We start from the raw sequence: 70,517 nt of genomic DNA, 5'->3' as shown, positions 1-70,517 counted from the left end.
CCCTGCCCCTGTCAGGGACCAGCGGAACAAAGGTCTTTTCATCTTGTCCTCCTTGGCAGGGGCCCTGGCCAGAGCTTCCAGGCTTGCTGCCATCTTGCTTGCCCCAGGACCCTTGCCTCTATTTCCCGACTTGGCCTTTCTCCTGCCCTCTTCCTCCAGAAAACTCCTCCTTGGATCCTGGGGAGTCCCAGGGTGGGAGAGAAGTAAGGCTCAGGGATTGCCGTCCCTGTCCCTGCGCAGACCCGGCTGTCTGTACCTCCTGCACTGGAACTAGGGGTCCAGAGCGGACTGTAGGGGTGGGGTGATGAGAGGAATGGATGAGGCTTTGACCCAGACCAGGGATCCCAGCTCAGCCAACGACCCTCAGGCTTCAGTGCCTACTCAGACAAAAGCAGGTGGTCACCATAGAATGTTAACACATGAAAAGCAGTGCTTAAACACTTGGTTTTCAAAGGAAACTACTGTGTCACCTTAAGAGAAGTCAGTACAGCAGGCTGAGGGTGTAGGGGTTGATTAGGCTTCTAATATTTGGGCAAGCCTTTGCTTCTTCCGTTGTGGAAGGGAACTTGAAATCTGCCCTAATGGGTTCTGGCTGCTTGCCCATTGACCGCAGGTAAGGTGGGCTTGAGACTAGATTTGTTCTCTGACAGATTCTGTGCACCAACTTAATGAACATGGGGAGAGGTGGGGGGGGGCCTCCATGGTTAGGAAGTAGTAGCACCAGGCTATATATGATCCCACGTCTCACTCCCCCGTGGTGTCCTTGGTCTCACCCAAACTCAACCACCAACAGTGCCATCTGGCCTCCTCCAATCAGGGGGTTCCCCAGAGGAGGGTCCTAGATGGTGACCACAGCAGTATATCCGTTTGGCAGCAGGAGCTGCAGCCACGTGGGAGAGGCCATCTCAAAGGCAGCATGAGTTCGTGTTTAGTTTTTCTAGTCCTGACCTTTTGGCTAAGCCAGCCTTGTGTCTCCAAAGCTTTCTTTTCCGATAGCGTCAAAGCTTTAAAAAAAATCATAAATGGCAACTTAGCACACATATTATGACAAGGTATTTGCTTAAAACCAGCTAGGAAAATACCACCCAGAAGCCCTGGATGTGCATAGAGATGGTACAGGCCCTCACAGGGGCTCCCCAGTGGCCACAACTCCAGATACTTCTAGATTGTTCTTTGTGCTCTGAGCCAAGAAGACTCATGCAGAACCTTTAATTGCACATTTTCATTTCCAATCCATGCTTCCCAATAGGATTATTCTCTGAATAACATGTCATTGAACACCTTGTACTGGAGTCAAGCCTGGATCCAGATGTGTCCATAGGTGACCTGGCTATAACACCAATGGCTCAAGCTGCACACTGACAGATTGAAGCATGAATCACCACTGTGTGGGGATCAGGAAACCTGGGTGGGCTGTGAGGAGTCCCGGCTGCTCTGGTCTAGACCCACTTCCAGGGCCAGAGCTGACCTATCTCCTCTGCAGCAAGGCCCAAGTCTATTGACAGGGTCTGGGATTCCAGACGTAGCTACAATACAGGATGATTTCAGCCTCTGAGGTCCCTCGTGTGATATGGATAAGGCTGAGTCCCATCATTATGTGGAATTTTAAGCTATTATCTTCATGTGAAAGCCAAGTTCAAAGAGCCACCCAAACCAGGCTGCAGCAGGCGCCTTCCTAGGAGCTGATACCCTTGTTTGTGTGGTTTGATGACTGACCCTATGACCCCCCAGCACTGCTCGCACAGACACAGACAACAGCGGTGCCACCTACTCATTGTGTCCAACGGGCCCCAGGAAAAGGAGGCCATGTCTGCTCAGATTCCATGCCTCCTTTTTCTGGCCCTTAGACCACTATTATAGAAGGCTTCTTAATGAGTTCAAAATGTTAAAGAGATGGCTCATTGTTAACTGCAGGGGCCTGGAACTTGGTTCCCAACCACCACAGAAGATGGTTTGTAACTCCAGCTCCATAGGACCTGACCCCCTCTTTCTGGCCACTGGTATCTGACTCATGTGCACATACCCCCACCCCTAACATACATAATTAGAAATAAAAGAATTCTTTTAAAAAGATAAATGCATTTACAATCATATTGCATTAGGTTTTTTTTTTTTTTTGCTTTCTAAGAAACCTTTAAAACTCAGACACTAACACAGCAAACCTTTACATATTTGCTTCTTTTCTGCTTTTGAAGTGCTGGGATTGAACCCAGGACCTTTCATGTGCTAGGCAAGCACTCTGTCACTGAACACATCTCTAATCCATTTATTTATTTATCTTCATTAATTTTTTAAATTATATTTTTGTTATTTTGAGACACAGACTCACTATGTAACCTTGCTGGTCTAGATCTCACTTTGTAGATTCATAGAGGTCTATCTGTCTTTACTTTTTGTGCTGGGATCAAAGGTGTGCATCACTATTTGTGGTCAACATTTTATTTATTACTTGAGTGTGTGAGTGTGCACGTGTGTGTGTGTGTGTGTATTTACGCAGGCACATGGGTGACACAGTGTGTATGTATGTGCATTTGTGCAGGCATATGTGTGATACTATGTGTACAGGTACAAGTGTGCTACACTGTGTGTGTGTGTGTGCCTACACACACAGATCAGAGGACAACTTGTGGGAGTTAGTTCTTGCCCTCCAGTCTGTGTGTCTTGTAGATCAGACTCAGGTTGTCTGGTTCCGTGGCAAGTGTCTTCACCATCGGAGAAATCTCTCTGGGCCCTATTTTCTATTTCTGAGACAGAATCTCTCAAAGATACTGAGGCTGGCCTTGAACTCAGAATCCTCCTGCCTCAGCCTCTCAAGCTCTGGCACTGTGGGTCTGTATACCCTACCTGGGTTATGTTTAGCGCCATTATTTGGTGTCCTGTGTGGCTGTGGGTGGATGGGTATAAATGTATGTAGACAGTGAGGATAGTCGGCACGAATCCTCTGAAGAGATGAGCTGTATGCTCCATCTCACAGTTTGGAACTGCGAGTGTTCCAAGGCCTGCTGCCTTCCAAGGAGGAATCTTAAAAATAGAGCAACACATGTACACGTGTGGGGAGTAGCCACCGCCTCTCCCTGCGGTCTGGCAATGCTCACAGCGTGTGGGGAGTAGCCACCGCCTCTCCCTGCAGTCTGGCAATGCTCACAGCGTCTCTGGGGGTTTCTGGCAGATCCCCAAGGTCCAGGTCCAGGTCCTTCAAGCTGTAAAATGGTCACCCTTGTTTTTCAAATTCCCAGATCACCCTTCAGCCTTGGCCAGCTCTCTGGAGTCACAAGCTGTATTCTGGGGTAGGAACCAGGAGAGGGAGTGGGGTGGGTGCCCAGAGTGTGCTATGTGACTACAAGAGACATGCTGCCACAGGGCCACAGGATATAGTGTTGCTGGCAGTGGGTAGGATGTCATGAAATCTGTATCCAAGAGGTCTGGAATCCTAGGTCTACCTTGTCCTATCAATCGGCTCTGACAAGGCAAATAAATCCCCGTGTGTACAGTGCAAATGGTGTGGTCCCTGTGAAGCCACTGAGAGTGTCTTACAGTGAGTCCACACTCTTCAAACAACACAGACTGTCACTCTGAGGAAACGCCAGCATTCACAAAGCACTTGCTCCAGCCAGCCGGACAAACCAAGCAGGGAGATGCCACACCCCCTTTCTCTTCCCCCAGGGGACTCTTTCCCAGGATGATGCTGTGGCCATCCCATTCACTTTTGGGTAAAAGTCACCCTCCCTCATGTCTGAAGTCCTTTTGGAATGGGCTATCGAGCAGTGACGGTCATTATGACTGCCTCACCCTGATTTTAAAGCTGTAATCCAGAGACCTTTCAGAACTAAGCAGGCAGGGATGCTAGCTCAGGGAAGCTATGAACTGCACACAAAGTCCTGGCACCCCCTATCCTGAAGACCTTGGTTTAACCTTGGTCTCTCCTTCTACTCATCCCCGGTCTTTACACTAGGATAGATATATCCATACTCACAAACACCCAGGTTCTAGACCAGGGAGGTCTATTCTGGGCTGTGACTGCAAAGTTACAAGGTAGCAGGCACATCTGTGGGAAGTTTGCTTCAGAGAGTAAGGAAACAGACACTTTGTCCAATAAGCACTCAGCACAGGCTCCTGTCAGATTGAAGCTCTCCTACCACCCAAGACATCCAGAGATTCTTAATTTCCTGTGACTAAAACACCCAGAAACTTCTAGTCCAAACCTGAGGATGTTCAGCCAGCCCTCACTGCCTGTAACAGGCCCATTTAAATCATGTGTTCCAGCTATGCTCTTCTTGGTGGCTGCCAACATCAGCACGTTTCCCAAGGTCTGCCTGGAGTGTGCAATGCATACCTGCCCTTCCCCATTCCTGATCAGGGCTTGTGTTGATGGAGCACCTAAGACTGATTGACCTCTCAAAGACATCTCTGCCCCTTGAACTCAAGGCTCTGTGACTGCTGTGTTTCTCTTGTCCAGTATTCAGTCCACTCAGCATTCCCGTCTTCCTGTGGACAGCCTTTATGCACACATGGGTGTCTCATGCTAAGCCTTCAGCCCAGGTTTTCCCAGGGTCTTGGTTGGTAGATACAGGCTGGCAGAGGCCTTCTGAGCCAACTTAGAGAACCCGCTACTTTGCCCCACCCCCTGTCGTTAGGGCTGGGCATTGGCTTTGCCCATGACAATAAGTGGGAAGGAAGAGGAGCCCCTTTGGTCATCTGCTCCATCTGCAGATACTTAAGTTCTTTTGTTTGCTTGTTTTTATTTCAGACAAGGTCTTTTTATCATGTAAGTGAAATGGGACTTGAATTCGAGGCAATTCTCCTGCCTTAGCATTCTAAGAATTAATTACAAGAATGAATACCATATCCACCCTCCTTGCTTTTTTTTTTCTACTGTTTTGGAGAGAGTGTCTCCTCTTGGCTGGAGCTTGGGGACCCTCACCACCTAAAGCTGGCACTGCCTCCTGAGCAAGCCTGCTCTATTTGGTCAGGCAAAGTGGTCAGGATGTGACCTAGTGGCTTCAGTCTTGGCTGCCTCCATGGTGTGAATCTCTCGGTACCCAGAGTCATGGCTTCCTTATCTACAGAGTAGCAGTGCCAACTCCCTGATGTTCATGGACTGGCCCTATTATCTTGGGACAGTACAATGTGGTCAGGAAAATGATGGGTTCCAGACACCCAGGAGACCTGCGAGGCAGCTGCTTGCTCACTGCCTTAGCATTAAGAGTTTATCCTGTGTTGTCAGGAACACACAAAAACAAAAACAACCCCCCCAAAATAAAAACACCCCCAAACCAAAACCAACTAACCAACAAGAAAACAAAACAAAACTACATCCCCCCAAACAAACAAAAACCAAGAAGGGTTTCTGTGTTGGGCAGAGAGGGCAGAATCGGGGAGACCGCAGCTGTGGAACCCACCTCCATCAATCATGTGGGAGCCCATTGCGCCTCCAGAAGGGACCAGATTCACTAACATCCTGGTTCTATAGACCAGGGAGGTCTATTCAGGGCTGTGGTTGCAGAGTTACAAAGTAGCAGGTGCATCTGTGGGAAGTTCGCTTCTGAGAGTAAGGAAACAGACACTATTGTAAAGCAAGCATATATATATAGGGCTCTTACCCAGTAAGCACTCTACAATTCCAGTCAGACTGAAGCTCCTAAAGGAGATTTAAACTGGGAGTGGTGCACAGAAGGCTGAGGTAGAAGAATCAGGGGATCAAGGTCGCGCTAAGCTACACAAAGAGACTCCATTTCAACCTCCCCCTCCCCCCAGTAATGAAAGATTTTGATGGAGCCAATAAAATCAACTGTGTGCATACACACCACTCTTCTTGCCTACTCCTCTCAGATTGAGTGGGTGTCTCCAGCAGGAGTGCCACCATTGGCAGAAGAAGACCCCGGCTGCTGTGGGGTGTGGCTGGGATGTGCTTGGATGAGAGGATAGCTGGGATGGGGAAGGACATGGCTAGTGTAGGATGTGAAAGAAGGGTGCTTCCTCCTATGCTGATTCCACAAAGAGCCATAGTGAGCCCTGAGGCCCCCAGTTTTCTGTCCTCAGTGAGCCTGGGTGAGCCTTGATCAATGGCCAGTGGAGGCTCAGGGTTCCTCCTGCCTTGCCTCTGTCCATCCTGGAGAGCCTACCAATCTTGTTTCATATCCTAGGAGGAAACCCCAGGATGGCTGGATACAGAAAGCATCTCCTTGTCAGCCCCAGTCCATGCTGGTGGTAAGAAGACCGGGAGTGGGGGGTGGGGGTAGGAAGCTCCGGGGACCAGTCCTGCCAGGGACAGAGACAGAGGAAGCTATCATCCAGGATGATGAGGGACAGGGACCTAAGTCTGTTCTCAGGATAAACTGTGTCTCTTGAGAAGACAAAGAGCCTGACAGAGTGGGACAGCTGAGCACGGGGTTGCTCTGCTGGGTATGGCTCAGTGACAGAGTCCTCGTCTGACACGCAGGAGCTCTGAGTTCTGAGTCTCTGGGCTGAAAAATAATAATAAACAAAGGTGCCAGGCATCTGTTCTTGGCACAACATGGCAGCCCCACCCAGAGGACACTGTCTTCCACCTTCCAGAACACACACTAGAGTCTCTGCTGACTCGCCCTGACCTAAGCAATGCTCAGGGGCTGGTATGTCTAGTTTTTGCATGTTTTCTTTTCAGAGGATAAATTATGTTGAGTTAACATGGATAATTGAGTGTAAAACTTTCCCTAAAAATAACATGCAGGTGCTAAGCCCTGCGGGCAGCCTCTTCCCATGCCTTCCAGGGGAAGAAAGACAGTCTGAAGCTGCCTGGCCAGGGTCTTTGACTCCTCTTGATCCTTCTTCCTAACTATCCACACCACCCACTGCAGGGGCCAGCTAGGTTTTTCTGGGGGCTGAGGGTAGGGTGTGTGTGTATGCAGCCTTGGTTATGCCCATGATGTGGATTCTGCCTGGACTCAACTTTGGATGTGTTCCAGGTAGTAAGTTCTGCCTGATACTTAAAATAGGATCATTTTTGTGGTCCAGGAGTACCAGTTACAACTGTCACTTGTTAAATAGCTAGGGACCTTGCGGACAAACCACACATGCTAATCTTCACATACAGAGAAGCCAGGTCACCATAATATGGACAGGCCTTTGGGGCTCGGGGACAGAGTTTTAGGGAGACCAAACACAGTCCTGTTTCCTCGATCCATGGAGTCTAGACAGCACTCATTTCTCCAAGTGACTACAAGCTTGGGTGCCCAGGGCCTTGATTGGGGCCAGTCATAGAGGCAGAGGCAACCACCCACACGGCTATCCGTGGTCTCTAACCCCTTCTGAGACTAGTCTGATGCCATGCTGCCTACTACAAATCCCACTATTAACAGAGATGATGCAGTGACCAACACCCCAGACACACCAGGATCAGCTAGCTTATCAGACCAGACTGTGGGGAAGGGAAGTTTTCCAACCACTGCCCAGGAGTCTGTTCCAGACAGTCCTTTCTCTAGGCAGAGTTGGTTCTATGTATCAATGTCATCAATCCAGGTCCATTTTCCCATGTTGCTGATTCCAGGGAAGCCAGACCAGGTAAGGTTGTTAGAGCCCAACTGGCTGGCTCATCAGTCTTCCGACCGGTTCTTCCTGTACTGGTGCAGACAGCAACTTCGTGGATAAGCTAAGCTGTGGCACTGCAGCGATTGTGTGGATAAGGACTGGTCCTTTCACAAGGGAGCTAGGTCAGACCCACAGTATTGACAGAATCTCTCAATGTATCTATTCACACTATTTTCTTTCCATTTCACCCATTTGAATATTTGCGTCTTACCATTTCTGAGATGAGACCACATATTGGTATACCCACAGCATCATTACACTTTGAACCAACCTCCGAGAGGTGAATCTTGCTCCCTCCGTGAGTGTACAGGACCTAGAGAGCTCTGTCCTGAGAGTCATCCAGTATGAAATGGCTGGGAACTGAGCTGAGCTCTGGGCCTTGTCACCCACACTACTATCTGTGACCAAAGCCTGGGGCAAACAGCGTGGCCTGCGACACCTCAGTCTTCTTATGAAAGAGAGGGACTGAACAGACTCTCTGGCATGTGGACAGAGAAGGATACACTAGACACTGATAAGAGAAAATCGTGAGATAATTTTGCAAAGCCAAGGTCAAATATGTGACTCTAAGTGAATGAATAGACATGCCGTTTGACAAACTTCTGGAACTTTCACATGGAAATGACTGCTTCTGAAAACAATAAGGGGGAATTGTGGCTTATCAAAGAGGACTCTTGGGAGCCCTATACTTACTTCTTTGGCTTTTCCTGAATAGGCTTCAGAGCAACAAGGTTTTACTTGCCAACTTACTTGTTACTTACTAACAAGCTACCTCACACATCTCCAATGTGCTTCAGAATGCCCAAATCTGCCAAGGTACCTTAGCCCTCGGATAAGGCTCAGGCTGTGGAGTGAAACAGCTTAGCCCATGGGTTGGGGGTTTACGGTATCTACTTGTCATGTTTTTATCTCCAGAAGTAATGAGCTGCTTCAAGAGATGCATGGCTGTGATCCTATCTCTGCCTATTGTTGATTACCATGCCAAACACTCAGCCAATCCTGACCCAGGACCAGCTCAGTGCCAGCTGCAACACTTTGCACACTGGCATGCCCCCATCCTCGTTGACTCTTTCAGCACCTGAGTACAGAGAGAAGGCTCTTCACCTTAAGGGGCTTTGTGACTGTAACCCACCCCTGCCATCCAGGACACCCATCCATTATGGTCTGCATGTGAAGTGTCCCCCACAGACTCATGTGTTAAACATATCGTCCCCAGCCGATGGCTGTGTTTGGGGGTTTTGTGAAACATTAGAGGGTAGCACTTTTGGGGATATTGCTTCTGGGCTTGAGGGGGGGTCAAGCTTTGCAGGTTTTGGACCAAGTTTGGTGCCACATAGCAAGCAGCTATTGGGTGCTGTGAAATTCTCATGGCTTCCCAACCGTGATGGGTTGTTCTCTCCCAAACTGTAAGCCAAAAATATCCTATCACATTGACACATCTCTGTGTTGTGACACAGTAAGAAACCTGTGTTTAGTCTCCAGCCACAGTCCCTGACGTAGAACTCCTAAGTCCCTTGCAACTTCCCAGTGATGGAGATTTGATTTGAACTTTTTGAACTTTGGTCCCAGTTTCCCACATGGAGCCTTGACTTTTGTGACATCCTTAGGAACCGGAACATCTTTATTTGGGAAATAATTCTATAATTAGTGGCTGGACAAAGCAGGACATCAGAGAAAACAGGAATAACATACAAATATTATTCCTATGAACATCTCATATTCTCAAATATGCTCATAGAAAGATCATATGGCCCTGCCACCCAGCCTCTCTGGATCCTTGGCCTCTCTCTAGCTCAGACCCAATTCTAAGTTAAAAATGTTTTTCTTCCTTAACAAACTATCTTCCAGGCTTGGCGGTTAAGAGCACTGTCTGCTCTTCCAGAATTCCTGAGTTCAATTTCCAGCAACCCCATGGCGGCTCACAACCATCTGTGCTAGGATCTGATGGTCTTCTGGTATGCAGGTGTACATGCAAGACAGAGCACTCATAAAATACACACAATAAATAAACTTTTTTAAAAAAAATCATCCTTTCTATTATTGTGTCTCTGTCCAACCTTTTTTCTTTTTCCCAGTACACAAGATGATGGGAAGATTAGTGATTGCCCTGTGTCCTGGGATCCATGTCTGTAACAGGAGACATGCATCCCACTCATATGCATCCCACTCATGAACCACGGTGCTGTATGACAGGAGACTGAGGCTCTCCATCCTTGCGGGTCACAGCTTCTGGACGTCAGTAGTGGGGGGGTCCTGATAGCACAGTGGAAAGAGCTGCAGCCCAGACCTCAACAAGACTGTCCTTAGAGTCACCCTACCCTGCCCAGTTACTGGCTAAAGTTGGTTGGAGTCTGTCGCTCCAGGCCGATGAGTCCCTGACTAAATGCGTCAAAAGCCCAGTCCTATCCCTCAAGATGGAACAAGAGCTGTAGTTCGTACTCCAGACCTTGCTGGGTCAGAGGTAGGGCTCCATCAGCTTCTGCTCCCCCAGTGGCCCCCTCACAACCTTTTTTTTTTTTTAAATCCCTCCTTGAGTCTGACCTGCTCTCATACAGGCTGCCTGAGGAATTGGAACGGCTCAGCAGCTCTGGGGAGACCATCTTCAGGGCTACAACAGTGAAGGCTGGCAGCCTCCTTGGATAGGTTTAAAACACAAGAAGATGAGTATAGAAACCCTCATCTATATGATCTCAGTGCTGGAGAGACTGAAGCAGAAGGGTGCCAGGAGCCCAGAGCCCAGAGCCGGGACAAAGGAGTCTCACAAAACCAACCAACCAATAAAAGAACCCAGCAGCCAGGCAGTGGTGGCGCACGCCTTTAATCCCAGCACTTGGGAGGCAGAGACAGGCGGATTTCTGAGTTCGAGGCCAGCCTGGTCTACAAAGTTAGTTCCAGGACAGCCAGGTCTACACAGAGAAACCCTGTCTCGAAAACCAAAAAAAANAAAAAAAAAAAAAAAAAAAAAAGAAAGAAAGAAAGAAAGAAAGAAAGAAGGAAAGAACCCAGCAGCCTTAGAGGACTCTCCCTGTCAAAGGTGGCCAATCCCACAAACTCAAAATATTTATATCAATGGGGTCAGGGCTGTGAGGAGGCCAGCACCAACCAGGATGGGCTTGAGCCAGGAAGGAAGGGTCAGACCAACAACTAGGAATCAGATGAAAGTTAATCCCAGGACCCAGCCATTGGAAGACTTCCCATGGGGTAGTAGTGGTACATACATTTAATCCCAGCACTCAAGGCCAGCCTGGTCTACAGAGTGAGTTCCAGGACAGCCTAGGGCTATACAGAGAAACCCTGTTTTGAAAACAAACAACCCAAAATAGTAATAAAAAAGACCTCCCCTTGTACTCTGTCAGATTACCCCTTGACCTGTATGAATTCCTCCCAGTAAACAAATAAATCCAACCACGGTTGGGAAACCCAGTGGGGAATTCCCCCTTGAGACTCACATGTACACTAAGGAAAAAATGATTGTAACACAGGATCATGGAATGATTTATGCACAGTAAATATGTGATATAATTCACGGATGACAGTCACCTACATTAGTCAAGGAGAGGCCTGCCCTTACTGACCCACACTCCCTTCCCGAGCCCAGAGATAAGAAGTGACTCCTGAGACTCACGTGCTAGCACAGTTCCCACTCTATGGAGCGTGTGGTCTGCTTTTATGTTTAACGGAAAAACCGATCCCTTTGTTGCTGTTTCTCCGAGTCTTGCTCAATTCTTTGTTCAAGACACAAAGAACTTGGACTTTTCATCACAGAAGACCCCCTCAGTGACAGTCTTAGAGGGGCTATGGAGCTACAAGAGCTATTGCTAGATCTTCATGTGGTTAGTGATAAATATCTTCTAACTGAGTGATTCAAACCAGCAGGGGCTTCTGTCCCTGTGCATTCTTCATCTAATCCAGTTGTCCATCTTCCAATGCAGGATAAACAGAGAACCACTTTCAGTGCCAAGGAGCAAGACAGACCTCTGTTGGTTCCCCACCCAGGAAGAACCCAGCCCGTTGGAGCGAGGGGCTGGATAGCTACATGTCCAAAAAGCCCAAGTTTGTCAGACTTCATTGCCCCCCCCCCCCTTCTCTGGGGGAGCAGCAGATGCTGCTGCCGGCTGCCGGTTTCCCTCAGAAATCTCTGAGTGCACCCACAAGGCTCTGCACCGCACGGTTCTACAATCTGGCTCTTAAAAATATCACCGTGGAGGGGAAAAGGAACATTAGTGCGCTTAAGAAAACTGTGTTCCCAAATAAATGAGCAGTTAAAACAAAATCAGATTATGATGCCCATAGAAATCGCACCTTTTCTCTCCAACACGTTCACAAGTGCTTGCCCGGGAGACTCAAACGCCATTACCATTACAATGGCGGGATCTAGCAGGGAATCTTGCCGGAGTCTAAAACCTTAGAGGCTCGCCTTCCCTTCCTCCTTCCCTCCCTTGGTCTGCAAGTACTCAATGTGATGTTTTGAGTGCACATCCATCTATAATGAGCACAGAGGCAAACAGAGGTGGGATGAGGTCTACTTTTCCTTTACAGAAGCCTTGGAGTACCAGGGATGTAGTTCAGTGATAGAGAGTTTATGTGTGTGTGTGTGTGTGTGTGTGTGTGTGTGTGTGGTGTGTGTTCGTGCACATACCATAATGTGCGGGAGGAGTTTGGGGACTTACCCTACTTCTTCTGTGGGGTCCCAAGGTTTCTGTTTCTTGTAGCCAGGCCTGCAGGACCTAGAGTGGACTGGATCTCGCCATTCTTCCCTGCCAGGCGGTTAGAATCGCCTCAGGAATAGCCCAGGTTCACAGTGGGTTTCTGGTTGCCCAGGGAAGAGTTGGGCTGGCAGCACTGCAGCGCTCTAAGTCCTGAGTCCCATGGCACCTGTGTTCTGCCCTGTCCCCATTGTCCTTTGAGATTTTCTGACTCTGGTTCCCCCCTCTGGCATCTGACATGGTGGCTGTGTGCTTGAGCACAGATGGGGCACACTTGGATGGTGAATCCTGAGGCTTCTACTACAACCGTAAGACAAGGCCGAGACTGTGAACAGAAGACAGGGGAGGGGCCAGGAGCAAGCTCATGACCCATGCATGGTCCATGACGAGCTGGGAAATCCTAACAGTGTCACACGTGAATAATTTCCCTTTTCTCCGGAAATCCTGAGGCTGGATAACTGAGATGATTGTTCCTGAGCTGCTCTGGGTGAGTGAGAGTAGAACGGAGGGAATTTGCTTCTGTGTCAGCGCCCACCCCCAACAGCAGGTCACCACTGCATGGGCATGTAACCCTGCACAGCAGGACACCACTGCATGGGCATGTAACCCTGCACAGCAGGACACCACTGCATGGGCATGTAACCCTGCACAGCATGACACCACTGCATGGGCATGTAACCCTGCACAGCAGGACACCACTGCATGGGCATGCTGCTTGAAGAGGATTCTGAGGACTGTGTTAGTTAACCTTTCGCATTGCTGTGACCAAACATCTGACAGAAGCAACTTAAGGGAGGAAGAGTTTATTTTGGTTCACAGTTCATGGATATAGTCCACCATAGTAGCAGGACCAGATCCACCCTCTCACCTGCCAATGACCAGAAAACAGAGTTGAGACCAGACACAGAGTAGGGTTAGAACCCTCAAGGTTTGCCTCTAGTAGTTTATGACTGCCCACTAGGCCCTACTTCCCAAAGATTCCACAGTCTCTCTGAACAGTACTTCCAGCTTAGATACCAAGTGTTCAAACATGTAAGACTGTGAAGGACATCTCACATGCACGTAGTAACAAGGACTGCATCGAGTACTACGGTTTCCCAGCTTTTGGTCTTCTGGATCTGTGCACAAGATCTTGCTGAACAGTCCCTGGGGGGCCTGAGTACATTTGTTATCTAGTGATTTTTCTCCAAATTAAAACCCCAGGAAAGAGGAAGGAGACCTGTAATATTCAGGAAGTAAATAAAATGTACAAGACACAGGAAGCTCCTGAAGTTTACAAGATCCCAAGACCCAGGGTTATATAAGCAGTAATAGTGGCTGGGGAGGGGAGATCCTTCAAAAGAATGGAGCTGCCCATATACTGTGCAATTAAGCCCTGGGATACAGCTCTCTGTAGGCTCCTCAAGAGTAGATACCTCAATCATGCATGCTCCTGTCAGAAATCCCCAAAAGGACTGGAGAGATGGCTCAGGGGTTAAGAGCACTGATAGCTCTTCAGAGGTCCTGAGTTCAATTCCCAGCAACCACATGGTGGCTCACAACCATCTGTCATGGGATTCGATGCCCTCTTCTGGTGTGTCTGAAGACAGCTACAGTGTATTCATATGCATAAAATAAATAAATAAATATTGAAAGGAAGGAAGGGAGGGAGGGAGGGAGAGAGAGAGAGAGAGAAATCCCAAAAAACCTACCAGTTCACTATGGTAGACTTGAGTGGAAATGTTTTTTCTGTGTGTTGCCAGTACTCTGTCTGGGGTGGGTAGATGTTTCTTTGTGTCTCCTCAGAAACAGTCATATAGGAGATCCCAGCCTGGGATATGCAACACTTGACTCTTCTGGGGCTTTCCTATCTGTGGCTGGTGACCCAGAAGCCACCTGCAGCCAGTTCTCCTTCAACAGGGCTGAGGGACACCCCTAGAAGGCTGTCACTGAACTCCATTCTGAAACTGTCTAAGCACCGAGGAGGGATTGTCAGGGAATATCAGTGCCATAAATAGGAAGGACAGAGTGAGGTTAGCTGTGCACTGGAAAATCCCGGAGCCGGCAGAGGCTCTTGGGGGCCACAGCACCAATCCCCTGACACCACACCAGCAGAGCCACAGGACAATCAGCACACCACAACACATGGATGGAGCTGTTTTCTCCACCTTGGGTTCTGTGAAACGGCAGCCAGAGCATTGGAAGCTGCTAGGGTGTTGCCTTCTCATTACCAAGGAGTCCTCTCTGAAGCGTCTGCTGTGACGCTTCACTGCTGCGCACATGAATGTTAATGTCCCCACAGCCCCTCTGCTGCGAAATAAATGGCGAGAAAGCTGAGAGAGAGCATAAGAGAGCAGAGTGGGCCTTCTGCCCCGGGCTCTGTGCATTGGTGGTATGACCTGGTGAGCGTGGCTGCCGGTCTCTTTTGTTTCTCTGCTTTCCTGTGGAGACTCCAGCTCCCTTGAAGCAGGTCACCAGGTCATGCCCCTCTGAAGCTGGTTTTTCCCTGGAGGGGACATTCTCCCTGGGTTGGGAGAGCAATACTGATCCTGGGACTTAGGAGATCCCGGGACCCATGGGGCGAGGGCAGGTAAGGTGATACATTAGAATGAGGCTCAAGAAGGGAGGTGAAGTGGGACAGGGAGGATGGCCCCGGGTGCGTGGGGGGTGGGATGGGGGTGGGGTGGACAAACGGGGCTTCACCTCAGTCACAGGTGCAGTCCAGCCAAGGACTCCATCGGCTCTGACAGGCTGTCCTTCAGGGCACAGGTGTACAGCCACGCAGCTGAGGGATGTGGCCTCCATGTAGAAGAGGGGAGGTCAGGGTTAGCAGAGTCGCAGATGTGTGGAGTAAAGTCAGTCAGGGGTTATCTGCTTTAACCCTCCTTCCACCATATCAGCTTTTCACACAGGGCTCCCATCAGGCTAGCTCCTCCACAGCCATGGCCTTTCCTTATTTTCCATTCCCCTGCCTTCTGAACTCTGGTACCCTCTGATCAGCAAGAACACAAGCCTTTGGGCTGTCGATGGCCACGATCCTCTCTGCTCACCAAGGCCCCTATAGTAATTAGGTGACACTCTTGCCTTCTCAACCTCCGTGGAGTTTTAGGCATGACTACCACCTTCCAGATCATCTAGAAGGGTTGGAGACTACCAAGACATTTCTGAAAAAGAATCAGTCCCAGAAGGGGTGAGTGTAGGATGGAAATACCTGAGTGACCAAGGTGCTGGGCATTCTACTAGTGCTGGACAGGTTGGTCCCTTCTACCGCATCCCACAAAGGAACCCACCGCTCACCCAGTCCTAGAGGCCACAGGGTCATCACCCAGCGATCTGCACTGTGTGTCTGGCCTCCTCGGTGGTAGGATAACCTCTCCCAGTTCTGACTTTCACACAAACCCACAAACCATGGAAGAAGACAGGATAGCAAAGGAAGATGTGTAGCCCAGGAGAGAGACAGGAGCCACAGAGCACAACCCATCTTAGTCAGGATGGTAGAAAGCCTGGTTTGCACCCATCAAGGTTATGCTCATCCATTCAGAGAAAGATTAGAGGTTGGTTGGACCCTCGGCAGTCCTCTGCCTAGGCCTCTGAATGCTGGTATTTTGGGGTACACAGCCACACCTGGCTGAGAGATTAACTTCAGGGGCCTTTGTGATGAATCTGCCTTTCCAAACTAAAGTACTGATGTGGGCTCCTGCTGAGATAGGTGCTAATGTACCTTCTTTGAAGGACTTAATGAGTTTCTCACAAAATAAGTCCTCCTCTTGTTAGTCAGGCACCCAGCCTGTTCAGATGCTGAAGTCCCCACAACCAGTTCTGTGGGTTTCATGTGTGCAAGGTGCCTCCATGTGGCTGGGCCATGGCTGCCACCCAGCAAGCTGTACCGCAGCAAACCACTGCCTTCACAATCAGCTGGAGTAGGGTAGGGGTTACAGCTGTCCCCCATTCCTCCCATCCCCATTGGATCAGCCTCCATGTGAAGTTGGAGCCTGGCCTTCAAAGGTTTAGAGCCCTGAGCCTTCCTTCAAAGTCAAAGCAGTTCTGTTTACATGCAGAGGTATCCAGTGTGCTCCCAAGGAACTCAGGAAACAGAAGCAGAGCTGCTCTCTGTCTCTGTGTTTCTCTCTGTCTCTGTCTCTGTCTCTCTCTCTCTCTCTCTGCACATGTACGTGCATGTGTGTGTCTCTGTGTGTGTAGTCTGGGCTTGCCTAGGAAGAAGATGGAATTAGGAGAGGGTGTGGTTAGAGATAAGCAGGATCAGGAGTCAACAAGGTCAGCAGTGAGTGGGGTCAATGTTTAGTGTAATCAAAGGTAAGCAGAGGTCAGAACTGAGCAGGGTCGGGGTGTGTGTGTGAGCAGAGTAAGGGGTGAATAAGGAATAAGGGGTGAGTAGCATTGAGATTGAGCAAGGTATCTAAGGTAAGCAGGATTATGGGTAAGAGGCTGGGATAAACAGGCTTAGGGTGCTCAGGGTCAGGGCTACACAGAGGAAGCGTTTGGTCACACAGCTTATAGGCAAGGACACACTTGCAAACACTAAAGCTCAACAGGGTAGTGGGGGTATACACCTTTCATCTTAGCACCTGGTGGACAGAGGAAGGCGGTCTTTGTGAATTTGAAGACAACCTGGTCTACAGATCTCAGGACAGCCAAGGCTACACAGAAAAACAATGTTTCAGCTCCCCTCCCCTCTCAGCAAACCCCTAACATGCATTGGCCTGGGCAGCAAGAGTTTCTTTTGGGGAAAGTGGTTCTCAGCCTGCCTCCCAACAATAAAATTATTTATTGCTACCAAATAACTTTCATTTTGCTACTGTTATGAATCATAATGCAAACATCTGACATGCAGATGGTAGCAACCCCTGTGAAAGGGTAGTTTGATCCACAAAAGGGGTCAAGACTCACAGGTTGAGAACCGCTGGACTGGGGGCTTGTGGGTAGCAGAAAAAAGCCTTTGGCAACTACATGGCTAAGGCTCCTCGGTGGAGGGAATGGAGGGGTGTCCCTTTTGCCCAGTGGCCTCTTTCTCTCTTTGTGCCTCATTCTCGTTACCAGACTCCCCCCTTTCCTCCTGGTCTCCCCTCCCTGCTTTTCAGCATGGCTGAGTTTTCGTCATTCCAGAGCTGTAGAACATGACGTTCAGTCACAACTGTGGTATTAGTGGGGTAATAGACTGCACGCCTCTCCACGGTCGACTGCTGTCCTCGGCAAACAGAGGGACGCGCCTGTCTCAGCTGCGCGGGGAGAAAAGGCTCATTTGAGCTGGTGCTTGGAGATAATGTCTTGTGAATAGCTATTTAGCCATCACCTGTCATCCCAGCCAGGAAGCTGCGCACAGGGGTGCGGGAGATTTATAGAGATGCAAAGCTCATTTTTCTCAGAAAGAGTCTGTGGGCGGCTCTGCTTGAGGACACAGCAGCTCTAGCCAGATGTGGGGGCCAAGATCACCCAGCCATGGAGGGAGGCTCTGGACCCAGGAACCACCACCCACCCAGAAGAACTCCCCCACCCAGCTCTCTTCCTAATTCCTTAGCTCGGAGGCCTCAGGACTTTCTCAGCCACAGAGCAGAGCAAAGAAGGCCAGAGGTCCCTTTTATGGGCTCCATAACTACAGATGGGAAGAAAAGAAGAGAAGGAGAGAAACAATGGGGGGAGGGGAGGAAGAGAAGAAGAAAGAGAGGGCAAGAGAGGCTGGAGAGAAAGGAGGGAGGAGGGGGAGGGGAAGGAAAGAGAGAGAGAGAGAGAGCAGGAGTGGGAAGAGGGCAAAAGAGAAAGAGGGAGGAGGGAAAGGAGGGAGGAGAGGAGGGAGGAGGGAGGAGGGAGGGGGAGGGGGAAGGAGGGAGGAGGGAGGAGGGAGGGTCAGCTCTAACCCTTGGAAAAATCTGGAAAGCTCCTCCCAGGTGACCCAGAGCCGGGTGTGAATGAAGGCCTAGCCTCCTCCAAATCACAGCTTATCCCTGTTCAGCCAGAGACCCGATGCTTCCTCCGAAACCGAATCGTGGCAATGTGTGTTCTGGGCATTTATCATGATCCTGGTCAAAATCCAATTAGAGGGGAGCTATTTGAGAGGCACAAACTGTGTGGTACATCTTTCTGAATTTATTCTCTTCTTGATCCCTAAGAGCAATCAAGACAAAAGGAGAAAACCACCTGTCTCAGACAAGTGAAAAGGAGCAGAGGAGCTTGCACTGAGCTGCCTCAGAGCTCCTGTCAGCGGCTGCTCAGACTCTGCATGCCACTCTCCACACCCTTCCTGCTCACCCATTTCCACTCACCCCTGCTAGCCTCCTCCTCTCCCCTCTCCCCTCTCCTCTCAACCCTTTTCTGACAGGTCCTGGCTGTCCCCTGGCCAAGCTGTTTGTCCCTTGGTCCCTTTGCAGGAGCCCACTCTGGGGAGAGTAAGAAATTAACCGCAACTGTTCTTGTGTTTCCTAGATAGTCATGAGATACAATCTACGTTCACTTGGTCATGGGGTGAGGAAGGGGCCTGGGGCTAATCAGGCTCCTAATTAGTGACTTCCAGGTGTGGTAATTGCCCAGCAGATGGGCTGCTGCCAGGTAATCACTTGAGTGTTCCTCAACTACTCTCCTGGAATTAAACTGTTCTCTTGGAATGGGGGTGGATCTGGGGACAAGGTGTGTATCAGAGGCCTTGGCTTCAGTGACATTCTGAGGACCTGGGGTACCTGAGGCTATCCTGAAGGAGCATGAGGCTAGCTAGCTACATTTGTTAGATGGTTCTCAATCTGCCCGGAGATGTCGGTTTCAAGCATTGAAGACACACTAGCACAAGAGAGTGGGAAGATGGAAGCTCCAAGAGGAGGGTACATGCCTGGCAGGCATCACCTGGTGCCACATGTGGCCACCACAGGCTGACCACTCTGTGCCGTTTCTTTCTCTGTCGAACCAGGATGAGGATGCCTTTGGTTATTTAATAAAATCTGCATTCGTTAGAAATGAGGCCTTAGCCAGGTGGTGGTGGCGGCGGCAGCGCACACCTTTAATCCTAGCACTTGGGAGGCAGAGGCAGGTGGATTTCTGAGTTCAAGGCCAGCCTGGTCTATAGAGTGAGTACCAGGACAGCCAAGGCTACATAGAGAAACCCTGTCTTGAAAACCAAAAAAAAAAAAAAAAAAAAAAAAAAAAAGAAAAAGAAATGAGGCCTTGGTGAAGCCAGGCCATGATATCACCCTTTTCTGGAAGAAGGGAAACTGAGGCATGAGTTAAAGAGTCTACGAGGCCCTTGCATGATTAGAGGGTAGAGTGTGTACAGGAATCACTCAATGAGAGGAATCAATCCATGAGAGAGGATGTGCCCTGATCTGGGACAGCCAACCTCAACTGCCACCATTAAAGAGAGGAGGGAGGGAGGGAAAGGCAAAGAAAGGGGAGGGAGGGAGGGAGGGAAAAGCAAGGGAGGGGAGAGGGAGGGAGGGATGAAGCAGAGGCAGAGAGGAAGCACTCAGTTTGAGCTCCTTCTGAGGAAGTTCCCAAGAGCCTGTAGTCCAAGGCCAACACAACTTGGAATAAATGATCGAGTTATGAATTAAACACAACAGAAATGTAATTACCACGGGAACCAGCTGAGAATAAAATAGATTATCCCTGTAACAGTCATTAAATTGTTATCACATGAGCCCCTCTAATGTGTTGCTGATTAAAGTCAATCCTAGCACAAATGATCATCTCATGGGGTTGTACTCGGCTCATCTTGGGTCCTCACAGAGCGTGCACGGAGAGCTCTTGGGGCCTGAAATCCTCTGACTCATTCATACATGACCTGCAGAGACTACAGACTTCCAGCTTCCACCCACAAGTGGTCCTACCATGACAAGGTCCTAGGATTGAGCTAGCCCTGGTTGCATGTCCTCAGATCTGTGTGTGTGACACTGTTGAGATGGCCAGCCCCTGCTTGCCAACAGTTCCTCTGCATTCCTGACCATGGGTGGCATTAGCTGACAGCTCCTGGTCCCATACAACATCCAGTAAATACTCACTGAGCACCAACTCTATACCAGGCACTGTTGTAGATGTTAATGAAAGATTCCAGCCACCTAGCTTTGGTCACAGCAGTCACTGAGGTGTGTGTCCTGAAGAAGCTGGAAGTACTTGTGCAAAGGCCCTGGGGCAGGGGCCAAGAATGTATATATGCATACTGGCATGTGTATATGGATAAGTGTATATTTAGGTAAGCACACACCGCTGTATCTGAGTATATGGACTCATATATGTACATAGACCTGTATGCATGTGTGCACTTGCCTTTGCGTGTGTGTGTGTGTGTGTGTGTGCACGCGCCCATGTGTGCTCAGAACAGAGGGATTCTGGAGGGGCTGGGGCTGGGGCTGGGTGTGACTAGAACAAAGGCAGATGTTCACACCAGGCTTGGTGGTCACCTCAGCAAGGGTCAAGTGTGACCTGATTTCTTACATGACTCCCTTCTGGCTATGGCAGAGCTTGGCTGGTAGAGTGACGTTCTTCTCCTGTCCACTCTCTATCACAGCCATGGAGGTGGGACCAGAAAGCTACTCAGTGAACTTATTTGCACAGCCTGTAGACTTGCCTGACCATCAGATGGCCTCCATTTCCCAGGAGTTCCCCATTCGAGCAATACCATAATTCTCCATCCTTGGGGTGCCCACAATGTCTGCCTCTTCTGTAACCCTCTGCCTGTCTCAGGTTCCTCTTGCCAGATGGCTTCACAAGCTGATGTGTGGCAGGGTTATCCACAGCAGGACTGGCTGAGGCTGCAGAGCTGGTGGCTGTGTGGTATTCTCTTAGCTCATTCTAGAGTCTTTACTCTCTGGCTGTGTTCCTGGGAGTTCTCTGGCTATCATTTCAAACTCTATTTGTTGTGGCATGTGTGCCCACCACTTGGCATCTATATGTAAAACATCCCATCTCCCAGGTCTGCATGAGGTCAGTGATTGCTTCAGCCATCACTGAGGCCCATTGGTGCCTCTCTCTTCAGTTTGGAGCCAGGAGTCTTTTCATGACTGTAATGACATACCAAAGATTCAGAGGCTCACAGTCTGCAGGTTCAGGTTCTGGTGAAGGTACCACCATGGACAGAAGTTGGGAATAAGGGGACATGGGCTAGAGCAAGTGGCTATGTGGGCTACTCTCCAGGAAGCAGAGCTGCAGGCAGCATGGGGCTTGCTTCTTTCATGGCCACCGTCTCTCACAAAACCGTAAGGGTTGCAGGAGCAGAGCCTCATGCCCCCAGTGACCTGAGCATCTTCCAGCGGTCACAATGGGCCTTTGAGGGCCTCCCAGGTCACACATGTCATCAGCTGTTACAGCGAAGGGTCTGATCCACCCTGAACACACGTGGACACAGCAAGGCCATAGGCAGGGTCTTGGGTTGTGGTTCTACACTCTCCTGTCCCTCTTAGCACCAACTATAGCCTTTGCCACACCTGGCTCAGAGGCCTCTGGGAATCAGTGCTTCTCCAAGGACCTGGGCACCATGGCGTAGTTCTTTTTTTGAAGGACACAGGTTTCTGGATCATGAGTCAGCTGCTCTAGAATACTCACATGAGCAGCTCCCCCAGGAGATGATGTAAGCAGCTCCCCCAGGAGGTAATGTACAAGTTTTCAGCTCCATGGAGCAGTCTTGAGGCAAGCACAGGCCCAGCCACACCATAAGTGATGTGTTCCATGCTAGGCCTCTGCTGAAGGAGCAGAGACTGATCGGCTCAGAAGTGGGAAGACGATGCCTAAGAATGACTTTGGTCTCCACTGGGTTGGCATGGGACACAGAGGGTTTTGTGCCCTGGGAGTTGGGACCAATTAGAGGAAGACATGGTATGCTGGGATATTAGATTGGCATTTGACATAGGTCAGGGAGTGTTCTGTTCAGAAAAGCCTGCTGGGAAGAGCTGAGGTCATAGCATGCACAGGCAGGCATGTGACCTCCAGGAGTTCAGCTCCCATGTGTGCAAGCCTGGCATACAGCTTTCCAGGTACACAGCCCCTGTGGAGGTGTGGAGCCCCTTCCTTTCCATCTGGGGAGCAATGAGCCAAAGAGACAGTCATTTGGTCAGATGTCTGCTAACCAGGAAAGAGGAGTTGTCATCTGAGGCCTAAAGCAGTTCTACTGTTTCTTGATTGTTTTTAACTGAGTGTAAGGATATGGCTGTGCCACCCTCAGGACTGTAACCCTGGAACCTCTCTGCTGTAGTGTGTGTGTGAGCACCAGAGAAAAGCCAACTGCACACCACCATCCCCATGGCTCTCAGATTATGAGGCATCTTCACTGAGTCCTTGCACTCCACAGATGCTTCTGCACACTAGCCCTGTGTGCTTTGTGTAGCGTGAGTCGCTGTAAGTCAAGTCCCTGAGATCCTTGTGCCTTAATGGCTAGATCCTGTGGCCCTGTCTTGGGTAGCAAACCACAAGGGACAAAGGGATGGAATGGCTTGAGTATCTTGGAATTCCCTGGTATCTTGGGGACACCAGGGAAGGTACTGGGGGGTGGGGGTCTGTCCCTGCATTCTTGACTCCTCTCTCAGTTGTCACCTGAGTGGCCTCAGAAGGAATCTTTTCTGAGTTGAGACCATTCTGTGCCTGGATGCCCACACTAAGGGTGACCAGACATAACATAACAATACATCCAGTGTGGTGATCTGAATATGCTTGGCTCAGGGAGTGGTACTATTAGGAGGTGTGTCCTTCTTGGAGTAGGTGCGGCTTTGTTGGAGGAAGTGTGTCACTGTGGGGGTGGGTTTTGATTGCTAGCTTCCTCCTAGCTTCCTGGAAGTCAGTCTTCTGTTTACCTTCACAACAAGATGTAGACCTCTCAGCTCCTCCAGCACCATGCCTGCCTGGATGTTGCCATGCTTTCTGCCTTATAATGGACTGGACCTCTGAACCTGTCAGCCAGCTCCAATTAAATGTTGCCCTTATAAGAGATGCCTTGGTCATGATATCTATTTACAGCAGTAAAACCCTAACTAAGACACCCACTTAACTGTGAAATCTTCAAAATGGAGTGAAAATCTTAGCTTGTGTGTCATGGAAGGGCCAGCCATCCATCTGATGGAATTTCTGTAATGTCGCTTCTCTAAGTGGGGTCAACTGAATATCACTGTCTTAGCTAAAAAGATGAAGACAATATCAAGGTGTCCAGAAACAGAGTGAAGTGTCCAGATATAGTCAGAAAAGGCTGCTGTGGACTCTGTCAGCCACTCTGTGTGGCACACAGAGGCCATCAGGTGTGAAGTACGGTCAGGAGCCGTGTTCAGACCCTAGCATGAGTGCCAGGCAAACCTCTGGACACATTGCCCCGCAGCCTATATGAGCCATAGCCAAGCCTTTCTGAGAGAGGGGACACGTGTTCTGCATTTCACTCTGCGGAGGTGTGTTGGAGCGCTGAGACACTGCTTGGGGAGGCGAGATGCAGGATGCTAGCATTCCCTTCTCCCCGCTGGGGTGCCCAACACACTGCTCACGGGAGACGAAACCCAGCCTAAGATAGGGTCCCCAGTCCATGTCTCTCTGGGTGAGAAATAGCACGGGTTGGGACAGAGGCTGTGGTTCTCAAACTCCTGTGCACCCAGAGGCTGCTGGGAGCCTGGGGCAGAGTATCTGGCTTAGCTCAGGGTGAGTTCCAGGAGTGCAGAGAGGCCTTCTGCAGAAAACTTAGGCACGGCTCTGAATGATGAAGGCCTCCCCCACGGTGGTTCTTGATAAGAGAGACAGTCCATGCTTGTCCACACTGTTTATTCATGGCGGAGAAGGATGCATAGGACTTACTCAGGGTGAACCAGAGACTAAATACCCTTTACAGGAAGGAATGAATGCCTGGGAAAGGAAGCTCATTGGCTAAACCCTCAGGGTCCACCTAGATACCTCATTAGCATTCAGAACTCTGGATTTCAATGCTAGTGACCAGTTATCATGGTCCTCTTAGAGGGGTCACATGTTCCAGGGCAGGAATTTGGTTGGGAGCTAGTGAACTAACTCTTGCTGTTCTCAATTAAGAATTCAGGGTTCTGAACGTTTGCTACTATTACCAGTTCTGTCTGGTGGCACGGTCCACAGTCCCACAGGGACACGAATTATTCTTCTGCAGAAAATGAAATCAAGGCACAGAAAAGCCAAGCAGGCTGTTTGGGGTTATCCAGCCAGTGGATGGGGCTTCTCTGAGCCCAGAAGACACGGTTTTGATCTGAGGCCCAAGTGTTTCACTGCTCATCTAAGTCAGACGGGCCCACCTGGGCATCTGCCACACAAAGGACCTCCCATCTCCATCACTTACAATCCCACTGGAGTGCTGATGGCTGTCCAGGTTGAGTTGCAGTGCCAGCTCAGGGCGTGGGGTAGTGTTCCCTTCCTTCTCTCTTTGTGCGTCTGTGTGTCTGAGTGTCTGTGTTGCTCTCTGTGATAGGGTGTTGCCTTGTGTGATGGTTTGTATATGTTCAGCCCAGGAAGTGGCGCTATTAGAAGGTGCGGCCTTGTTGGACTAGGTGTGTCACTGTGGGCGTGGGCTTTAAGATCCTCATCCTAGCTGCCTGGAAGCCAGTATTCTGCTAGCAGCCTTCAGATGAAGATGTAGAACTCTCAGCTCCTCCTGCGCCATGCCTGCCTGGATGCTGCCATGTTCCCACCTTGATAATAATGGACTGAACCTCTGAACCTGTAAGCCAGCCCCAATTAAATGGTGTCCTTTCTAAGGCTTGCCTTGGTCACGGTATCTGTTCACAGCCATAAAACCCTGAGACACCTTGTGTTCTCCTGAAGGACCCATCACTTCTCCAGACAGGAGCTCTGAGACAGCCCGAGCTCTGGCCCTTAGGTGCTGTGACCTGCATTGTCTACTTGTGATAAGAGGCAGGATGGTCCTGGTCACGGCAGAGGCGCCAGCCTTTCAGAGTGATGCTCATGGGCTGGGGGACAGCTTAGTAGAGAAGGTGCCTGCAGTGAAGATATGAGGACATGAGGTCAATCCCCAGTACTGGCGTGAAAAGCCAGCTGTGACAGCACACACTCACAATCCTCGTGCTAGGAAAAGAAGCAAGGCCAGGCAGTCTAGTCTACTTGGTTAGTTTTTGGCCAATGAGAAACCTTGTCTCAAAAAACAAGGCGGATGGGACTTGGGGAATGATATGGAGGTTGTCCTCTGACCTCTATATGCATGAATTTACACACGCACCTCCTATCTAGCTCCCCCCTCAACACACAGGCTTGTGAGACCCCAATCATAGCACACGGGCATTTTCTTGGCAGAGGTGAGGGGCTTGGCTGAGGTGGGACAGAGAGAGGCCCTGAATCCTTCATGCCTCTGGAGTTGGGTTGCCGGCAGAGGAGGCCATCTCTGTGTGCCTGTGTGCCTGTGTGTGTGTGCAAGCCTCTCAATTCTATACTTACACCCTCATGCCGCATACACTTGCATCTGCACAGTATACATACAGTCACATACACAGCTCATACCTTACCGAAAGAAGTGTCTGGCTACCCTGTCCCCAGCCCCAAGGTTTGCAGATAGGGTCTGAGTCGTTCAGAAAGTAGGGGAGGTCTAGAGGTCTGGTTAAAGCCTGTCTACTTGGGGCCAGTCGGTAGGTGCCTGCACCATTATTGCCTTGCTTCTGGTCACAAAGGTAGTGGGGATGCCCACCCCAACCCCCAGGAGTGTCATGGCTCCAGCGATGCCCGAGACACCCTATTGCTATGGAAACCTCTACCAAATGTGGGCAGAAAGACCTACCAAATCATAGACTCTTAGGCACAAAACATCACACAAGAATTATTGGTTTAAATATTAAAATATATTATGTACACTCTAACCAAAAACATAGAAACACATTGTCCACACAAGCTGCGTGGCACCTCAGATGGTATTACATCCTCAATGCAGTTTGCTTGGACATGAGTCACATGATCAAGTACAAAACTGATTCCTTAAACACCATTCAGTGCAAAATATACATCTGGACATAACTATTCAAGTTGCTGCTGCCCCGCATGGAGGCCACCGGGCTTCCAGGACAGGCAGTAAGCAGATTCAAGCAAAATACCCAATAGCTGGCTCCACAGGTCCATGCCCAGGGCACTGCTGCTCTGCATGGGGTTTCTCAGTAGACACAGGAAATCAGGACCAGGTGATGGTCTATGAAATGTAGTGACCCCCTTTCAGACTCCAGAGCTTGGGGAATGTGTCTGGCTCATACATGACCCATATGACACACGTGACTTCCTCCATAATGTCTCAGAGACTGCTCGGTCATAGTGTGGGGCAGTGTGAGGCCCTAGAACACAGTGTGAGGTTTTGCAAGTCCTCAGGGTTACCACCCTGTAAGGGTGGGTCAGGGTTTCCAGGAAGACTCCTCAGGAAATGTGGAGGGGCCAGCGGTGTCAGACGTTGCTCTGGAGCTGTTCTGTGGGACTGTCGGAGGCCGAGGACTGGCTGGGCAGGGAGGCCTCTAGGCCATCTGAGGACACGGAAGGGGACTTGTAGAGAAAGTAGGCGGCGACGAAGAAGAGGAAGCCCAACACCTGGGGAGACAGGAGGATACGTTGACCCTTGGTGGCCAGCCGAGGGTGCTGGTGTAATACTCTGCCTTACTCTTTCTGGAACGAAGACACACCTTTCTGTATGATTTGCCCTGCATGAGACACCAATACTTCAACTAAAGAATGAGAACCACCTTTGGTTAAAAGTAGGGGCCAAGACAAGGTGGAAAGACCTGGTACGGGCTAGACAGGGTCCCTCCTAAGAGACATGTACCACTCTTGTCCTTAGAAACCGCTAACAACACAGTCTCTATAGGGCCGAGGAAAGACCTCAAGATGAAGTCTCCTGGATTCAGGGTGGCCCTAACCCCATGGCCGAGCCTTTATATAAGACAAGGTAGGAGCATGGCAGGGAGACGGGGGGGGGGGGGGGGGGGGGGGGGGGGCAGTGGCAGAGGTGGAGGCAGACGCCAGAGGAGCCATCTCACCTTGAAAGTGAGCCCTGCGATGAGCATGTACCGGCTCATGGCTTCATTTTCATACACGAAGCAGGAGCCCTGATGACCACACTGGTCTTGCCACAGCAGGCAGGCCTTGTCAATCACCCAGCCAAAGGCAATAGGTCCCGGAATACTGCCTGCCAAAGGAGAGAGTTCACTTAATATCCTAACGGATAAGGAAAGGGTAGCTCATCAGGGAAGACCCTTGTAAGGCCACTTTGTCCCTTTGTGTTCCCAGGGGCAAAGGGGAGACTTAACTCCCCCCCTTTTTTTTTTTTGCAGAACTAGCATTGGGCAGGCACACCATGGTTTCTCAGGAGGGCTTTTTTATGTTGAGGCAAAGAAACCTACGGGGTATATAGAAAGACAATGTGTCCCTCTAGTGGGCAGTTAGGGAAAAAGCCCTTCTCAATGTGGCCCATAGCCTCATGCTTAGTTCCTTACGCCTGAAGACACTGCACAACTGTACACGGCTTCCTCACACTACCCCCCCCCCCGCAGTACCTAGTGTTCTTACGACGATCCACTGGATCCCCAGGGCAAAGGACCTTTGCCGATCACAGACACACCTGCAATAAAAAGTGCGCTGTCAGAGCCCATGGAAGCTTGGCTGTGCACCTCATACCCCATACACCAGCAAGAGTCCTGGGCAAGTTCAAGGCCACATCACCACCTCCCTAGGTGCCAAGCACCTCGTTGGGGACCAGAGACAGTCAACTCCGATGCCACTAGAATGAGGCCCATTTCCTGGGCCTGCAGCTACCCGAAGGCCCAGCAGCATCTGTAGAGCGCCACCTGCTGGTACTGCAAGAGAAAATGCGATGAGAGAGCTTCTTACCGTAGAGTAGCAGTTAACGCGGGAATGCTGCTGAGGAATGTAAAGATAATTACAACGAACACGAGAACCAGAAGGAAGGGCTTGCTCTGACAGGTGGAAGCGCACTTCCCTGCGGTAGCATTGCCCCAGCCAGAGGAAGCCTTCTCAAGGATACAGCTACAGCCTCGGTATACCTGGGGAGCCCAATAACAGTGCTGATCACACAAAGGCAGAAGCTTCCGGGTCCCGGCCAGAGTGGGGGATGTGGGCGTGGACACACTCACCTTCTGGCCACCCAGGTCTGTCTCGGCACCCGCAGGGCAGCCTGCGTAGCAGGGAGAGTAGTACATGGTGCCATCTGAGCCACACAGCGGGCTGTAGTGCTTTGGCTGGCAACAGTAGATGGCGTTGCAAGCCGCCTTTAGGTCCAGCTGTCCTTTAGGCAGGAGGCTACAGAAACAGCATCGGACGGTATGTTAGCAGGTGTTCAGGCTTCCTGATATGCTTCCATACCCATAAGTTACAGTGACCTGCAGCGAGCCCCTCCCCAGCGGTGCTAGTCCTCCTCAGGAACGCAGGGCCCCCACGTGCAGGACCTCTACCAGGCTTACCTCCCAACGTAGCCAGTGGTCACACCTGCCATGTGCACGTTGGGGCAGTGCATGAGGAAGACAAAGAAGGCCAGTAGGCTAGTGAAGGTGCAGAACAGACAGAACCTGATGATCCCAGAGCCACGGAGCTTGAACTTGTTCACCAGGAAGCCACCTAGGAGTGTACCGCCACCGCCTGCTGGCACCACCAGGTATCCTGAGGAAGGAACTCACTTAGTGAGGGCCAAAAAAAAACCCCAATCCTGTCATTTCTGCAGAACTAGTGCGGACACAGGGATGGAGAGAATAATCCCTGCCCATCCGTGCTCAGGGATAGCTGTAGGAGTAGGGTGGGTTCTCTCTGTGCAGTGGACCTGGAAGCCCAGAGCCCAGTGAAAAAGGCATATGGTGGGTATACAGGGGCAAGGGTGTCAGCATAGGAAAGTGCAAAGAATGGGAGGGAGCCATCAGGTGTGGGCATCTGGGCCAGGTAAGGATGTGTCTAGGGAGAGTGGAGTCACCAATATGATACCCTCTCACTACCCAGACAAGACCTGCAAGGTGGGCTGCAGCTGATGGCTTCTATTCACACTGGTCAGTGTCCTAGGCTGAGCTCAGCACTGATCAGTGAGGGCATGGGGGCATCTCCAGCCAGAGGTGTGACCAGCAAGGATGTGCCCTGCCCTCAGCTTAGGGAGGCCATGAGCTGTAGAGTAAGGACTCTGGATGGTCCCTGCAAGGCCAACCTGCCACAGAGCTCTGTCAGGACTCAAAACTTAGATCCCTAAGACTCTGGGGCACCAACTGCATGGCCCATGGGGACAACCTGGCCCAAACCCTTTCTGTAAGGAGTGGTAGGTAAAGTGGCTTGCATACAGGAGTTGGCCTTCCCTCCCCTCTTGGAGCACTGTCCACTTGGAGTTTGAAGGCCAAGTTTAGCTTGCAGGAGCTCGAGCTGTTCCTGAAGAGCGCTCCAATGCTCAGGGTCTCCTTACCGAACAGGGTGGCAGCCTCGGAGGCACTCAAGCTGAACTGGGCCTCGAAGAACTTGGGACCGAATGTGGACATGCCAGCAATGAGTGTGGCTTCAGTGGCCCCTGCCAGGCAGAGCAGGATGAACGTGGGGTTTCTTAGAAGGAGCCAGATGGAGCTGGGTGAAAGGGAAGAGACCAGAAAAAGGGAGAGGGTCAGAATGCCCCAGACTTTGCATGCAAGGAACCTGCCATCCCCGAGGCCACCCACACAGGAAGGGCACTGGTTTTGAGAGGGCAGTGAAGTGGTACCCACATCTATCCCAGAGACACCCGGAGGGGGTGAGAAGCTGGGCTTGGCAGGTAGTGAATTAATGACCCCACTGTAAGCCTTTGGTACCCCTGACCACAAAGCTACTAAAACCAATTATGCAGACTATGTCACTGCCGTGGCTGATTTCCAGTTTCAGTGTGTGGACACGGACAGGCCCTGAATGGATGAAGATAGTAATAGCATCTGGTAGGCCCCGGGACAAATGAGCAGAGTGTCTGAGCAAGGGGTAGAGAGACAGTGACCACCAAGTTCAGGGCTGGACAGGGCTACGAAGGGTGCTACTAAGGGATGGGGGTGGGGGGAGTCACCCAGGAGCTAGGCCATCAAAAGAAGTCTCTAGGAGGTAGGACTCACCAAGGGGCTGAGGTCTCTAATGGGATGGGGCTCACCAAAAGATGGGCCGCCAAGGGGCAGGGGTCACCAAGGGGTAAGAGGTCACCAAGGTATAGGGACCTAGACTGGGTAGGAGTCACCAAGAGAGGTACAGGTTCCCAAGCACAAGCTAGGGAGAGAAGAGGCAGGCATCTTCTGGGTTTGGAAGCAAGGCCTTCAAGGAGTCCTGAGTAGGTCTGGCCCTTTTCTCTTGGCCCGTACTTAGGGATGGTAGTTGTAGGAGTGGTAATAGGATTGGTGGTCAGATACAGAGTCTGTTAATCCCACGGTGACTCTGGCCTGGAGTCCTAAGAATCCAAGGCCCCAGCACTGTCGGCGCTGAGTTCCCTCGTCTGGCTCTTTCCCTCCATTTGCCACCCCATCTGGAATGTCAAAGACATCAGCCACACGGTGAGGTGGTGACTGACTTGCCTTCCACAAGGCAGAGTGACCGGGGCGTGGCAGCACACCCATCTGAGAGGTGGGTGATTCTGAAGGCTCCGCCTGTCTGCTGGCAGGGGAGTCAGGCTCCAGGTTCCCTGGGGTGAGTGAGGGCGGTGTGCAGACTGTGAGGCTGAATGTGAGCTATCACAGAGCTCTTGGGAGCAGAGCCTGAACTTAGTCCTTCTTGGACAGCCACCACCTTAAGCCTGGATGGAGGTCACAGCAGATCATTGTCCCCTACTGTCATCTATCCCAGTCGGTCACACGGGGCCAGGGCGTTCGTCCCTTGAAGTCAGCTCATAGTGCAGTAACTATGCTGGTTTCTGCACACTAAAGCGTTTCCAGAAGCCTGGGAGGAGGATTCGGTCTTAGGGGTGGCGTGAACGCCGCAGCTTACAAGCTTGGTGTGACGAGGCTTATGGTGCCTGCTCCTGCCTCCTGTGAGTGGCCACTACACATCCTTGCCCCCGTAAGACTCATTCTCTTTGCCAAACCTAGACCTAGGGCATGATAGTCCCGAGTACCAGCGGAGGCAGCAGCACACAGCTCCACACTCCAGCTCTATATAGGGAGGATATGGGCCAAAATACACCACTCTCTGAAGAGAAGCCAGGATTAGTCACAGCCCTGCCATCAGCAGGGTCCATGACAGCGTGCTTACTGGCAAGAACCTACCGCTTCCTAGACAATGAACCAGGGTCACTGAGCAGTCAGACCAGCCCAAGTGAGACACACACAGGATCCCTTCTGAGGTACGGTACACTCAATTCTTTTAAATTTTACTTCTTGACTTGAGGGTTGAAAAGTCTTTCCAGTCAGTTGCTCAGCTTCCTGTTCTGACAGGGGAAAGCGAGTGTGGGACCGACAGGGTCAGGGTGCTGGCCAGTCACAGCTCCTCCCCAGCTGGTTCTGTGGATATGTCTGGCATGGGATAACCATGTGCAGGCTGGTTCATTCCCAAGGGATTGCCTAGACGTGCTTAGCTTCAGGCTGTGGTGGTTGAGGACAAGGGTAGCTTCGCCGTGTGGAACATGTTCCACATGTTACCTAACCCCACTGAGGGCTGAGATTCTTGGGTTTGCACTGAGAACTGACATGACCTTCATAGTCTTAAGGAAGGAACACATTTGTGGGCTGGTTCAGTGCCAGCGCTTAGCTTCAGACACTAATGCTGGGCATGAACCTCTTACTGTATGATGCACAGTAAGAGGCCCAGGTTTCCCAGCTGGGCAAAGCCCGTGCCATGCTATGTTGCCCCCGATGGTTTAACAGCAGGCAGCTTTGTTGTTGGGGTGAGGAGAGACCAACTTTAAGATAAACTCTTAGACCATGGCTTGTAGGCCCTCAGCCAATTCAGTCATGCCTGGGGCTCAGCCCTCTTAGGTAGGCTGTCCTGGATGAGCTGAACAGTAACGAAATACAAAGCCTTATTCTGGGCTTCCTGGGGGCTATCCTTCTTTCTCTGTGTTAAGGACAGACTGTGGAACTCAGCCCTACCCACGAGAGCCTTCGTCAGTTAGTTGCCACCACCATTCATAAGATCAGGACAAGTAATGGGGTTGCAACACATCCTAAGGTTGCCTCAGCTAGGTCTTTGGAAATGTCAGTTGTATAAGGAAGAGACAGTAGGCAGATACCAGGAGCTCCTAGAATCTACACTATCCCCCGAGCCCCACTAGCTCAAAGACTGTTTCTTGACCTGTAAGGTAGCAGAGCTAGGACAGACACACAGAAAAGAGGTGATAGAGTGACGACATTAAGCATGGAAAAGGACTACCCAGGGGGAGGGGGGAGGGGGGAGGGATGACGGTCAGTGGGCAAGCCAAGAGCTTGAAGAGGCCTCTGCGACTGTGGTGCTCTGTCCTGTGGGGGAGGTGTCCAGAATCACATCTCCTTGGAGCTTCTAATAGCAAGACACCCAAGAAAGGACAATGGTGGTCTATACTGCCTGAGGGGCTCTCTGAGGAGGGCCTCGAGGCCTGCAGGTACACAGGGAGGCATACCACTGGGAAGACATCTGCTCTATGGGGCTTTATACAGTGGTTCTGGTCTCAACCAGGGCCGTGCCTTCAGCCAGGAGCTTCTGCTGCCCATGTCTCACAGTGCTTGGTGGGTCAAGAAGAGGGTTAAAGGGCTGTGGATGGCATGGAGGGTGCACTGGTAGCATGCATACACGTACCACACACATACAACACAACACACAGCACACAATACAACACACAACACATACACACAACACATAGATACAACAAAACACACATACAAGAAAACACACACAATACAACACACCCCATAAAACACACATCACACACACAACACCCACACAAACACAACTTATACTAACAACACATACACACAATACAAACAAAACACACACCACTCCACACACATACAACACAACACATAACACCCACACAAACACAACACAAAAACACAACACACACTCCTTACAGGGGCAGGTCTCTGACAGTCTTGCCAAAAGCCGGATTGCCCACTGCTCCGCGGCTATGGTCTTTCAGCTGCTGTGTTTCAGCGGCTCTCATAACAACGTAGCGCTGGGACCCTGGAGGGACAGAATCAGTAGACAGCTATGGCTTCCAGAGGATCTCACCATGGAGGTTGCCCTGACCCTAACTCCTCCACTCCTCAGGACCTGGGGACAATATATGCAGATGCTCATGTGGTATTACATGAGGGTGTGGCCAGAAAAGGTGACGTTGTCATGTGACAGGATTGCAGACATGAGAGCAAGGCCCATGTGGGCCCAGTAAGGCATGGAGGTGGAAGGGTCATTTCAGGTAGAGACACAGAAGGGAATAACAGGCTGCTTGATCAAAGTCTCCACGCCTCATTAGTTGAAAGGACAGGAGAAGGGAACATGACAGGGAAGAGTATCTTCTGCCTCCTGGACCTCTGTGCCAGGGCCGGGAACCCACCTGGTAGCTGCTGGGGATAGCCGAGGATGGGGATGGCGATGAGGAATGCAGCAATCCCGGTTCCCAGGAAGCCGATCCACCAGGCGCCAACCCACAGTGGGCTGTCAGTGGTCAGCTCTGTCCTGTTGGAAGAAGCAATGGTCCTTAGATTACTGATCAGTGTCCCTGTGTCTTTTCCAGTACCTGCATGGGTTAGCCTGCTAATTCCCCCAGGACCTCTTCACAGAGGGCAACAGAGACTCTTGGGGGTCACACCCCTATGTTCACTTCTTCTTCAGACTGGAGAAGCCTTCTAATGTGGCCATTCCCTGAGAGAGCAGCTCCTCACTCACTCAGACCCCGACTGCCAGACACCGGGAAGCTGCCACTGGGCCTCAGACTGAGACCTTGGGGGCAAGGCCCATTGGGGACAGGAGCTTCAAGTAACAGCTGGTATCCCTCCCCACACCAGCTGTCATCCTCAGGGCCTCAGAGCTCAAGGGACAGAAGGCTCAGCTGGAGTTCACTGAGCTACTCACACAGGGACCATTAGGCGTCCGACTGCCATCTGCACGGGAGAGAGGGGGCTCTCAGAACAGGAGAGTCATGGGAAGGTAGCGACTGGCCAATGGGATTTCATACTTGGGAAGAAGAGGGTTCAGAGGAAGCAAGGGATGGGGGTGGTGGGATGGTGGGACAAGGGTCAAGAAGAATGGAGGAAGGACTTTAGGTGGCAATGCCAGGATCGCAGAGCTTGTACACCCTCTATTCTGAAACAGTAGGAAGCTGCCCCAGGGCCTAGATCGTGCTCCCACCCACCCGTGTGCATATTAACACAGAACCCAGAGCCCAAGGACCACAACACATCCAGATGCAAAGACAGGAGCCTTGACCTACCTCAGGCTCTGCATAGAACACGCACCCTTGACCCCATAGTATCAACCCAGGGCTAGAGGCGGCAAGTGAGAGGGCAGAGCACTAGAAACCTCGCCGGCGCCATCTGCAGAGAGAGTCCTAAGGTGGAGTGGTGCCCTAAACCCAGTACAGCCACCAGGAAAACTCTAATGAGAGCTACCCTTCCATGGAAGGACATGGTAGAGCAAGGCCACCAGCACAGCCTTGCTGGGCAGTATCCAGCAAAGGCCACCCCAGCTCTGTCTCCTCCCAACCCTCCCACTACCCGCTCTCCCAATTACATTTACAAAGATTAGTACCACACACTAAAGATACGGACGCGTTGCCTGTCGCTTCAAGAGGAGAGCTTTGAAGACACGTGGCCAGGGCTTCAGAATCATGTGAACTTGAATCCACACCCCTCCCCCCATCTCCTGCCTTACTCTGGTTCTGCCCTGGAAGCCACTCACAGACCCCCGAGTCTCTCTGCACACCCCCAGTCCTGTATCCAAGACTAGCCCAGATTTTCCCTGCTCTATCTTCCAGCTGTATATCAGAACTATTCTTTGGAGCCCACAGCATCCCAGGTACTGAGGCAGGCAGGTGGGGACGTCCAGTTACTCACCGTTGGCCCACTTCTGTGTAAACGTTTAGCATGGTTCCTCCAATCAGGTAGCCTGCCGCAGGTCCAAGGATGGCTGCCGTGTAGAAGATGGCTAGAAAGCAAAAAGAGTGTGCAGCTGTCACAGGCCACTCAGTGGGCCCCTCCTAAAAGACACCTCCACCATGTTCATGTGCCTGTAGCTCCATAGTAGACCACTGTAGACAAGTGTGCCTCTGTGTAGCCTGCAACCGGGACTGGCTCCCTACTGCCCGTCCCGAGGCAGGAGCCTGAGCTGAGAGGATTCGGAATCTGAGGCCATCTGGGTAGACCTTGCACTCAGCCGCATGGCATGCAGTTCTTTCGAAGGTCACAGGCCACGATATAGAAGCTGTGAGCTGTTGTGTGGCTTTGCCTCCAAGTCAGCATTCCTGACTTCTATTTACTTCTCAGCTAGTAAGGCCAGGTTCGGTACACACAGGGCACAGAAGGAGCCTGCCTCTATCCCCCCCACTTACCTTTGCACAGGACTCTTTCCAAACTACAAAGAGGATGGTTGCCAGCTAACCCTGCCTTAGCTCTGCCCAAGGATTTGGAGCCCCTGAGCCATGTGAGCGGGCCCCATCTAGTATAGGGCTGTGCTGAGATCTCTGGTCTAAACCACTATGGGGCTCCTTAGGAAAGTTGACATTCACTCTCCTGTCTTTTGGTAAAAGCCCTGATGGTTGTAAGTGGTCGCTTAGGGACACTTGGGTCATATGACCGAGGGAGGGATATAAGCTCACCTAGCCAGGCCCCCAGAATGCATCACCTTCATTTCATGTCACCTGCTGGTCCCTTCTGCCTACCCGCCCTGACTCCTTGGCAAGTCCCACTCACCGATATAGATGGGCGAGTAGCTTGACTTGACGTTCTCATCCAGGTACGTGACGCCCAGTGTGTAGAGTGGTGTGGCGCCCACACCGTGCAGGAGCTGGCCCAGCATGAAGATCAGCCGGTAGCTGGACAGGCCTGAGGCACTGTCTTTACACTCCACACGACTCTGATTAGTCAGGCACAGCCCAGTCCCCAGCTCGTCATCCATCTCTACCTCATAGCGGCCAGCTGCGAAATGGGGCAGTGCGAATACGAGGGAGCCAACCCCCAGGACCAGCACGCCCCAGCCCAGCCATCGCGGTTTGTGCCCATTGCCCCCAAAGTAGCTGACGAAGGTAAGGCATAGGCAGGCGGCGATGTCATAGGAGCTGGCGATGAGCCCGCTTTGGTAGCTGTGCAGATCGAAGCGACGTTCGATGGAGGTGATGACCGTATTGATGAAGCCGTTCACCGTCATGCCCTGGAGGAAGGAGGCCGCACACAGGAAGAAGAGGAAGCCCTTGGGGGTGTTGAAGACCTGCAGGCACTTGGGCGTGAAGGCTTGCCAGCCGCACAGTGAGTTCTGTGGCCCCGAGGACACGTACTGCACCTCGCGGGCTGTCTGGTTACTCCGCTTCTCAACCTGGGGCTCAAACAGAGGTTGGCTGGAGGAGCTCAGGGTGCCGTGGGCAGAGCGCAGGGAGGCTGGGGATGCTCTGCTGCTGGGCGGAGTATCACCCCCGCTGTCCTTGGCAGAGGACGCGCTGGTAAAGAGGTGCTTCGGGAGGGAGAGGAAATGTGTATCCCCCATCGCGTGCTGGGGCATCTCCAGCCTCGTGGGGAAGACTTTGGCAGCACAGCAGGTGAGGTGCAGTAGAGGTGGCCGAGAGACTGTCTTGTCACTGGGTCTATCTGTGAACAGAGTTTCTCATTAGTAAACCTGCTCTCCTAACTGCGTGAACATTCAGGTCCCACTTAGTCTGTCACTGGGATCAGCCTTCCCTGAGCCAGAGTGGCTGTTGGCCCACCCCTCACACCTTGCTCCCGGCCACAGCCCTGCAGCTACTGGGTCACACACAGCCTGGTCCCAGGGACTGGATTCCAGCAGACTCTGAAGGTGTGGCCACACCTGAAGACACTGAAGACAGAGTTACTGGACGAAACCACCAAGCATTGAACAGAGCTAAGACACGGAGGGGTTCATAGGCACCCTGGGTTCCCCTAACCCACACCCCATGTCCATGCCTTTGCCTTGCCTGCCTGGGCTGTCTTCCGCTGTATGAGCAGAAGCACTGTATGGCCAGCCAGCAGTAATTCAGACAAGAACCACATGGTGGGTTCCAGAATCCATACAGTACAATACAGCCACCAGACATCTTCTGAAGGACCCCGCGACCTACCACCTACCCACTCTCTTCTTCCACTACGTAGGCCCTGGAGATTGAAGTCAGATAAACAAAAATGGTATCAAGTGCCTTCACGGGCTAAGCCACCTCACCTTATTTTTTTAATCACAGGGTCTCTAACTAGACCTGGAGCTCAGTGGTGTGTCTAAGCAAGTCCTAGAGATCTTTGCTTGCCTGTTTCCCTTATTCTGGGATTACAGGCATGTGTCCCCATGGGTGTCCTCTTACATAGATAGTGGGGATCCAGCTCAGGTTCTCAAGCTTGAGCAGCAAGCTCTTCTCTACCTAAGTCATCTCCCTGGTCCCAAAGCAACTGTGTCCCCCATCCCATGCTGGGGCATCTCCAGCCTCGTGGGGAAGGAAGGCTTTGGCAGAATAGCAGGCGAGGTGCAGTCGAGGCGGCCGAGACAGTGGAACAGGCCAGAAGGGAGACAAGGAGGAAGAGGGTAGGGCCAGACAGAGGGATGAGAATGGCCATACTGTGTGCCAGCCTTAGAACTTGGGGTTGAAGCAGACAGCAGACTCTTTGGGCACATGGAGAATCAGAAGGAAAAGACTCAAGGAAACCAGAGTGCTGTTAGCTTTTGTACAGGTTTGCCCCCTGCCCACTGTGCTCTCTCCACCCTATCCCACGACAACTGCTAGGGACCACACAGGACTACACAGGCAGATGGGGTATATACTGCAACAGACGGCAGTTTTGTGATCAGCACCAGACAGAAGGAAACAGGATTTCTTCCCTGAAAACGAAAGCCACCACCTAAGAATTCTAGGCATGGGTGTCCCACAGCAACTTCACCCTGGTTTCACCCGAGCTAAGAACAATGGCAAACAGTTGAAGCACACTGAATGAGCAATTTGAAATCTTACTGTAAATTTTAGCCACGTGATTTTCTGATGTTTGCTGTCTTTCCATGGTAGGGTGGCAAAGCTGATTAGGGCTGTGGCACATACCGGTAGTACCAGCATGTGGGGACAGTGAGATAGAAGGATTACAAGTTCAAGGCTGGAGATTCTGACTCAAAAGAGATGGGACGCTAAGGCTGTAGTGATGACTCAGCAGTTAAGGCAGTATCTCCCAGAGGACCCGAGTTCTGTTCCCAGCGCCCGTAGGTGTCTTACAACTATAACTTCAGCTCCAGGAGATCAAATGCCCTTTTCTGTCCTCTGTGGGCACCCACACATAGAAGGCATATACTCCACTCGGCCACATAAATAAAAAATAAATGTTTGAGAGCGGGACTGGACCTCAGCTGGTAAAGTGTTTGCCTTGCAAGGATTAACACCTGAGTTCCGTGCCCTGGAACACATGGCTTTCTTGTTGCTGATTTTTTTTTTTTTAAGTTGGATTTCATGGTTCATGCTTACAATTCCAGCACTGAGGAGGTGGAGCCAGGCTTATTACTGAGGCTCACTGGCAAGCCAGCTTCGTCACTTGCTGAGTTAATAAGAGACCCTACCTCAAAAATAAATAAATAAATAAATAAATAAATAAATAAATAAATAAATAAAACAAATCGAGACGAGGTGGTGCTTGCAACAGCTGAGGGTGTCCTCTGACTTTCACACACATGCATAGCATGTGCACCAGCACACACGAACATACACCTCACTATCACCACCGATAAAACAACCTCATGCCACGAACAGCAACTTCTGGGTCTCTGTGCCCACACCCACAGCCGCCATTCTGGTCTCAGCAGGACTGTGCTGCTAAGGTATGGCCAGATCACTAGCTTTCAAGTTTCTTCCTAGGTTCTGGTAGGTTGGTTCTGGAATGGCTGGAGTAGACCCTAGTGTTAGACTATAGGTGCATTTGCCACATGTCACCATGTGCATGTCACTGAGGGGTTTCTGAATAAGACACCATAGAGTCTGCAGGCGCTACTGTCTGGAGGGGCTTAGCTGCGTGGAAGGGATACTGGTCTACCAGCTTACCGTCCTCAGGATCCTGGAATATCTCCACTTTCATAATCTCATGAGTCAGTTCCTGATAGTAAATCCCCGTAGATTTCTCATTGGCTTCATTCGAGGTTATCCCATTCCTTTGACACTGATACGACCTCTGCTAGGCACCAGGGTTCAGGGACTTGCCCCCAGGGTACAGAAATCATTACCAGGATCCCACAGCCACTATACCTGAGCAGTCCTTAAGAGGTCCTTGCCAGCCATGTGTGGTTGCTGGTTCAGCACAATACAGGCTCCAGGGGGCAAAGCACATGGAGCTGGGACTAGCTCATCCACAGCTGACAAGGGGAGAGCCTTTCACAGGACACCCAACATCCTTGTGTGCGTGACCAATTGGGATCTGCCTGGGTCTCCTGGACACATATGTTCACTGATTTGATTTATAGAAAAGCAGGTCCATTACTCTACTCACCTGGGCCCTGTACTCCTGACAATATCCAAGAACAGAGACCTTTTCCCCAGTGGGATTCCAGCCATGTGACTTAACCCCTACCATCACCACTAAACAGCTGTTTCATGTGAGGGACTACTTACTGCAGTGGAGCCTGCCCGTGTGCCAGTCCCGGCTCCTGCATCTACGTCCTCTAGCACACCTCTAGCAGCTGTGTAGTAGGGAAAACAAATATTTGAGACCCGGAGAAGCTGGCACCAGACTTGGAGGAGTTTTCTCAGTCCGAGCAGGTGGGGAACAGCAGGGTTATGGCTCTTTTACATAGCCAACCTTCCCTGTTCTGTGTCTCAGCCCACCAGGCTGGCTCCACCCAGACAGCTCGGCAGCCTAGCCCTGTGGGATTAGGCCAAGCTGATTAGATGGGGATAATGAAGCCCAGGGGCCTCTGGTGGCTGACAATGGCCACACCTGAGCACTATGGGAAGGGCAGGCGTGTGCACAGGTAATGCATGTGAGCTATTTTAGATGACCAAAATTCCCTTACAAGTCCCCCGCACTGTCTTCAGGGCTGCAATTGCAGCATTTAGTTGATGATGTCTTTTAGTTCTGGAAGAATCCAGCCAGCTCTAGCTGCCTCCTCAGAGTCTCCCAGAAAGGTCAGTGGCCAGAGGCAGCTTGCCACAGTCTAATCTGTGAGAAAAGGTCTCTGGCCTCCGCATGGCTGCACTCTCCTTCCTTTTTTCCTTATCCATCCATTTACTGAACTCCCAGCTGGAGCAGTCCCTAAGTCCTCAGCTCACACTGCAATTTGAAAGGAAGAATTTCAGAGTAGTCCTCTGCCCCAGACCCCTGCTACCTGGATCTCTGCAGGATGTTCTCAGGACATTATAAAGTCCTAAAGGTGGGATGTCTGGCAGAATTCTGTCCTCGTTTGGAGACACTTTGAGGCCCAAATCTTATAACCTCCTCAGACTTTGGCAGCTGGCAAACCACAGATTCATTTCTTTTCCTATCTCTCTTCTCCTCCCCACTTCCAACCCCAATACCCCCCCAGCTCCAGCCAGAAAAAGGAGGCAAAAGAAATTGTTCTCTGCACCCAACTGCTCTGGGGCCACCAGCACACTAAGCCCACTTCTCTCCCAGAACCCCTTCTGACATACACACCGGTCAGTAGCAACCCTAAGACCTTGGCACTCTTCTCTGGCTCCTAATTTCTCTCAGGTATCCCCTCTTACAGACAAGAGGAGTGTGTTCGCTTCTTCAGGATGAGCTTCAGACAAGGGGTACAGTGTATCGGCCAGCCACCAAAGCACCTAGTGCAACCCAGTTTGCACACCTGGTAGCCATGCTCTGCTGAAAGTATAGGAAACCTGGGGCTTTGCTCAGGAGCTGCCATGGACTTGGGACCTGAATAAGGGACACCAGGGCTGGCACCAGAAGGACATGTCTCACACAGGTCTGCCACCCTGTCTGTATCTGGGGATCTGGAGATCCAAGGACACATAGAAGGTTCTGCCATGCACCCTCAGCTCATCTGATAGTTGGGGACAAAAGTAGCTTGCTCTGGAGGGGGAATGGAAGCCTTGCTAGTCAAGGTGGATTTGAGAAGCAGAGGGCCAGGTAGAGGCTGCCTCCAAGCCAGGTGGAAGGCAAGTCACAGGCCTCTCTGACCTTCAGTTTCCCTCCTCAAGACCTGGAGAAGTCTCATGAAGAGTGTGTCACGAGGTCTGGGACTCAGCCCAGCTGCCACTACGTCTCATGGGAAACTGACGTGCAGTACTGGGCAACCTCAACCTCTGATGCATGGCGCTCCTGGACTTCAAGAAAGTCCCCATACCTCATTTGGTGTCCCTCAGTTCATCTGATAGTTGGGGACAAAAGTAGCTTGCTTTGTCCCTGCTCATCGCTGACTGTTGGTGTGATGGTTCTTGCAACAGCTCTTCTACATTCTGGGGGACAGTGAAGGATTCTGGTGACAGACAACCTTCATGATTCTCAGGGTCCTCTTAGGTTCAGGAGGCAGCTCTAGCTAGATAAGAGACCTGCCTGGCATAGCCAGGCCACTGCCTCCAGGTGGCTTCTTAGGGTGTGAAACCTGCAGAGTGTTCTGGTTAGTGGGACCCAAGTAGGTGTGGGTGGAGTGGAGAGGACCATGCTCAGACAGTCCTAAGTGTTCTCTGTGGCTTGGGTCTGAGAAGCAGTGTCTGAGGCAAGCCCCAAAGCTTGCAGGTTTAAAAATTACAAGGCGAAGGCAAAGCCTGGGCATATTAAAGGGGAGCTTGGTAGTACTCAGGTAGGGGAGAAGAAACAGCATATTGGAGCTCCCTCAGATCCAGGAGTTTTAGGTATCTTGTGTCAAGGGAAGCCCAGACAATGGCTGCAAGCCTCACCCTACTTACTGGTGGCCCCTGGTTTCTGAGCCACGAATGAGTAGCTTTATAAAAGGCCAGTGGTTTGAGAAAGCACCACTCTCATCTACAGAAATGGCCCAGAATTCTAATTCGTTTGTTTGCTTTGTATTCTCAAGATGGGGTGTGTGTGTGTGTGTGTGTGTGTGTGTGTGTGTGTGTGTGTGTGTATGTGTCTTGCTATGTAGCTCTGGCTGGCTGTCCTGGAACTCACCATGCAGACCAAGCTGGCCTTGAACTCACGGAGCTCTGACTGCCTCTGCCTTCTGAATGCTGGAATTAAAGGCATGCGCCACCACACCCAGCTGATTATAATTCTTTGTAATGCGAACAAGAATGAGGTCATGATAGCTGTCCATGACAGGGAAAGGGGTGCTGGGGAAAAGTAGAGAACCTCACCTGAGAGCAGCAGGTTTGGAGGATGATCCCAGACCAGCTGCTGCCTCTGCAGTGACCCACAACAGGATACAACCCAGGCACAGCATTTCCTTCATCCCTGCCAGCAAGGCTTCCAGGCTCTACTGGTCAGGCAGAACCCTGGCCACTGGACACATGGGACACAGTCCCTGAGGGCCTGTCCAGTTACTCCCAGTGGCTGAGAACTAGAGTTGTATCTCCCTGTCCCTCGTGTTCATCAAGACTACACTAAGGTCAGAGTTTCTCCAGAATCCCAGAACAAGGTCTGTGGTGAGGTTCCAAGGATTAGCCCAGGAGCTCTCTCAGTGACCATGGGGATCAGGAAGGGAGCACTCTGGGCTTCATGGAGCACTGAGTATATCTCAAGAGGAAGCAGGGGTGTCCGAGAGCACCAGAGTCGACAGTGAACTTTCTGTGTTTCAAATGCTCCATCCTGCAGCGGACCCTCTGGCTGGGAACTTGACCTGTTCCACTTTAGGAGATCACAATGGTTTGAATTCATATAACACAACAGCACCCAACCGGGAAGCAGGTTAAGTCAGAACACTTCTGTAACAGAGAGGACTCGCAACAACAGGCCCCCAAATGTCAGTGAACTGAGAAAATCTGGGTGTCTGGAAGCAAGGCATAGACAGAGTCTAAAGGGGTGGCTCTCCTGCTGGGCCCATTTACAAGGTATTTATCCTGCCGGCCCTGCCCCTCTCTTCACCCAGTCACAAGCCTCTGTCTTGCCTGCCTGGCCCCTCTGCAGTATTGGGGAAGGTTCTGGTCGGGACTTGTCCGGCACCTGCTTTGGGGGCCACACCCAATGAGCTACAATTAGATCATCCGGGAAGAATTTATCCAGGTAGTACCTGTTGGTCTTTCCTAGTGTGCAGGCAAGGCAAGTCTTGCACCTCATCACAGCCAACAGGTACCTCTGGCCACCAGCGTAGTCCTGTCTGTCCTGGTAACTGCTGATTCTCTGACCTGGCTCTCCTCTCTTCTTGAGGAGGGAATGGCTGGCAAATGATACAAACCTCCGGCCTCCCCTGTGCCAGGGGACTTTAAAATGCTGTCTGGGACTGCTCTTATCCAAAGCCCTCTCCAGCCAGCAAATGCCAGGCTCAGCAGACAGCGCCTGCTGTCCCCATTGCCACAGCTAAGATTTATAAATAATTCGGTTAAACACCAGGTGTTCTCTCCCCTGCCGTCCACCTGCCCCAAGATCTTTAACAACAGCTGACTAGACAGCTACCTTGGTTTACTAAACTAAAAAACCCACTGCCCCAAAGTAGGGGTGGTTCCATCACAAATGGGCAGTTTCAACACCTCCGGACGGAAACACCCCAAGGCCATGTCTCGGGGGAGGCCAGCAATCCTCATCACGTTAAGCTCAAGCCACTGCGCCTGGGGCCCCAAGCTACAAGGTCTCTATCTCTGTGTGTCTCTATCTCATTTTTCCTACAGATGCTCACCTCTCCCGTGAAGGAGGTACCCTGTCTTGGGGGGGGGGGGGTTGAAGCTAAGCGTGCCAATCAGGCAGCAAGGCGACCCAAACTCTCCTTGGCATACACCCGCGTCCGGGGGCGTCCGAGAGCTGCGTGAAGGTACAGGGCCTCAGGGACCCGGGCATCCACGCTCCTCGTAGGGACAAAGCCCGCCATTCCTGAGCAACTTCCGTGCTCCACGTTTCCCTCGGTCTTAGCAACAGCCACCAGAGCCATTGGGTCTGTCACTGAACAGACCTGCAGAGGCTCACACCTGCGTATACTCGCAGACCTTTAACCTGGGCCAACAGCTCTAGCGGTCCCCCCTCACGCTTTCCTGCGCCCCAAGTCCACTCCCATCTTCCCTCTCGCTCTGGCGCAGCGGCTCTGCCTTTCCCCACCCCACTGCAGACTTGTAGCTTCCCTCATGTGCAGTGAGAAGGGGTGAATTCTGCATCCGGCTCCCTTGAGCCCACTCTGTCCCCACAGAGGTTCCCCGGGATGTGTCTCCAGACAACGCACCCCGGGTGCCACCGCACTTTAGTCCAGCCTCCGCAAACACCTGCCGCGCTCCTGACGTCAGCAAGTCGGAGTCTGGCATACCTAGGAGGCATCTAGTACGGCGCCAGATCCTGTCGCCATCCTGGTCCGAGACCTCAAAGCAGTCCAGATCCCAGAGCACTCACCTTCCCACGAACCCGGCCGCCGCGCTGCGCCCTGCGCTCTGGCCTACGCGCGCAGCCCACTCCCGCTTCATTCATCGCTCAAGCCGCTCCCGCAGGGATGGGGGTGGTGGCCTCACCACCGCCACCAATGGCAGCGAGGCTCGGGCGGGCCTGGGCCGGAGGTGACAGTAGCGAGGGCGCGCCGGGGCGGGGCCGAGCGGAGGGGCGGAACTTGAGCAGGGCAGGGACAGCACAGAGAGCGGGACCTAGCTGGTGCTTTGCACGCAGTGATTTCTTTTTGCTGGGGGGCACTCTGGAGGTTGCAGGCTAGGAAAAATACGGCTCAGGACTCACTGCGTCGTAGATGCTACCTACTCAGGAGTTCGCGCTCAAGCGTGGAACCGAGGCGTTGGAGGGCGCGAGTAGCGATCCCCTCAGGTGTGGGCTACGGCTCCAGCCCAGCAAAGGGAACTCTTCACACTCTGCTCAGGTCAACCAGTGCATGCTCCTTCCGGGGATTCAGTGCAACGAGGCGCTGGGCCAAACCACACCCTCACCGGAGGAGCCCACAGGGTTCCATTTCCGGGGCCTCTTGACCTGAGATAGAGAGAGAATATACCGGTTACCTTCAAACTGAGGCGTTCTCTGCTGTGCGACCTTGAACATATTTCTGAACCCCTCTGGGCCAGTTTTCGCATCTGTAAAACTAAGATAATTAGTCATATGAGTGTGATGGCTCATGCTTGTAAGCCTGTAGGTATTCAGGACGCTGGGGCAGAAGAAGGCTCCCAGTTTCATAGTTCTAGGCCAGCCTGGGCTACAGAAGAAACCCAGTCTCAGAAAACCAACCGTTTTTTTTTTTTGTTTGTTTGTTTGTTTGTTTGTTTTGTTTTGTTTTTGTAGGATCCCAACACATCACCGAAGGAAATGGAAAACAGTAAAACAGTAGCTGGTCTGAGTTTAGCCAAGTAACAGCCGACAGCCACTGGCCATTAACATCATACCACTGACAATCGTATCAACAGCCAATGGCAGAAACTCTCCATAGATGTCTCCCTTTTGGGGTGTAATACATTTAATTGAAAAGACATGTGAGCCAGGTGTGGCGATGTTCACCCATAATCCTTCTGTACATGGGGCTGAAGCAGGAGGGTCTTTAGTGGGAAGGCCACACTGGGCTACCTAATAAAATCCTGTCTGGATTTAAAAATAAAAACAAAACAAAACCAAGAACAACAACAAAAAATAAAACAAAACAAAGCAAAACAAAAGAAACAAAAGCAACAAAATAACCTTCCCTGGCTCTCCAAGGCATCAAGAGTTTATAATCTGGACAGGGCAAGTAAAGGCGAAGGAATCAGTCTGTGACCAGCTTGGGCTACACAGAAGTAAAGTTAGTGTGTGGATCCTGCTGTCAGCTCATGAGGACATAACTAGTCACAAGGGTGCCTGGGGACAGCCCCAGTGTCCATGCAGCCCCGGGAGCTAAGGCAGAGCTCTTCTTTTATGTCTAGAGAAGGGACTGGCGGCTGAGCGTAGTTCTTCCAGCCTAACTTGTTATTTATCAGCATGGTCTTCCTGGAGTGGGTGTGGTCGGAACCTACTCATGTTCTGTCCTGGGAACCTCTGGTGATGACTTCAGGATCCAGGGTCTACTTGTCAGCATGTGAATCTCTGCTCCAAAAAGCTTCACTTCACTTCAGCTGCCCCAGGTGTTGACCTCCATATCTGAGCCTGCCTCTGGTCAGAGAAGACATCAGGAAGAATAGGCAGCCAGGCACCATCGGGTATACACAGCCTTACGGCCTTACTAGTCTCTCTCTCTCTCTCTCTCTCTCTCTCTCTCTCTCTCTCTCTCTCTCAAAAAAAAAAAAAAAAAAGCAAAACAAAACAAAACAAAACATCTCCCTTAGGTACATAGACCTGGCTCAGATCTGAAGTCAGAGAGAGCAGGCTGAACACAAATTTGAGAGATTTTGCGCCCTCCACTTCAGGATGTGTGAGTAGAACTCGATTGCTTCTAAAGGGGACTCATGGAAGTGCTCCAAATGTCAGGAGCAGGCTTGGACACTGTGCTTCCAACACTTAATTTTGGGTACATCCCTGAAACCAATATTGGTACAATATTTTTCTTTTAAACATCTGGTGTGTTTTATGAAAAGGGTAAGTTTGTTTTAAAGACAGAAACCAGTGTTGATTACTATAGAGAGGTCACCAGAAAAATAGATAAAAAGTAACACAGTAATATTAAGTTCTAGACAAATAGTGCTGCTTGCTGAGGGGCCTGAACTTTAAGCCAGGCTCAAGCTCAAACAGGAATTAGCCTTCCTCATTAGACACCATCTAAAGATGATTCTAGGGTAAACATCGTGGTATTAATGCAAGACACGGGCCTTGTCCTGCCCTCAGGAGCCAAGTCACACACCCAGGCCCCCATTTTCTCAGGCTGTGCCTGGCTCCTCAAGGATCTTGGTATTTCCTGTGACTAAAGACTAGGAAGTCCCAGAGATTGATTGGATTGAGATCTCTATGGAGTGTATATCCAGGTTCCTGTCAGCAGCAGAGAAAAAATTCAGACACCAGACTAAAGGAATTGGGAGAACGTTTATTGCAGAGAGAATTCATGGTTCTTGAGTAACACACATCAGCCAGAAGCCTAATGTAAATGTAGTGGAGGGAGATTAGTCATGAGTTAAGGTGGTGGGTGATATGGGGAATTCCATAAATGAGTTGAAATTTTCCCTTTCTTGTCCTTGTATGGGGTCTTGAATGTGGTGTCAGATGCGTGATGAGAATGGGCATTTTTGCCAAGTATCTTTATAACGACGCTGATGGCAGTTAGCATTCATCGCCTTCACCTCTCAGTCAGCTTCGTTGGGCCTTGACTGAAATGGTAGCTGGCCCTCTGCTTGTGATATAGCTGGCAGCTCAGGGAACCGTCTGTGCCTTCCTAACCTTTCAAAAGGGACAGAGATGTGGCACATGGGAGCCAGTGGCCATCTCCTTTAAAATGGCTGCTTCCCGCTTCATCCTGCCAGGGAGCAACTGGGAGGTCCAGGGTGGAGTCCCAACGAGGTCAACCCCAGGGTACCACAGAAGCTTGGAACAAGAACTGGCTGATTATGAGCCCTGGAACATTCTGCTCTCAATAAGTTCTATCCCAGCGGGGTTTTTGGAGAGGAAATAACTAAGAGGAAAATAATCCGAGTAACCCAAGTCCTGCTGGGCACCCATGGTCCAAGAGGGGGGCAGTGCTGTGTGCTGGGGGGATGGCACTCCTGGAGGCTCCAAACAGATGTTTATGCTTTTATGAGCAATCACTGTCCCCTGTCACAGTGTTGGGTGGGACCCCCTGAAATGCTGAAACGTAGACTCATTCTGTGCATGCCCTTTTCTCGTGGGCTTGCTGTCGTGTGGACGTTGCCAGTGGCAGGCAATTGATTTCCAGATTAGAAAGAGAAAGGCCAGGGCAAGGGAGGGTCAGGCTGCTGAGAGAATACTTTTCCAGGGCACAGGCAGAACAGTGGCCAACCTCAAAGGCCTAGGTCAGAACTAGGTCTGCTCCTGGTGCTTTGACAGGTATGAGTGATTTTCTCCACAGTGTTCACTGAGGTGTCTGCTTTGGTGGAATGAATATATATATATATATATATATGCTGGATCATTTAAAGTTGTTCCAGTTCTTCCTTTTCTGGTTTATAAAAGGGCTGAGACAACCTAGTGACAGTTGACCCATGCCTAGGAAATGATGAAATAATGTCACACTGGCAGCCAAGCTGTGGGCTGTGACATGCCCTGGAGTCTCTGTTAAATGTTTGAAGTTAAGGCTTCTAAACTGTTTGGGGTAGTGTACAATCCCAACACTTGGGAGTCTGAGGCAGGAGGTTTGCCACAAGTTCAAAGGCAACCTGGGTTACAGTATGAAACCTTGTCTTAAAAAAAACAAAATAAATAAATGAATAGAGTTAGTACTTGACTTTTTATTTATTTATTTATTTATTTTCTGGCTTTTTGTTAGGTTTTTGTTTTGCTTTCTGAGACAGGTGCCCCCAGTCTTGCTTTAAAGCTGAGGGTAAACTTGAATTCACCATCCTCTGACCTCCCAGACACTGGGATTATACCGTGGCACCAGATCCAACTATAGGGCTCCACTCAAAATTTTGTATGAGAGAGTAGATGTTTCGGAAGGTTGAAGGGGACCATGGTCAAAGGTGAAACCTAGCCTTGAGGGTGTTTAGAACTAGGTGTGTGGGAGCACACCTTGCTGTATTTGATAAGGAACACTGTGCTCAGTGAGGAGATACTAGGATGGTGCAGTCCTGAGGCGGCCATGCCAGAGAAGAGACTTTCAGGGTTGGAGTAGTCTTAGGAAAAACCCAGCCCGGAGTTGTCCAGATGTCTGGGATGGTGACACCGTGCAACTAAGACTGTGGTGTGAGGGACAGCTGTGGGTGACATGAAGGTCCCTGGTGGCAAAATTCCATAGATGGTAAAAGTATTGTCTGTCCTCAAAGTTCTAATTCCATCCTGGAGCGCCAGTGGAGTGTGGTGTGGTCTGAAAGCTCTGCCCTTGCCAGTCCTGGCCTCAGACACTGCATTGGCATTCCCATGCCTCGGTTTTGGTTCTTCTCACAGGGCCTCATGACAGGCACACAGCAAGTCGTCTGTGTGAACCGTCATCTTCACATTTTCTTTCTTGGCTACTCTGCTGAACCGTCAATGTGAACTGAGACACTCTTTCTGGGAGTCTCACCACTTCTGTACAAATGCCACTGACTAGTCTGGCTGACAGTGACAGGCATTTGTGAGCGGACCACCCCTGGCAACAGACCCTCACTGTTCCTGTTCTGTGTCTCCTGGAGGCTCTGCACTGCATGAAGCAGCTGCAAGGGGGTCAGAGCTGGCACATCGGAGCTGCCCTTCCTCCCAAAGGCTGGTGACATTGGTTGAGTCTTGCTCTGGGGTAGATGTGCAGAGGATGTATTCAAATAGTGTTTCATGAAACAGATCCCAGGCTACTGGGATGACAATGGGAGCTTTGACCAGGAGAACATGTCCAAGCTTAGACTCAGCTTCTCCCTCCATGTAGCCAGGAGCCAGTACCCACTTAGGCAAGTGGTACTGTGCTTTAGTATCTACCTAGGCATATGGTACTGTGCTCTAGTTCCTACCTAGGCATATGGTACTGTGCTCTAGTACCCACCTAGGCATATGGTCCTGTGTTCTAGTACCCACCTAAGCATATGGTCCTGTGCCCTAGTACCCACCTAGATATATGGTCCTGTGCTCTAGTACCCACCTAGGCATATGGTCCTGTGCCCTAGTACCCACCTAGGCATATGGTCCTGTGTCCTAGTTCCCACCTAGGTATGTACTTTGCTCTGATATAAGGCCTAGGGAAAGACCCAAGTTCGATACACACACAAGAAGGATTTTACCTGAGTGTTGTGTTCATGTCTGTAATCTTAGTCCTGCGAAGAGTGAGGCAGGAGGATTTCCATGAGTTCAAGGCTAGCCTGGGTCACAGTGGTGAGACCCTATCTCACCACCACCCACAAATGGCAAAGAAGTTCAGTGCTGAAAGCCGATGCCAGAAATTACGTTTGGGGGAGACTGAGGGAGCCCCCACTTTCCTATCTGGACAGACAGGACTCACAGTAGCTACTTGGGGTACCCTGAACTTCAAGGTAAGGGGGAGGTCATGCCACAGTGGTGGCTGTGGGCATTCCATGCCCTGCAGAACTGTTCCAGTCCCTGAACCTTAGAAGCCCTGCTCCATCGGAATCTCAGTGCTGATCCACTTGTGTGGTCTTGTGCATAGCTTTCAAAGAAGCCAATGTCCTTGCCAGCTGGAGGCATTCAGAACTGTCTGAGCCTGCCCAGCTCTTGCCCTGCCTATCTAGGGTAGAGGTGGGCGAGAACCCACGTGGCTGGGACCTCGAATTTAGTTAGTGATTACCTTAGCTTCCAAGTGTGTGTACTGTTGACAGGTCTTGTCAGGCCTTCCTCGGCTGGCAGAGTGGCTTCGTGCCCCAGCCCACCTACCTGCACCGGCCTTGTGACAGGCCAGGTTGTAGTGCACTGGGATGGCTTTATGTTAAAAACATCAACTATAAATACTCAAATTATTGCAATTACTTGCAGCTATTTAGTCATTTCTTCATGGGTTACTTTGCTTGTCTTCAAGGCTCCTGCCACGGCATCTTCCCTTCTCAGGGTAAGCCCCAGAGGTACCAGAAGGTGGTGACGTTCCCAAAGCCCCCCGCCTTGTGTAAGAGAGGAATGGAGGCGTATACTGTCCTTTAGAGGTTCCTAGGCTTCATGAAGGGCTTCCTGGCAGTATGCACAGCTCTCTAGCTGTATGCAGAGATCTCTGGCTGCACACAGCACCCCCTGGCTGTGTACAGGATGAATAGCCTTGCAAAACCAGCTTGAGACAGGTGACCGGCAATCCCGCTGACACCTGAGATTCCGTCTTCACACGTGTGTGCTATGCCCAAGGTCCAAGGACCCTGCAGGAAGCCAGGACCAGCTTGTGCCAACTTGATCTGAGCCAGAAGATGCTGCCCCGAGGGTTACCTGTCAAGACAACAAACATCTTTAGGAATTGTCTCAGAGGCAATGCTGTGTGGTTGGCGCCCTGTGAGGTCAGATCTCCTCTGTGAGAGATTCACATTTCAATTCTTTAGCCTGAGCAGAAATGGATCTGGCTAAACAAGAGGCTAGATGTTCCAAAATGGAACAAAGAGTCGGCTCAATTTCTTGTCTACCACAGGGAGGAGAGTGACTCCTGGCTTTGCCAGAGCTGCAGGGCTGCAGGATAGATCCAGATCTGAGGGTCACGGCTGGGCCTCCTCTGGGCATTCAATATGGCCAGTGTCTGCCTCTCTTCTCCCTTGTCCCAGGCCTGGCACCACCACCCACCATGTCCCCATGCCCCCACACCCTAGAAATGGCTTTCTTCAGTCTTCTGCCTGCTCTTGGTGGTCCAGCTGTGTTGGAGAGTTTGTTTTAACCTGGGCACCTCAGGAACTGGGGCTATCACCTTTACCTCTAAACAGACCCCCATCCTTGCCCCCTGAGACACAACTTCACCACTTGACCCCCACTCCCCAGTTCTCCCAAGCCCCCCCCATCCCCTTTCTAAAACACTACAACCTTTACTGGTTACCCAGCTTTCCTTTGCCACCAACCTCCAGGTGCCCAGGACAGCAACGTCTCTGGAACTTCCTCTTACAGCTTCTGGAGCAGGTGCTGCTATGGGAAGCCCATAGCATGTGACCAACAGGGACTGTTTCACAACCTGGCCTACTTAGACATCTGTGTCTGCTACAAGGGACACAGGTCTCAGATCTGCCCTAAACACACTGCAGCCCAAATATTCCTCCTCAGCTGCCTCGCTCCCTCTCCAGCTTAGGTGCACCTCAGCTCTCCATTCAGTCTGCATGAATCTGTGGAAATCACTTCCTGTAGCTTCTCTGGGACTTTCTGTCTGTTCTCCACCTCCTTCACACTGAAGTTGCAGCCCAGCGCCTCTGCCAGACCATCCGAGTGCACCTGCTGGCCTCGTCTGTCTGCTCAGAGCCTAGTATCCATACAGTAGCAAGCTTTCTCAGTCTGGCTGTGGCAGTAGCTATCCTTGAGTGAAAGAATGAAGTCTATAACCTCGCCTTTCTTCCTCCTTTCCTCCTCCTTTCCTCCTCCTCCTCCTCCTCCTCCTCTTCTTCCTCCTCTTCCTTCTTCTCCCTCCCTCCCTCCCTCCTTCCCTCTCATTCTATTGCTTGTACTGGCTTTGTGAGAGACAGGTAAGTGTTGTACCACTGAGCCACACAACCCTAGAGTTTCTGAAATTTTTATTTTGATATAGGATCTGGCTCCATTTCCCAGGCTAGCTTTGAAACTATTATGTAGCCCAGGCTGGTCTTTTATATATAGAGAGAATGTATTATTTTTATTTTATGTACATTGCTGTTTTGACTGTATGCTTGTCTGTGAGAGGGTGTTGGATCCCCTTGAAGAGGAGTTACAGACAGTTGTGAACTGCCATCTGGGTGCTGGGATTTGAACTGGGGTCCTCTGGAAGAGCAGCCAGTGCTCTTCACTGCTGAGCCGTCTCTCCAGCCCCTGGCCTTGAACTTCTGACTCAACTTCATGAATAGCTGGAAGGACAAACCTCTGCACTGGTCCTGCTAAGGACTACACTTAAAACCTAAGATGAAGTGGCCTCCTGCTCTGTTGGTCACTGGCACGCCCACCTCGTGCCTCTGCCCTGATGTCTGCACACATCTTCTTCACAGGTCGTCCTGCTCACCTAGGCCAGGCCCAGCCAGGGGCTCTCAGCCTCTCCTGATCATTCTCTGCCTCGACTCACAGACCCACATGTCTTTTGTATATCAGCTGCATAGAGTTGTCTGCCCCAGGAGCTGATGCAGACTTACCTGTAATGCAAGAGTTGTCGCTCACAGTATTAACACCTTGAGTTTAATCAGTAATCACCTACGCTTGGGTGACCAACAGGAGCTTGCACCCTACTGCACCGCCTTAGCTCACTGCCCTACCTCACCACGCTCCGGTGCCTTCCCCAGGGTGTCAGATTGTCAGGAGACCCCAGACCCCTCGGAGAGATTCTCTCTTCTAAGCCCCGGTCCCAATCTGTCTCACTCCTCTGCTGGCTGGGCCCTGAGTTTCCTCCCAGCCCCAGGCTGCAGGCAACTGACCCCTGTGACGCTCTCCCCTTCCCCTCTATGCATCTGCGTCTATCTACGCCAGTCTCTTTCATTTCTCTCTGTCTCTGCCTCCTGTTTTTATCCCAGAAATCTCATTTATTGCGATGGTCCCATTATAACATGGCTTGTGGCATGTGACAGGAACATGTGGGATGTTTTCCTAGTTTCCATACTTCCCTCTGGTCTGAGCTGTGACACCATGCTTAGGCAGCAGTGATAGGCAGGCTGTTCCCCTGTAGGCTTATCCATATTTCTACATCTCTCTCTGCTCATCACCATACTCTCATGGAGGGCTGTGACCCCGTGTAGACACTCAGCTTGGGCTGATTTCTCAATCAGGGCAGATTATACCTGCTAGAGTGCTGCTAGCCTGGGACAGAGGCTCCAGAAGGAGCTGTTATGGGACACATCAGCAAAAGTGGGTAAGAATCACCTCCATGGCCTTTTGGGAGAATAGCCTGGTATTGACTATTACAGGGGACTTCACACAGTATCCAGGTCCAGCAGCCACACATCAGCTGGGGTCCACAGTGGAGACCCCTGGTTATGGTGGTGAGCTGCTCAGTGAGAGTCAGACACCAGCCATGACCCAGTCTTCTGGTGTAATCTCCCATCGTCAGTCCCTGGGAGGGGCAAGGCCCCATCATCAGCCCCTGGGAGGGGCAGCCCCCATCATAGACCCTGGGAGGGGCAACCCCCATTCATCAGCTTCTGGGAGGGGTAGCCCCCATCATCAGTCTCTGGGAGGGGGGCTTCTCTAGTCCCAGGTCCCCAGTGTCTCCTATCTTCCCTAATCTGTGCCCCACTCCTTCTCTGCCAGCAAGGGTCTTGCTTCTCCCTGTCTGTTCTCAGTCTGTCTCGTCCTCCATGGCCACAGCCCTCATGATGTTCCTATGAGCCATCCTCAGGCTTGTCCCAAGCTGGCCCAAGCCTACATCCCCAAGAAGAAACTGCCTTCTTTCCCCGAACCTCAGGCCTAAAGTCCCCCCCCCCTCAGCCCTTTCCACTGAGGGTGGTTCCACCTCCTGGCAGGTGGTCCTGGGGTAAAAATGAGAAAGCTGGCTGAGAAAGCCATAGGGAACAACCAATTATCAGCATTCCTCCTTGGCCTCTGCTTCAGCTCCTGCCTCCATGTTCCTTCCTTAAGTCCCTGCCCCCTGACTCCCCTCAATGATACACTGTTACTTGAGAGTTGTAAAATGAAATAAACCCTTTCTTCCTCAAGCTGGTTTTGGTTATAATAATTTTATCACAGCAATAGAAGAAATAACTAAGACAGCATAGTACTTCATGGACCTGTGCCTCTGGGATGTCTCAGGGTTTTCCATACTGAATCTGGAAAAGTATGACCTCCTTCCAGAACCTAAGCCTTTGACCTTCCAGACATTTCCTTCTTTAAAACAAAATAGTAGAATAAAACTTACAAACACTGCATGCATTGACAGTGCAGAACATAGCATTTTGATACATGGATAACCCATGAGAGGATTAAGCAAGAAGCTTCACAGATCTGTGAATCACTTGCTCTGTATGTCTGGAACACTGGGAGCCCAGTCTCTTAGCAGTGTGCACTGTTACCAAGGCAGTTCATGCTACAGTGTTACCAAGGCAGTTCATGCTACACTGTTACCAAGGATCTGGCCGCAGAAGCTCAGGAAACTTGCCCCATCTTTTAACTGAAATGTGTACCCTTCCAACAACCTCCAGGACTCCACCCTCCTCTGACTCTGGAAACAGCCACATTAGGACCTTGCCTTTAGTAGGTTCCTCAGATGAGTGAAGTCATTCAGTATTTATCATCCTGCATCTGGCTATTTCCACTTGCCCAATGTCCTCTGGGTTCACTTAAGTCGCTGTGCAATGGCAGGATTTCCTCCTCTTAGGTTAAATACTATTCCATTGTTATATCTACCTGCCCCCAATCATCTGTTGTTGAATTCCATTTCTTGGCTACTAAGAGTAATATGTCTATAAGCATGAGAGGGCAGAGAGATCTCTGGTGTATTGTTTTATTTCCTTCCAACATGAGCTCAGGGACCACATGGTAGTTAACTGGCTGTAGTTGGGTTTTTTGTTTCTTCTGAGGAACTTCCATAAAAATTTCCATAATGGCTGTAGGAATTTGCATCCAGCCACCAGTACACAAGAATTCTCTTTTGTCCCCATCCTTGCCAACACTTGTTTTCTGTGTCCTTTCATTGTTACTGCCCTAGCAGGTGTGGGCAAGTTGCCAGTTTGGGTTTGCATTTCCTTGGTGAGTCTTTTATCATTTCCCCTGCTGTTGGCCTGGCTGTGTTTTCTTCTGGGAACTATCCACAGAGGTCCTTCCCGATTCTCACTGGGGTTGTTTGTTTCACTGCTGGGGCCTTGCTCGACCTCCTTGCTATGCCAGATAGCAGCTTGTCAGCATAGTTCCCAGATACTTTCTCCTGGTCCCAGCAGGTTGTCCCTTCACTCTGTTGATAAATTCCTTCCCAATGTGGGAGCCTTTTAACTTAGTGCAGCCTCATTTCTCTCCTTTTAGTATTGTTGCTTGTACATTCAGGCTTAAGTTCCCAGGGCTTCTTTGGAAATACACCTGTGGCATTGTGGGCTGCTGGTGAGGATATCATACTGGTTGCTGTGAAAGTGGCACGGTAGTTCCTCAAATTAAAAATAGAATTTCTGTACCCTCTATCGATTTCACTTGGGGCATATTACAAAAAGCACTGGACACAATAAGAGCTGCACAATTCTATTTATAGCAACAGTGAGGAGACAAGTATTTCTCAATGGATACATAGATGAATAAGCTGACCTGCTCATGTATCAGGCCGTTACTCAGCCTTACAGAGGAAGGATTCTGACCAAACCAGAATGTGGATGAAAACTTGAGGATTCTATTTTCAATTTTTTTAATATTCATCATTATTATTGTGTGCGTGAGACATAGCACGTATGCCGTGCTGTGCTGTGCATATGGAAGTCAGAGGGATCCATGGATCAGACTCAGGTTATTAAGTTTGCACAGAAGCCATTTCACTAGCCCTTGAGGGGCCAGTCATAAGAAAACCATTGTCATGTGATCCCAGTCAACAGAAGTCACTGAGTGGGGGAACTCTATGACTTTAAGGATGATTTTTGAAGAAATGAATCCAGCAGACATTGTGACCACTGTAGGCTGGGCTGGTGTATGTAGTCATTACCAGCCCAGATTCTGGGTTAGCAGACTTGTGATGGGCTACTCTGAGCGATACCCACTGCGCTTCCTTAGGTAACTGTCTCAATGCCTCACATTTATAGAACTTTGTCAGAATCAAATAGCATATGGAAAAGCTTTGTCACCACCAGGGTCTGGGCCAAGTAGTATGCCTCTCTTGCTGTGGGCTAATCCTAGGTTCTTGGAATGCGGGTCTCCCACAGAGCTCAGGCAGTTGGAAGTCTAGACACAGACCAACTCAAGGTGATAATAAGGCTACATTGCAAAACACAGCAGGACCGAAGGACAGATGCTGGCTCCTTGAGTACGTTGGATAGCCAAAGTATGCACTGGGATAACAAGCTGGTGCAAAGCAGGGGCAGGAGCCACGGGAAGTGAGGCCAGCTTGACCCCCAGGTGGGCCCCTGGGCTTAGATACAGTAAATAGCGCTCACCTGTGCTTGGCGTTTGGCCTTGACTGGCTGAGTTGACATTGGGCTATTATGACGGGTGGGGTTCTGGACAGCAGGTTTCATGCTTGGCTGAGGAAAGTGGGAACTGCTGTCCCAGCCTGGTTAACTTAGCTGTTGGTGACCAATGACTCACAGCTGGTCATGACAAATCAGGGAAATGGAAAAACCCCAAAAGGGTTCATAAACATTTCCTTTATAAACTTCATTAACCATGTTTCTAAACGACCTGAAAAATCTTAATTCTCTTGTGGTAAGGAGGGGGAGAGGGAGAGTGTTTCTCCTTCCTGGACATGTTCAGACCATGAGCTTGGAGAGCTGGTCTTGTTTCTACTGAACTGAGAGATCCGCTCTTTCTTTTCAGATAAAAGTGTGCTGAGGATGGTGATAGTGAGGATGGTGATGCTGTTGTTAATAATGGTGACAATTATTGCAGTGATGATGGTGACAGGTCACAAGGAGTGAAGAGAAGGCAGTAGTGAATCCAAGGTTGTGCCCAGGACTTACTTTTGGATCACAAGTTATGGGTGAAGCCAAGAGCATCATAGATCCTCTCAGATGCTGGCTGGGCACAAGAAGTGGGAGTGGATCAGCAGTTGGATTCAATCTTCTTTCCAGGTGACTCTCAGGAAGGGAGGAAGCTTGAGTAGCTTCCTGCCCCATGCCAGTTCTAGGGCTGGGGAGGGCCAGCTGGGAACTGAGAGCAGTAAGAACTGGTGGGGGCTGGTGTGTGACAGAGCTGAGTGGGAGGATGGCTGAGGACCAGAAGCTGAGGGTCTCATCCTTGCTTTATTCTGAGGTCCTGAGAGGCTGTAAAAGTCCTATTCCAACAAAGCAGACATGGCCAGTTAGACCATGGCGGGGCTGCTCACCTGCCCCTCCTCCCTCTCAGTCCACATCCTGGGCTTCAGGATCCCTACTGAGAGCTGAGGGCTTGGGGAGCAAGCTTGGGCCTGCAGCATCAGCTCCAGCTCCTCTTCTCCCTCAGATCCCTCGCTCTGAACTGACTAGCTCCGCCCCTCTGTCTTGTGGTGTCCACAAGGAGCTCTGGGTCAGACTGTCAGGTGACATTGCATCAAGGACTCTCATGTCTCTGAGACCTAGCTTCTTTGTACCTCCTGCTTCACAGTCCGATTTCTCCAGCCCAGATGCCCTACAATGTGCTGTACGCACAATGCCTTGCCAGGGTGGGGCAGAGTCAGCGTCTCCTGCTTGCTCTCTCCCCCCTCCCCACCCCCCATGGTTTTCCTACACTAACCAGCCCTAGTGAGGAGCTAGGTCCAGCAAATGCTTCCTGGGCCTTTTGAAATATGGCCTACCCCAAATTCTGTTCCTCAGCCAAGGTTGTTGTGGTTCGGTTGGAGGCAACATTAACTGAGAAACACACAGTGGATGAAGAATGGCTGGAATTTCATCCTGACAAATGATGTGGATTTCCTATAACTGCTTATGAAGGAAAACATCTGAGGCCCAAAGAGAGTGACCTGGGTCACTGCCACACACACATCCCCAGACCATGGTACACCTTACCTCCCTGGCTCATGGTTCTCAGCCAGAGAGAGAGCTCAGTGAGTCTGGAATCACATGAACTTTCCCCTCCTTCTGGGGAGGCAAAGGCAGCCTCCACCTGACCATTCCAGAATAAATTGCAAGCCCACCTGCCTGCTGCCCTCAGGCTGGGGCCACCAGCATCCCCCTCCTGCAGAAGCCAGGAGACAGCCTTCCTGCCTGTCTAGACACCACCAGGGGTTGTTCTGCTCTCTCGGGCACCGGTTTGGCATGGTCTGCTCTTCCTGGGGCAGTGACAGTGTTGTCCGTAGGTTGGCCACTTCCCTTTTCTGATGACATATCTGAATAGTCATAAAGACCTTCTCCTAAAACTGTCCTGACACGGAATTGCCTTGCAGTTGCAGAGAAGACATACTAGGTTCTTGGTGTTTCTAGCCCCTTCCCACCCGGGAGGAAGACGGTCAGGGCTGAGCAGTGCTCTTGGTTAGCAGGGGCCCAAGACATGATCTTTACCCCCGTGGGCACAGTCTGAGTGCTAAGCAGTTGCTGACTGGGCAGATGGACTCTACACTGATCTGCAGGGTCCTGCCAGACCCCAGCACACCACTCCATGCTCCTTGCCATTAGTTGGTGACCACACAGGCCTCCTGCCATGAACTCTTGCCACCTGTACCCCAAGAAGGCACTCAGGTCCAGCAAGAGACTCAGCTTTGGGGCTTTGGTTTGGTTAGGTTCCATCTGAGGCATGCCATGTGGTACGGTGCATTCCCCTAGGGACTGGATTTCTGGGTCCTGGGGCTGAAAGGAGCCGTCATCAGACACATAGCCTTAGATGTTCACATCTGTCTCCTCTGGGCCTCTGTGACCAGGTATGGCTCTCCCACAGGCATCTGTCCCACAGGTGTCCAGGGTCATGAGTCTTTGCCCTATGGGCCTCCTTCCTCCAGAACTTTCCCTACCCTGTAGGGGCTGCACACATGTGCCCAGACCTGTACCTGGAAATAAAAAAAAGCAGATCCAGCATTCCACCTGCCTTGGCTCTCAGAGTTTGGCTTCCCTCCATGCCCACCCAGCACTGAAACTTCAGTCACTCTGAGAGAGCGCTTATTTATTTTGAGACAGTCTCATGTTGGTCTTGAATTCCCTAGGTAGCTTGGGATGACCTGGAACTCCTGATCTTGCTGTCTCTACCTGTGCTAGTTCTGAGACCACAGCTGGGATGGGAGTGGCTTCTGATTGGACAGAAATAGTTCTGCATTTGCTGTCAGTGTCTATATAAATGTGCTTCCCCCAACTTGAGAGGAAAGTTTCAACTCTGGAAAATTACATCCAGGAAACCAGGGAAGTTTCTGCCCTGGGCATGTTTGAGATCAGCTTCCTGGGTTGGTCTCTCAGCCTACAAGGAGAATGCCTGGCTCCAGCGACTTTAACTGCAACCATTTCTGGGGGCCTCTGGCAGCGAGGCATGCTTGTGCCAGGCTGTCCTGGTTACATAAGTTACGGTCAGAGTAACATGGCTCTCGGTGACAATGTCAAGAGCAGATTCCAGGCAGTGTGTTAATAGGACACACCAACTCCTTCTAGAAAACAGCCTGGTCCAGTCTGCCTAGGTGGCAGCAGATTCCCCCACCCCACCCCCTTTTGTATAAATTCCTTTCAAAGTGCCTGGAAGTCTGGTAACTGGGAGGGAGGGTTAAGTACCAGCTAAGCCATTAAAGCCTAAGACATAATTGGCCAACCCTCCTGCTGGTGCAAGTCTGGAGGTCTGGGGGCCAGGGGCGGGGCACAGGCCCAAACTTAACCATGTTTAGCTTGCTAGTGCTAAGTGGAGACCCTGTATCCTGACCCCTACCAACTCCTACCCCCACCCCCAGCACACAATTGCCTAGCCGGCTGGTGAAGCCATTATTGGCTCTTCTTTTTGAGACAGAGTCTTAGGTAGACAAAACCTCTTGTCAGTCCTCCTGCCTCAGCCTTGCTGGATTGTAATCCAGTCACTCTGTAGGCTTATGTAGAGTCTACAGCCCTTGACTCTTCCACTCAGGTCTCCTCTCCTCTCTCTTCTCTGAAGGAAAAACTGACTCTCCTCTAGTTCCCTCTTGTAGGTAGGGCCTGACATGCCTGTGTGCAATGGGTTTGTGCACATGGTTTGTTTTGTTTTGTTTTGTTTTTTTTAATATACAAATGAATGGATGACCTGGAAAGACCTTCACATAGCCAGAAAACAAATTCCACAGACTGGTACCTGTGACCCAGAATTTCAGCTCATAGAAAGATAGATTCTCAAACCACCTGTCTTGAGACCTGCACTCTCACCACACCACACTGCCCTGGAGCTCTATGAGGAACTATAGGCAGTGGGTGAGACCACCAACTGATACATGTTTGCTGGCCAGCTGGTGGGAGGCAGGCCTGGGTGTGGGGATTCCAGACTGTTGAGCCCAGTCAGCACCCTTTTCCTATGAGGCCTTGGTAGTCTCCAGTCCTCAGAGGCCTCCTGGTTGGGGTTAGTACCGTGTCTCAGTGGTTCTCAGTGAGGGGCTTCGGGCTTCCATCCTTTTTTCTGGTGTTTCTCTGACTCCATCCATATGCTGTGGCTGCAATGGAGCCAGAAGAGTCGTTCGTGGAGACTAGACACCAGCAGATAAGACAGGAGAGTCAAAGACCATGGCACTATGTCATAGATATGACCTAGGAGAGTGTGCATTCGGAAATGACAGAGAGCCACAGTCATGTGTCACAAGGATTAGAGAGAGATCCTGTTGCCAAACAACAGCAAAAAAAAAAAAAAAAAAAAAAAAAAAACCTTTTCAAATAAACTAGCCATTATCTACGTAAGCATTAGGCACGTGGGTCTACTCTGTGTGTACATTCTTGTGTAAGAAGGTGCAAATGTGCAAATGTTTGTGATGGCCAGAGGTCAACCTTGCGTGCCATTCCTCAGGTTCTATATGCCTTGCCTTGAGCACACCAAGCAAGGTAGGCTGACTGCCCAGCAAGCAAGGTAGGCTGACTGCCCAGCAAGCTCCAGGATCTACGGTCTCTGCTTCTGCAGTGCTAGGGTTACAAACTTGAGCCACTATGCCTGCTTCCTCCCACCCCCACCTTTAAGGTGAGTTCTGTGAATTTAACTCAGGTCCCCATGCTTGTAATGCAAGTGCTCCACTGACTGAGCTGTTTCCATGGCCTGATCGAGTGTGCTTTGTTGGCTAAATTTTGTGAATTCGAAGTCCAGTCCAGAATCTGGTTTTTAAATTTTAACCACATCTACCATCATCTATCCATCTATTTATCTATCTATCCATCCATCCATCTCATCCATTTATTATCTATCTATCTATCTATCTATCTATCTATCTATCTATCTATCTATCTATCTACCTATCCATCCATCCATCCATCCATCCATCCATCCATCCATCCATCATGTGTGAGGTTTGTGCATGCCACAATATACACAGGGAGGTCAGAGGAAAAGTTGTGAGGTTGGTTCTATTCTTCCACCACGCGGGTCTTAGGGATTAAACTTAGGTGAGCAGACTTGGTGACAATTGCCTTAATGCACTGAGCAATCTTGCCAGCTCTCTAAGTCCGGTATTTATGATAAAAACTCAGTACCTGAATTAACACAGGAAATGGATGTAAAATACAAACGTTTGAAGATGTAAAAGCTAAAGGGGGTAGAGTGTCTGTCAATCTTACTTTGCTTCCCTATTGACGTGGTGGTTTTATGATTCTATTAGATTTAAATAAAAGATATCAAGATTAACTTCACACCAGGCAAGGTGGCACAGGCTTAGAACTCCCGCTACATGGTAGACTGACTGCGGCAGAAGGATTGTAAGCTAAACACCAGGCTGGGCAAACTGGTGAGTCCCAGACTCTGAATTAAAAGTAAAAAGAAGGCTGGGGGTATAACCGGAGATAGAGCATTTGCCTGCTTGCTTGAGGCCCAGGGATGGAGCTTGGATGACACACAGAGAGACAGACTTCACAGGCCTTGGTCTTGTTATTGTGTTGCCTGAGCACAGACAGTCACATGTGTGCTCCCATTTTGCTTTCACTGCTGAGCAGAACTACTCACACCCAACGTGTACGGTCTGTGGGTTAGGGCATCCCTGGCGTGATACATGGTCAGACTCACTACACATGGCAACTAGGTGTTTGTCACCCTAGGGAGACACAAATGGAAGCTCCTGTGGATATTTGGCTATGGGTATGGAGGGACTTGCCCAGGATGGTGCCCAGGGGGTTGATTTTGTACCAGAAAGCTTCAGACCAACTACCTGTGATGTTTGGAGACAGTGTGGACAGCCCTGACTCTGCTTAGCAACCAGGAGTCAGGGGAAAGGTGGGCCTCTGTATAGAAAAGTAAGGCCCTGTTTTGGCTTCTCCAGCTGTACCACTGGATGAAGCCTGGAGGAGTTCCTAGGTCCCAAAGTTAGCCCATGGGTCTGTGGGTCAGTGTCAGGGGTCCTGGTGGTTAAGGATATGAGGAGGTTTCAAAGGAACGGGATGTGGAGTCCTGAGGAGTCAGTCTATCCAAGTTCCTGAGATCAAAGTGTGGGCTCTTAGGGTCAAGGAATGGGGATCTCTGGTCCATGTATAGGGGTGGGAGCCTTAAGCAGAAAGTGCTCTCTGTGGAAGATGACCTCTAACATCCCTACCGGCGAGGCATCTGGGTTCCCCCTCTCACCCCTGCCTTCTGTTAGGGTAGCAGTGTTCTCTGCTCTGACTGCTCTTGGATTGGCTGGATGTAGTTCAAACTTTACATGACGGCAGGATTACTCAGAGCCTGGCCCTTCTAAGGAAAATTGATGTGTTTGAAGTCCATCGTGATCTGTCTTGAAAGTTTCAGAGGAAGCACTTAGAAAACTGTCATTCTGGTCTCGAATGTCATCTGGGTGCACAGGGCATCTCCCCAGGGCTCAGCATGGTAGCTGTGGCCAGGTATGGGAATTCTGTGATGGCCAAAGCTGGACCTGGGTTCTGATGGGGGCGGGGAAGGAGACACAGGTCTCAGCTTTGTGCGTGCAATCCTCCTTCCCCCTCCCATTTTCTAGGCAACGGTGAAGAAGCTGTCATTTCAGAAATGACAAATGTGATGAAACTCAATGTGGGTTCCCACAGGAAGTTGGGGGAGTGCTGAGCAGGGGCCCAAGGGCCCAGATGCCACAGTGGAAAAGTTCTCTGATAAGGAAAGAGCACACCCCTCCCTCCTGTCCCTGCATGGGAGGTCTGGTCATCTCAAGCAATGAGGATGTGGCTAAGTCACGTGAGAGACAGATATGCCTGTGGAAAATTCCAGGTCCCGGGAGAAATGCTTGGTTTTCTGGCCCTGGGAGGCTCCGAACCCCTGGTCTCACTTTCTTCTCCACATCTCAGTTCCTGCTTCTTGCTGGCGCATTCATGTGGATGAGCCAGGCTTTGCAGGCCACAGAAGCCACAACAGGGGACGCAGCAGGGGACAGTAGTGTTGGGCAGTGGGCGTGGGGGAAAGAGGGCGTGGAGAGGCAGACGCAGGAGGACTGACACATGCTTTCCACATGACCCGGGGTGGGTGTCTGGCTGTAGGAAGCCACTGGACCCCAGCTCGGCAGAGGGTGGACAAGGGGCAATCCTAGGTACCAGGTTCTCAGTCTCGTGCATCCCAGACACCGCTGGACACCGCCAAAGAGCTGAGAACAAATGGGGCCCTGGGGGGTGGGGGTGTGGCTCCATCATCCCTGGGCCGAAGGGAGGAGAAGGCAGGGGGAGAGGGGCTGCTGGGTGGTTCCCACAGGGCTGAGAGTCCTTGGTCCAGTCCGTGGCTGGAGCACAGGAAGGCCTTCTGTTGGGAGGCTAGACTCAGCTTGTTAGAGGAAAACCTATCCCATCGTTCAAGCATGATGGGCCTTGATGAGCAGAGACCATCTATGGTTTTAGAGCTTTATTATAGAAAGGCAGGAAAAAAGAGAGAAGCTAAAAAGAGAGAGGGGGGAAGGGAGAGAGAGAGAAGGAGGGCTAGAGAAGAGAGTAAGAAAGGTGAGAGCTTAAGGAAAGTGGGGGAGGGGCCAAGCAGCCTCTTTTATAGTGGGCTGGGCTATCTTGCTGTTTCTAGGTAACTATGGGGAAGAGCATACCTGGCTATAGTCAGGTAACTGTGGGGGTGGAGTCTAGCCAGAATGCCAGAAACTTGGGACATTGTCTGTGTGACTTATAGTCACAGAATTATGGAGTTGGGGGCTCTGTGGTGTCGGGCACCTGTCTCTGGGAACATGGCTCGCTGTTCTGTCTCTTGTAGAGTTTTCTACTGGGTCACTAGAGCAAGCCTCATTCAACCAAAATAGGCTGCCTTTCATGGCCCCACACAGCAGATCCCTGTGGAAGAAATGATTCTGGTGCTCTGGGTACTAGGAATGTGCTTTAAACACACCACAGTGGTAATGGTGCCAGGGATCATCTGCAAAGTCCTCAAACTTGGGAGCCTGGAGTTGCCCAGCACCTGGGTCCAGGAAGAAACCCTGAGCCCTTGTGTGTGGTGTTCACCAGTTCCTGCTTTATGGTGTTCTGGAAACATTTAAACACCCACACATGGAACACACACAGGCCACCAACAGCTCCCACCCCCAGCCCACCCAGGTTACTTAGGGCCAAATCTTGGGTTCCTATGACCTCATCCATTTCCACTACCTTGCTGAGCGGCTGGCTCTTTGTATGAGTAGAACACAAACAGAGTTCTGCTATCACACCCACCAGGAACAGCTCATACAACGCACAGGCTGCTTCGCAAGGCCACTTAGTGACTGGTGATGTGTGTCTGAACCGGCTCAAAGCTTGGATGTGGCTGGCTTCTTGTTTTGGGTTAAGGAAGCTGGGCCCTGCCCTGCCCCTATACTCATACAGACATCTTTCCACTGCTGTGGACACCACAGTCCTATGTCCCCATATCTGATCTTCAGATCTCCCCAGATCAGCCACTGAGGGATATCTTTGCTGTTTCAGTGTCACAAATGAAAGGAACAAAACGTTTACTGCTTTACCACCTAGTGCGGGGGATGGGGCCCAGGCCCTGCTCCACGCCAGACTCACTGCCTCCACCCCAGGCTCAACATTTATTCATGGGTTTGTTTTGTTGTTGCTGCTGCTGGGCTTTTCTGTTTGGTCTGTATTTGTTTTCAAACAGTTTCATATAGTCTAAGCTGGCCTGGGACTTGCCACATAGCTGAGGATGATGTCGTATCGCTGATCCTCTTGCCTCTACCGCCTAAGTTCACGGTTATGAACCTGCTACCACCATATCCACCCAAGTGACTATTTTAAAGTATAGAATTCAGGGGCTGGGATGACGTCTCAGTAGGTAACACACTTGCCATATAAATGTGAGGTCCTAAGCTCTGATCTCCAGCACATGTGAATGGTGAATAGTCATGGTCATCCACCTAAAATCCTGTGCACTCGGGAGGCAGAAACAGGAGATCCCAGAGCAAGCTGGTTAGCTGGACTAGAGACCATGCCTCAATATATGGGACAGAGAAGAGCTGAGAAAGATGCCCAACAACCTCTGGCCTACTCTTGCATGCATGCATATGTAAGCTGCCCCCATATATACATACATAGCATATAGTTCAGAGGACAACTTCTGAAAGTCTGTTCTCTTGTTCTATCATGTAAGCTCTACGGATGGAACTCAGACCATCAGGTTTGTCAGCAAGCACCCTTACCAGCTGAGCTGTCTTCTGGCCCCTGTGCAAAACATTTCATAAGGTTCAACCTTGAGGCCTCCTTGGCATGGCCTCCTCCATATGATGTGTTGGTACTCCTACCTATGACAGGAAGACTGGCCATTGTATGCATGATGAGGGGCTCAGGAGCAGGGCCCTGTCTGACTACCTTATTTGCTGTGACATCACTGTCCATTCAACCAGAGACCCTCAGTGCTGGGCAGTGAATTCTCATCCTAGCCTACCTTTTCTCACGAGATATTTCTCTTACTCCTTGGCTACATAGACACACTGCATGTGTGTGTGTTTGTGTGTGTGTGTGTGTGTGTGTGTGTGTGTGTGTGTGTGTGTGTATGGTCCTCTTGCCTCTTGTTCACTTCAGAACCCGTGAATTGCCTCCTGGCGTTTTAGGTGGTGACCAGTTAGCATATCTGAATATCTTGGTGCTCATTAGGAATCTGGGATGCGGACATCTCAGTGACTGATGCTCCTATCAATTCTTCCTTGGGCCCAGCCTGAGCGGCCTGCCAGATGCCCCTGGCATCTTAGGTGCTCCGTTATGACAGGATGGGCTTCAGGTGGCCTTGGGCAGGACCTTTCACCTACTGTTCCTTCTCCCATCCTGTATCCCTCTGTGCTTCCATACCGGTTCACTCCAGCCTGTGCTGGTAACCTCTCCAGGAGCTACAAACATCTAGTATATCTTTGACAGCAAAAGGAAGAACAAAGGGAAACACACTAGTGACCTGGCCTGGCCCCACTCCACTCTCTCTAGCTCTGTCTGGGCCCCTTTGATACTCACAGCACACATTTCTGTTGTTGTCTAGGAAGAAGGAAAAGCCAAATCAGACATGGGCAGTGTCTACACAGGGCACCTTTCAGGCTGGAGCAAGAGTGACAGTCACGAGCTGATCCAGTCAGGGAGGTCTGGAGTAGATCCTCAGTTGAAGCAGGCAGCTTGGGTTCCACAGAGCTGGCTGCAAAGCCATCAAAGGAGGCTCCTGCTGTGGCCCCATCCCAAGGAACATCTTCCCTGTATCCTGGTTCAGCTGGGATCTTTCCCCACAAGCTGTTTTTCAATCATTCTCAAGAGAGAGAGAGCTCCACTGCTGGCAGAATGGTAGTAGAAATTAAAGAAGTTTTTCAACCTGGGATGTGGCTCAGCTAGAGCATTTGGTTCACAGGAGGCACGAGGCCTTGGGATCTAGCCCCAGAACCATAACAGAGAAAACAATTTTAACTAAATCTCCTGCAATTTGTGCTCTGGGAGGCCATATGGGCCTCACATTACCACCAGACACCCGGGGTTGGGGTAAAACAGCTGACAGTTTAGTCCTGAATCCTGAGCCCACCCCACCCTCACCCCCCCCACCCCCACCCCCTTCAGACTATATTCGGGCCCAGGCTTGCTTTAATAGTATAAAAATCTGGTGGCCAGTTGGAGCGGGTGTATAGCACTTCCCTTCCCAGAATACAGGATCCTCAGAATTCTGGTGCGTCTGTGAGGCCAGGGGTGGGGGTGGGGTGGCAAGGCAAGCATGTACCACCTAGCAGCTCCAGAAGTAAGCAGGGCCCGTGATGAATCCTGGCTTTTGGGAGTGCATGGGCTGGCAGCCACACCTGGAGGACCCATGCCTCTCTTAGTAGCTATCTAGTCAGGAATGTTTAAACCAGGGCTTATGACTTGGAACCCTCAAATTAAAACCAGGCTTGTTTACAGAGGAGCGACTGGTAGCCATGTGTAGTACTGGCCATGTGCTCTAAGGTGATGGGTGGGACTCATATGGGCCATGTCCTGATCAAGCTGCGGCTCAGCGCTCTGAAAAGCCTGGAGTGAACTTTGTGGAAGTGAATCCCACCATCCGTAAGGCCACAGCGTACCCTAAAACCTGCACGTTTTATATATCACCTGGTCTTAATGGTAAGGACTCCAGTGTCAGTCCTAGACGGCTGCGAGGGGGCATGGTCAGACCCTGCGCAAGGCATGCTGGGCCTGTGCTGCTGGCCTGGAGCCTAGAACACAGCTGCTAATGCAGCTGCCCCAGGGCTAGCTTCGTCCAGACTTTATTGCTATTGTTGGTCTCGCTTCTCCCCAAGCCTGTCACAGGCCCTAGAGTGTCAATCCAGCACCCACAAAGGTGTCTGCTTCTCAAAACCTCAGTTTCTCCAACTAGAAAATAATGTTGCCCATATTCTCATTTATAAGAATGTGGGACTCTATGCGGCACAGAAAATCCTGGCCCTGTACACTATTCTAGTTCCCTTTCCCGGTTCAGGGACCAAAAGGTTCCCCCAAGTCTCTCCTTAATGCCTCAGCACAGGGCCTTCCTTGTAAGACCTGATGGCTCCTGAAGGGCTTCAGGCGGCTTTTCTCACAAGTCTCTCCTTGTAGTACCCATCTCAGCCAGGAGAGGGCAGAAGTGTCTCAGCTGAACCCAGGCACCCGGCCTTGCTGGAAGGAGCCAGTGAGAGTGTCTACACTGTGTGGATATCCTGGGGCACCTGGCAGAAGACTTTCCAGGACTCTTCTTGAAGCTTTCATCTCCAGGAGGAGTGGGAAGGAGGGAGGGAGACAGAGAGACAGAGAGTCAGAGAGACAGAGACAAAGAAAGAGGCTACAACCCAGCACAGACATGTCAAGACCTGGGTACACAGACTGGTGAGGCCCCGGAGTGTCAGTAACCCCAGGGTACTGCGGAAGTCTCAGATGGGAGCTCCTCCCCCAGCTTCAGGAGTCTTTGGAAGCCCTGGCTTCCCCTCTGGCTAATAGTGGGTGTATCCCTGGGGCAGTGTTCCCCAGATATCTGTGTTGGCATGTCTGGGTTAGATGAAGCCTAGATTTAAAGGCCAGTTCTGGGCCTGCCTGGGTAGGCCTATTAGGTAGGTTCCAGAGCGTCACACATGGCCAAACATCCATGTGACTTTTAAGGGTTCCCAACACGATCTCACTGGGTGGCTGCGTGTGCATTTGGCCCCCAAATCATCTGCTCACATTCTCACTCTGCTGGAAAGTTTGGGATCCCCAACACTAACAGATGGCCTGGTTGTCTCACACATGGGAATTCTGCTTCGGTAGCACTTGTGTGCTTAGTATGTTGTGGGGATGCTTACAGCTGCTGGCCCATAACCCTCCATACTCGGCCTCCCCTCTGACATGTGTGGAAGTCCTTCCTTTGCCGATGGTGTATTCTATCTTAATCGCATTTTTGACATGTGAATGAGAAGCACACTCTAGAATCAGCTCCCATGATACCTGCTCCCTGGCTTTCCCTAAGACCCAAATTCACAGATTCAGAGAAAAACCTACTGACTTTTACCTGCTTGCTAGACCTGGGGTCGCAGGGCCTGGAGTCCACATGTCCAAGGGTCAGATGTGCCATGGGAAGCATTGAGAACAGCTGTACAGTGGAAGCTGTGGCTTACCAAGCTCAGCACATTGCACATGCAGTCTGGGTTTTGACCTTTACAGCAAGCTGTACTGTGTGATCTCTCCACACAGATGGATGGCAGCACCTCTGAGAGCTGAGAAATCTGACCCAGAGCCATAGCTGGGCTCGGGACCAGGTGTTCTGGTTTGGTAATGGCGTCCCCTCCAGAACACAGCTGAACCTGGGTCTGAAATGCACCAGCCACCTGTCTGTGCTTGGGTTCTATTGTAGGTAAGCCGTTAATGTGGGTTTTTATTCTGGGAAGACGTACATAACATTAGGCTTATGTGTCTATTTCAAAGGCACAGCTGAGAGGACTCAGTTAATTCTTGCCGGGGGAAATCCTCACTAGCATTAAGCTCCTCCGTAAGGCCCCATCCCTGTTGGTCACCAGTCCGAGTTCACTCTCTCCCCAGTCTGGTAGTCATCACTGGGGCGTCGGCGGCATTTGTGGCTCCACGGAACTCAAGTTGCTGATCACGTAATGTTTGTCCCCTTGTGACTGGCTTATGTCCCTCCTCCTTACGCCTTTGGGGCTCCCTTGTGTTGTCAGAACACCTTTCCTTCTCAGAGCTGAGATGCAGTCTGCAGTGTGGACCATATACTTCATCGTCTCCTCACTCACTGATGATCCCTGAGCTGCTTCTGCCTCTTTGGCTGTTGTGAGCAAAGCTGGAAGGAACGTATGCAGAACTCGAAGATCCTGTCCTCCTTTTGTCTGTGTCTTAGTTACTTTCCTGTTGCTGTGATAAAATACCAAGACAAACACAGTTTAAGA

General features: G+C 50.9%; 1 protein-coding gene across 2 annotated transcripts; it reads right to left on the bottom strand.

Annotated features, from left to right (window-relative positions):
* Positions 1–26,004: 26,004 nt before the first annotated feature.
* On the bottom strand, positions 26,005–44,875 carry Slco4a1 (solute carrier organic anion transporter family member 4A1). Of its 2 annotated transcripts, XM_021193858.2 has the most exons (12): positions 44,747–44,875; positions 36,026–36,913; positions 35,171–35,261; positions 33,673–33,794; positions 33,188–33,299; positions 29,611–29,765; positions 28,637–28,832; positions 28,310–28,475; positions 28,047–28,219; positions 27,713–27,777; positions 27,197–27,345; positions 26,005–26,750 (listed from the first exon to the last, which is right to left on the bottom strand). In XM_021193858.2, exons 2-12 carry the CDS (start codon positions 36,825–36,827, stop codon positions 26,610–26,612), a joined length of 2,172 nt encoding a protein of 723 aa, XP_021049517.1. In that variant the 5' UTR covers positions 36,828–36,913; positions 44,747–44,875; the 3' UTR covers positions 26,005–26,609. The 2 variants fall into 2 exon arrangements, with proteins under 2 accessions (XP_021049517.1, XP_029392424.1); XM_029536564.1 differs by lacking the exon at positions 26,005–26,750 and having other exon boundaries at positions 27,218–27,341; positions 44,747–44,806.
* Positions 44,876–70,517: the final 25,642 nt, after the last annotated feature.

Source organism: Mus pahari, chromosome 3 (genome assembly GCF_900095145.1).
Source record: "Mus pahari chromosome 3, PAHARI_EIJ_v1.1, whole genome shotgun sequence".
NCBI lineage: Eukaryota > Metazoa > Chordata > Mammalia > Rodentia > Muridae > Mus > Mus pahari.
This window is presented reverse-complemented; position numbering and strand designations above follow the sequence as displayed.

Coding starts and splice junctions, on each gene's coding strand:
- Slco4a1 (XM_021193858.2), bottom strand. CDS start 36,827: ATGCCCCAGCACGCGATGGGGGATACACATTTCCTCTCCCTCCCGAAG. Junction 29,766..33,187: donor ACTGTCAGAGACCTGCCCCT/GTAAGGAGTGTG, acceptor CCTTTCACCCAG/CTCCATCTGGCTCCTTCTAA. Junction 26,751..27,196: donor TCGCAGGGCTCACTTTCAAG/GTGAGATGGCTC, acceptor CTGTCTCCCCAG/GTGTTGGGCTTCCTCTTCTT.